The sequence below is a fragment of the Puma concolor genome, unplaced genomic scaffold (genome assembly GCF_028749965.1).
Source record: "Puma concolor isolate L17-30 unplaced genomic scaffold, mPumCon1.1.hap2 unalloc_scaffold_87, whole genome shotgun sequence".
Classification (NCBI taxonomy): domain Eukaryota; kingdom Metazoa; phylum Chordata; class Mammalia; order Carnivora; family Felidae; genus Puma; species Puma concolor.
In genome coordinates, this window is record NW_028240299.1 from 726 (window position 1) to 70,848 (window position 70,123).

Consider the following 70,123-nt stretch of genomic DNA (forward strand, 5'->3'; position numbering starts at 1 on the left):
CCTTTGATATTGAAATCACAATGGATTAAAGATTAGGTGGGAAAAAAGAGGCCCCTTCGGGTGACAATGGGCATGGTCTCGGGGTGGAGACCCCTGTGCGTGCTGTGACACCACAGCCTGAAGGCCAGACAGGACACGGCTGGTCCTCCCGTGGCCCAAACAGAAACCGGGGAGATGCAGAAGGCCGGACGGTCACACCACAGAGGGGAGAGCATCCCTCAACGACCCAGGGCCAGAACGGTTCACAGGCCTCTGGCCAAATAATGCTCCAAATCAGTTGCGTTCCCCGGGATGGAGGCCAGACCCGTCCCAGTCCAAGGGGAGGCGACCCCCGTGGGAGCAGGCGTCAGAGATGCGGGACGTCCCGGGGTGGGACTCGGGTAAGTGAGATCCGAGGGTGGGAGGCAGCGCTGGTCGCCTTCAGACGGGCAGGTGTCTGGTCTGGGAACGATAGCCTAGGTGTCCACGTGAAGAAGCAGAGGCCCCAGCCAATCCCCAGCGAGAAGTCCTCGTCCTGCAGGGGACCGGCTGGCCCAATACTGGGAGAGCCCCCAGAGCCCAGAGTCGGCCCTTCCCCAGCCCCCATGTGGGGCCCCAGGCAGGGTTGGTCAGCTCTGCTCCCCTGAGTTCAGGGGGGGGCCCTCAGCGGTGGTGGGGTCCCCCAGGAAGCGGGACCCCGAGGCCCCAGGACACCAAGATGCACGCCTGCGGGTAGGACAAATCCAAAGTCAAGAGATGGGCTTCCTGACTCAGGTCATCTGACCATGACCCAGGCTGTGCTATTAGCCTCGGTGTCCCCATCTGTGGCATGGGGATGTAACGGGCCTTCTAGATGGGTTGTCACATTCCCTGAGAGATGAGGTGGAATCGTGGCCTGGTGCCTGGAGGACATAAAAGAGCCACCTGGAAGGCTGTCCCAGAGTCCCCCAGGGCACAGGATTCCGGAAGCCCCTCCTTGGCCCCTGCCCGCTGTCCCCCTTCTGGAACACTCAGCGTTGTTTGCTGAGGAGGTGGAAACGATCCAGGAGGTCAACAGGTCCCACGTGGAGGAAGGTCAGCACTGGAGGGACAGAAGGACGTGTCCCCGTGCCCCCTTCCAGGGCCCGAGCTGTGACGCCCTCTGACCGGACCTCTGACCTGACCTGGTTTGGACCCCACTTCTATGGTTTCCCTCCCTCCCTCCTTCCGTTCCTCCTTCCTGAATTCAGCTGGGGAACTAGGCCCCTGCTGTGTGCTGAGCGCCGTGACCTCTCCAGTTGAGCACGACCGATAGGTCCCCCACGTGGCATCTTCCTTTGCAGGGTCTGAATGTTCCTGGCCGTGTCCCCTCTGGCGAGTGTGGGAGGGAGGCCCTCTGCCCACGTTCCCGACAAGGAAGCACGAGTCCAGAAGGTCCAGACGACCTGCCCCAAGTGCCAGCGTGTGGAGCCTGGACAGAGGGTGGTCCCCGAGCAGAGTGAGGACTTGGACCCACGCAGCCCCGGAGGAGGAGGGGGAGCACCGGGGCGGCCTGGCGCTCAAGTCCGCTGGGAGACGGTGTCCTACCCAGACCGGCCCTGTCCCCACGGCATTCGGGGTACCTGCGCTCCCAGGTGGCAGGCTGGCCCCGCCTGGCAGGAGAGGAGGTGCCCCTGGGACAGGACAGAGCCCTCAGGCAGAGCGGAGGGTCGCCCGTGCTCTCCCAGGGGCAGGTGGACTCGGGTGCCCTGAGGGGGCGTCACCGGGACAGCTGTGCCTTGCCAGCCCCAGTTCCCCAAATCCAAGCACAAGACCCTAACAGCCTCTGCCCCACCGCCCAGAGCAGAAACCGCTTCTGTCCTTGTTCCTTTGTGGATGCGTCCATGCCTGCCCTCAGCACCCTGTCTGCTGCCCGCTGTGTGCACGCACCTGGATCCCAAAGCAAGCCCCGGACCCCACCCAGGAGGTGGTACGGCCTCTCACCCGCAGCCAGCAAGGGGGAGCGCCGTCCCCATGGCCCTCCTCACCCTAAGAAGACACGTAAGCCATATTCACCAAGGTTTTTAACCATCGTACACACACACACACACACACACACACACACACACAGAGCGAAGGGTGGGGGCCCTGGAGGACCCACACACTTATGTCTCCGGCACCTCCTGCCGCCCCTATGCTTTTGTGGGTTTGCTCTGGTTCTCTCGGATCCTCCTCCCGGCTCCCTTGAAGGCGTCAGGTCTCCGCCCGAGTCCCTGGGTCACCCACCCACCTCTCCTCTTAGGAAGACGTGCAAATGCACACCCTGCATTTCCTCCCATCTTCCTCTCTCCTCCCAGACTTCGGTCGTCAGATTTGGGAGTCGAGAACACCCCCTTGTGTCTTCCCTCACCTGTCCTTCCACCCAGCGCTTCCCAGGCCGTCCCCGAGGCTGTCCTCGGGCTGGATTCGTCTCCTGGGAGGTGGGGGTCAGGGGACAGAGGGCATACGGTGCCGGTGGGGGCAGGAGAGGGCCGTGGCCCACAGGCCGAGTGCCCCGGTCCCTCCTCTCTGCCTGAGGACTCTCTCTTCCGGAGACGGGAGTCTGTCACACTTGTCTCTGGGGACCTGTGCTTCCTCACCTTGTCAGCTGGGCGGCTGGTTCCCAGAGCAGAAACCTGCCCGTCTGAAGGCGACCAGCGCTGCCTCCCTCGGGTCTCACTTACCCGAGTCCCACCCCGGGACGTCCCGCATCTCTGACGCCTGCTCCCGTGGGGGTCGCCTCCCCTTGGACTGGGACGGGTCTGGCCTCCATCCCGGGGAACGCACTGGCTTTGGCGCGTTATTTGGCCCAGAGGCCTGTGAACCTTTCTGGCCCTGGGTCGTGAGGGATGCTCTCACCTCTGTGGTGTGAACGTCCGGCCTTCTGCATCTCCCGGTTTCTGTTTGCGCCACGGGAGGACCAGCCGTGTCCTCTCTGGTGTGTCAGGCTGTGGTGTCATGGCACAAAAAGGGGTCTCTACCCCGAGACCAAGGTCACCGAAGGGGCCCCTTTTTCCCCCCTAATCTTTAATCCATTGTGATTTCAATATCAAAGGAGATAAAGTCTATTTCAAACGACCACAAAGTACAAAAATGAATCTGTCCCGTCTGAAAAGTCGGTGCGGACCCAAAGGTATCTCTGGCAAGATTCCACTTGAAGGAAACCTCCAGCGTAGGTAACGGAACACGGAGAGAAAACAGACTGGGGGTGCCCAGGGCCTGCCGGGGGCACAAAAGGGGAGTGAGGGCTCCGGGTACACGGTGACCCTTGGGGACCGAGATATTCTGCAACAAAATTCTGTGCCGTGGTTCACAGCGTCGTGAGCGTGCCCCGTGCTCAGGAATTGCACAACGTAAAGTAAATAAGTTTTTATTGACGATTAATGTGGATTTGAAACATACCATGAACAAATAATGTACCAGCTAAAAAGTAGAGGAGAGAAAGGATAAGGGAGAAGAGGAAGAGTCATTCTGGTGGAAGGGTCGGGGACTGGGACTGGAGCAACAATTAGAAATACAATAAACACCCCTCGAAGGCCTTTGAGCCCTTGATTTGTGGCCGGAATCCATACGGGAACAAGGGCGGTGGCAGGAACGGTGTCGGGAGCAGAAGCAGGAACCAGCTGACCCTGTTCAGGTGCCCGCGGTCCCAGCACAGGTCCCAGGTCACCTGCTGGCTCTCCGGCCCCTGTAGGAGTCGCTCCAGACTCCACCCCTGCCTGCAGAGACTCCGAGGACCCCGATGCCCTTGGGTCGGGCTCTGGAGCCGCACGGGCTTCTGCTCCTGCCCCGGACTCTTGAGAAGGAAACAGAGTTATGGTTACAGCGGCTCCAAGGCCTCAGTGTGAGAGGAGGGACGGTCCCCCACCCACCCAAGGCCGGCTTCTCCAAGGGCCTTTGCAGAGACACAACTCACCCCAGAGCCTCCCTGAGAAGCCAAGGCCAAGAACCCACACCAGGACCTCTGCCCCCTGCAGGCCACAGCCTGGGGCTCTCAGTCTCTGCTCCTGGCCCCACACCAGCCCCCGGGGGCTCCTCCCTGGGTGGCCCAGCACCGCCGTGGTCCCATGAACACACATTTCCCACCCCCAGCCTTCTCACCCTCGGGCTCTGGCTCCGGGGGCTCCGGGTCCTGATCCCAGGACCCGTGAACTAGGACCGTGTGGGCGGGCCGGGGCGGTGAAGGAGGCCTTCCCAGGCCATCTCCAGGCCCTGCTTCCCAAGACCTCCCTGCAGCCACTCTCTGCCTCGGTCCAGGGTGGCCCTCCTGGGCGACGGGGCACACGCACAACTCTGTAGGGCAGGCGTATCGGGATTCGGCCAGACGTTTCCCGATGTCATCGGTTGATTTCTGTAAAGACAGTGACCCGCGGCCATCCCGGAGACATCACAGCCGTGCCCGGCCATCCTGAGTGTCCTTCCACCCTCTCCACCTGTGGCTCCCAGATCGGACACAGACCTGAGTGTGCATAGACCTGTGCCTGGGACACAGTGACATCCACCTACAGGGCTCGGGATGAACATCGGGGACAAGAGGGCCGCTCCGGCACACCCTGTCCCTCCCAACCAGCCTTGACTGAGTGTGAGCCTGACCCGCCCCACAGGCATCTGACCCCTTCATCAGCCTGCACCTGCTAGGGTGGACCCTCCACACACGACCCCTCCATCCACACAGACACACACACACACACACACACACACACACACACACGGTGGGGGACATGGGGCCGCACAGGTCAGATCAGAGTGGTGTCGGGCTGGACTGGATGTCTCTGGGTCTCCCTGTGTTACCTTTGGGTCCCTGTGAGCTAGAGACCTGAGGCGTCCTGTGCACGACCTGACCCACTGTCTCCAGGGACGGGAAGCGTCGCGGCCACGGGCTCCCCTGAGCCGGCAGCTGCGGGACACGGGCACACAACAGGAGAACATGTTCGTCAGGCAAAGGTGTCCCAACGAATGAGCCCAGTCGGGCGCTGTCTCCAGAACGTGGGTGCCTGGTGACCCGGGTTCTGAGTTCAATTGGGCTTTGTGACCAGGGAGGTGAGGTCACTTCCTGGGGTCCCCTTACCAGGCTTCCTGCTCCTACAAGAGCCCCTCCCAGGCTGCAAAGGGGCCCCTCCACCCCACGCCCTGTCCCTACAGTGACACCAACACAGCCCAGACACGTCCCCGCGAGGCCTGGTGCGGCCGGTGCCACGGCTTTGGGGCCACAGACCTGGGTTCAGACGTGGGTTTTCCTCCTGACCAGTGCTGGGACCCTGCACAGACCCGTGCCTCCTGGGGCCCCCCAGTCTCCCCATCTGCACAGTGGGGTCCTTGTGGCATCTACTTGTAGGGGCGCCATCAGGGAGCCACCTGTAGACACGTCCCATGCCTGCTATCCCGTGAGGCTTGTGGATACACGTGGCCGTGGAAGGACGAGGAAGGGGTGCGCCTGGCACGGAACACAGGAGAGGGCAGAGTGGAGTCTCTTTGAAGTCATGGCCTCCTGCTCAGCCCAGACCCTGGTGTGTGCCGACCCCTAGCGCACCTGGACCCCAGCTTGCGGCCGGGCTCGGGGACGGACGCCAGAATGTGTCCCTGTGTCCTGTAGCTCTACACAACTCACCCTGTCCCTCCCAGTCACCCTTGACCTGGGGTGTGGACATGACCCTCCCATCAGCCTGCTCCTGCTCTGGGTGGCTTCCCCCCACGTCCCATCCTTACAAACACACACAGCCTCACACACACTCACAGACACAGGGAGGCTCGTGCGACTCACCAGTCGGATCAGGGCCGTGTCAGGCTAGACCGGCCAGTCCTGGGCCTCCCGGTGTCACCTTTGCGTCCCTCCGGGCACGTGACCAGAGGCTTCGGGGGTGAGACCGGACCCACCTTCTGCAAGTGGGAAAAGGCTCTCCCTGTGGGCTTTCCTGAGACCACAGCCTCGAGATATCAGGACATAGCATGAGAACACGTTGCGCATTTGAAGGTCTCCAACCACAGGAGCTGAGTGGGGTGCTTCTCCAGAATGGGGGTGCCTGTGATACACACGGGGGCATTTGGGGATCCCCTGACCAGCGGCTTGGCTTGGCTCCCCTCTTGGGCATGTTCCCTGGAGACAGTGTCCCCGCCCCACACCTCTTTTCTCCCCCAACCCCTGTCACCTCCAGGTTCCACTCATCCTTTGACCCCCACGCGGGTGGTTAGTTGCTGGGGGCGGGGGACTGTGTTTCCATGCAATTGCGTGGACCTGTGCCCACTCGGGGATGCCCAGAGGAAAGGACCCCACACGGGATGGGTTCGGTGGTCCTCCAGGATCTTAGAGGCTCTCATTCCCTCGAAAGCCCCACAGGAAAGTGAAGCCCTGGCCTAGGAGCCCGAAACCTCCCCCAGCCCCTCTAGGCTCTGCTCACCTGGTGGGTCCCCGGCCAGTCCCTGCCTCTCCTGGCTTCAGTTCCCCGACTGTTCCATGCGCGCTTGGAGGAGGAGCTTCACCAGTCTGGCTAGAGTGGACCCTGGCTCCCACCTTCGGGCAGGATGTGGCGCGGGAGCCTTGTGGGCGGGGAGGTGCTCCCACCAAAGGTCGAGGCAGGTGGAGCCTCCGCAGGTGCACCGGACCATGGGAGTGCGCACACGGGACCACCTCGTGGCAAGAGTCCACGACACATGGGGTCGCACGTATCCAAACTCCACCGCCCGCTCAGTGACCCTCATATCCTCTTAGGCCTGGGGCCATGGCCACTCCACCCAGGCAGGGCAGCTGGACGCAGCGGGTATGGAGACACGGGGGCAAGAGGGAAACGACACAGACCCCCACCCTGCTGACCTGGCCCCCACACTCCACTCCACTGTTCATTCGGGCGTCTGGCTGAGCAGGGGGAGGGGGAGGTGGACACCAGTCTGGGCAGGGAGAGGTCAGGCCGCCTTTCCCTCCTCCCATCCCCTCCCCGTGCCTTCCCGAGACCCCCTCCCCCCACAAGCTCCCCCACTTCGGACACCTTCACCTCCTTGCTTTCATCCCCCACACATCCACCGGAGGTGGGAGCCGCCGACCCCATCTTCAAAAAAGAGCACCGAGGTCCCAGAAGCTGGCATAGAGCTTGCGTGTCACAGGACTCTGACGTGGCCCCGCTGTGAGTGTGAACCCGGGTCACTCTGACCCGAAGCGTGGGCTTTCGCAGGACCCCGAGGAGGTGACCTCTGAAGCCAGCCTTAGAGATGAGGGTGCTCTGGATGGGACCCATGGAGCGGGGCGGTGGTAGCAGGGGGCTCGAGGGGCAGGGATGGTGGGCTCCCTGGGGGAGGAAAACACTAGGGGAGGGGGGAGGGGAACACCCTGGGGAGGGCATCTGGCCCAGTTCACTCGGGGCTCGGACGTCAGGTAAGGGACGGGGGTAACCGCAGCTTGCCAGGCTCAGGGGACGTGACCAGGCAGTGTCGTCAGAGCCACAGCATCCTAGATGTGGAGGGAGCTCGCGGGCTTGGTATTTGCCCCCAGGCAAGCATGGATTCCCAGGCACCGGCCTGGGAGGACGATGTTGCCTCAGTCTCCTCCTCTGTAGAGCAGAGCAGGTCGTCGCCTTCTCCCGGGGCTGGATTCCCCGGCAGGTCCAGAGATGGTCTCCTGTCAGAGGAGTTGTTCAAGTGAGGTCTGTACCTCGGTGGTCTCGGAGAGGGGACCAAGGGACGTTCCCCCTGCCAGCTCGGCGGATGCTCTCGTCCAAGCTGCTGATCCTCACGTCCAGGCCGGCACCGGTGATGCGGTGGCGTCCGCCGGCTGGGGGGACAGGGGCAGTGAGGAGCTGTACTTGCGGACCCTGAGAGACAGAGCTCATGAGCGCCAATGTGCCCTGGGGCGTGTGGAGGCTGAGGCTAAGCTGACGCCTGATGTCTCTGGGAAGGACCGGGAGGACAGCCTGGGTCCTGGGGTCTCTGGGGGGGGGGGGGGACCAGGAGGACATCCCGGGCCCAGGAGTCTCCGGGGAGGACCGGGAGGACAGTCCAGGCCCTGGGGTCCCTGGGGGGGACCGGGAGGACAGCCTGGGCGTTGGGGTCTCCAGGAGGGACCGGGAGGGCATCCCGGGCCCTGGGGTCCCGTGGAAGAACCGGGAGGACAGCCTGGGCCCTGGGGCCTCTGGGGGTGAATGGGAGGACAGCGCGGGCCCTGGGGTCTCTGGGAAGGACTAGGAGGACAGCACGGGCCCTGGGGACCCTGGCGGGGACCGGGCTCCAAATTGAGACTCACAAGTTGCCGAAGCAAGTTCCTGCTGGGTTTTCAGTGAAACTGCCTTTCAGTGTACATGGTGAATTTGGGGGCTCACACATTCAAGTGCAAAGTCACTGTCTACAGCCAGTATAACCCGCTGACCCCCTACCCCCGCCAGGGAAACAGTAATGGGGAAGAGCTCTCTGGGCTGGGGGAGCGCTCCTCCCATTTCTCCTGGCCTGGGGGGACCCCAGAGAACGTCTCCATTGTTCTCTGTCTCCATTGTTCTCTTTCCCTCCAAGGGAGGAGCTGCCCCGAGCACCCCTGCACCCTCGGTGTCCCCGCCCCTGGGTCCCCACTGCTGAGAAAGAGGCCACAGTGACCTGTGTCAGGAGTCTGGTCGGCCGCCGCCTCTGGGGCCATGCCAGGCCCTGGTGGCTGGATAGAAAGGCTGGATGGCTTTGGGGGTGGGGCCTCACTGGCGTCCCCTCTCCCCTTCCCCACTGCGGTCTGCGATCCGGGCCCTGTACGGGTGCTCCATCTGTCACCGGTACCTGCCTTATTCCTGCCATGGGAGTGATTGCTCTGCATCACCCATGTCACAGAGCAGGAGAGTGAGGCCCAGAGAAGGGAGGCAGGTGTTTCTGGGCACAGGGCTGGTCAGCAGAGAGCTGGAATACCACCTCCGGAGCCCCGGCCAGCCCGGGCAGGGACCCCCCGAGTCAAGGGTGATCCTTCCCCTTGTGCCTGGCCGCTCATTCTTCCCAGACCTTGACGGTGGCCTGTTCCTTTTGGCCACAGATATTGCTGGCCGACCAGGAGGGAGTCCAGCTGGTAGGACAGGTCTCACTACAGGACACAGGGACACCTGGGAGCTACCAGGAGCCACATTGTGGTCTCTGTCCCCGAGCCTGCCCGGCAGCTGGGGTCCAGGTGCCCTAGGGGTCGGCACACACCTGGGTCAGGGCTGAGCAGGAGGCCATGACCTCAAGGAGCCTCCACTCGGCCCTCTCCTGGCTCCTGCCCGGTCTCACCTGTCCTCCCCGAGGGGCTCCAGGGCCCGGATCCAGGCCCCTGATGGCTGCTCGGGCTCCAGCCGCGAAAGATGTAGAGCCTGTGGAGCAGCTGGACCTCTTGGGGCTGGAGGGAGGGCCGGCCACCCACGGGCCTTGGCTGGGGAGGATGAGGGCCTCTTGGGGTGAGGAAGAGGCCGGGACCTGGTCCCGGGGTCACGGCTCATGTATACAAAGGGCTGAAATCACTGAGTGCCCGGGGGATGGCCAGTTCAAGTAGCCCCCTGACACTTGGTTTTCCTGGAGGTGCCCCCTGGCCTCCAGGGGCCTCTTCCCACCCTCTGACTCCGCCCAGGGCTGCAGCCAGGCACAGACAGGCCGGACCTCTGTCCAAGGTCCTGCCAGGAAGACAAGGCGGAAGGAGGAAAGGAGAAGGGCAAGGGGAGCACCGACTTCTCCCTGCCCTGAGTCGGCCTCCACTGCTGCCTCCAGGAGCCCTGGCCAAGCCATGCCCCAGGGTCCAAGCACCTGGACCCCGGGGTGGAGTCTGCGGTCCAGGCCAGCTGGGTGGGATGGGTGTAGTCACTGGCCGTCGTGTCCCCAGATGTCCAACCCACCTGGCCTCGCACCCTGAGGCTTGCCTGGATGGGGAGGGCATGGTTCTGGGGCTCAGGAAGGTTGGGGTTCCAGAGTAGTTGGCGGAGGTGGGAACATGGGGGACCAGCCAGGTGGGGAGCGATTGGATTCATGCACGTCAGCGTCACCTCTGGATCACCCACGGGTGCTGAGTGCCGGTCCCTGGGCATACCTGGCCATGACACAGACCCGGCTGACCCTGGAGAGGGAGGCCTGTGTACCCGGGGCACCTCCCATCCACCTACCCCCGCGGGCGAGCCTGGGCCCCGGCCACGCTGATGCACTTCCCCGTCTGACCCTCAGGGACAGGGGGGACACTGAGGTCAGGAGAGGCAAGGACTGGCCTGGACAAGTGAGGTGTGCAGGGTCCAAGGAGCAGGGCTGGTCTCCAATCCTAGGCCAGCCTCTACCCCCACATGGGGTTCTCCCTGGGAATGAGAGCCCCTGAGATGCTCAGGGGTCCCTATGCACCCCATCCGTGTGAGGCTGTGACCTCTGGGCATCTCCAGAAAGGCGCGTGCACACACACACACACACACACACACACACACACACATACACACACCTATTCTGACTGTCCAACTGGAGATCAGAGGGGAGTCTACACTGGGAGGTGGTGGGTAATACGGGGAAAGAAGAGAAAGGCTGGAGGCAGTGGGGCCATGGGGCAGGGACATCAGGATTCCTGGCAATAGCCCGGGACCCACCACATAGGGAGGGGATATGTGCCGGCTGAGGGTCAGGGGGTCCACAAGTGTCCGGGGGGATTGACAGGAACTAGGGTAGAACGGGGTCTGGGGTCCTGTGTCCACGACGCTGAGCCCATGGAACTAGGAAGTGTGGATGGGGCTACGGCACAGAAGGACTCAGCTTCCTCCTCCTAAACTGGGCTGCGTCGACAGTGTCCCAAGGGTCCCACAGGCTCGTAGATGAGTCTGTGTCCTGGGATCTTCATCCCTGGCCCTCTGTTCTCCCCTCCTGGGAAAATGCTTCCTACTCCCTCAAGGTCCTTTGGAGCGGAGGGAAGCCTGGGGGCCTGGAGGACCGAGGACCTGGGTTTGCAGCACGTGGCCAAGCAGTGGACCCTGGTGTGGACACCGAGGTCAAGAGCCTTCTTGTTGGAGCCTCGGGTCCTCATTAGGAAGTGGTTCCCCAGGCAGAGTCCTGGCTGGGGAGAGCAGGCCTCGTGAGGGACCTGAGCACCGGGCCAGGGGAGGGACACGGGCCACAAGGGAGGCTTCTGAGGGCTGTCCCCTGGACCCTGGAGCCCACAGGACCTGCGCCTATGAGACACAAAGAGAGAGACAGAGTCCGAGGCAGAGACAGAGAATGGACCCACGAGAGAGGAAACCAGAAATTCCATGAATCGGCTCAGAAATGACACCCGGGCATCATATTCTAGCCCTTAGAACCCGGTCACATGGGCCGTCCACCCGGGGTGCGGGGGGGTTGACAGAGGCACGTAGGAACAGAAATCGGGAAGGCTGGGAGCCACAGTGGGGACCGCCCAGCACGTAGGCCCAGACCAGGCGCTGAGACCCGAGTCCAAATGTAATGGAGCCCGTGGCATGCGTGTCTGGTGGGCACAGGGTCTGAACGAGTTCACCTCCACCTTCCCTGGGCCTGGGACCCAGGCAGGAGGGGTGGCTGTGCCTGGACCCGGAGAGGACCCAGGCCCGCGTGAGTGTGTTCCGTGCCAGGCCCACCCCTTCCTCGTCCTTCCACGGCCACGTGTGCCCACAAGCCTCACGGGATAGCAGGCACGGGACGTGTCTACAGGTGGCTCCCTGATGGCGCCCCTGCAAGTAGATGCCACAAGGACCCCACTGTGCAGACGGGTGACCGGGGGCCCCGGGAGGCACGATGCAGGGTCCCAGCACTGCTCAGGGGGAAAACCCAGGTCTGAACCCAGCTCTGTGGCCCCAAAGCCGCGGCACCGGCTGCACCAGGCCTCGCCGGGACGTGTCTGGGCTGTGTTGGTGTCACTGTAGGGACAGGGCATGGGGTGGAGGGGTCTCCTTTGCAGCCTGGGAGGGGCTCTTGTAGGAGCAGGAAGCTGGGTAAGGGGACCCCAGGAAGTGACCTCACCTCCCTGGTAACAGACCCCAACAGAACTCGGAACCCGGGTCACCAGGCACCCACCTTCTGGAGACAGCGCCCGACTGGGCTCATTCGTTGGGACACCTTCACCTGATGAACATGTTCTCCTGTTGTGTGCCCGTGTCCCACGGCTGCCGGCTCAGGGGAGCCCGTGGCCGCGATGCTTCCCGACCCTGGAGACACTGGGTCAGATCGTGCATAGGATGCCTCAGGTCTCTAGCTCGCAGGGACCCAAAGGTAACACAGGAGTCCCAGAGACATCCAGTCCAGCCCGACAGCGCTCTGATCTGACCTGTGAGGCCCCACGTCCCCTCCCGTGTGTGTGTGTGTGTGTGTGTGTGTGTGTGTGTGGGTGGGTGGGTGGAAGGAGGGGTCGTGTGTGGAGGGCCCACCTGAGCAGGTGCAGGCTGATGAAGGGGTTAGATGCCTGGTGGGCGGGTCAGGCTCACACCCCTGTCAAGGCTGGAGGGCAGGGACAGGTTGTGCTGGGGTGGCCCTCTCGTCCCCAAGGTTCATCCCGAGCCCTGCTGGTGGATGTCACTGTGTCCCAGGCGCAGGTCTGTGCACACTCAGGTCTGTGTCCGATCTGGGAGCAGCGGGGAGAGAGGGCGGAAGGACACTGAGGATGGCTGGGCGGGGCTGTGATGTCTCCGGGCCGTCCGCGGGTCACTGTCTTTACAGAAATCAACCGATGAAGTCGGGAGGCGACTGTCGGAATCCCGATTCACCTGTCCTACAGAGTTGTGCGAGTGCCCCGTCGCCCAGGAGGGCCACCCTGGGCCCAGGGAGAGAGTGGCCGCACGGAGGTCTTGGGAAGCAGGGCCTGGAGTTGGCCTGGGAAGGCCTCCTTCACCGCCCTGGCCCCTCCACAGGGTCCTGGTTCACCGGTCCTGGGATGAGGACCCGGAGCCCCCGGAGCCAGAGCCCGAGGGTGAGAAGGCTGGGGCGGGAGATGTGTGTTCATGGGACCAGGGCGGAGCTGGGCCACCCAGGGAGGAGCCCCCGGGGGCTGGTGTGGGTCCAGGAGCAGAGACGGAGAGCCCACGGCTGCGGCCTGCGGGGGGGCAGAGGTCCTGGTGGGGGTTCCTGGCCGCGGCTTCTCGGGGAGGCTCTGGGGTGAGTTGTGTGTCTGCAAAGGCCCCTGGAGAGGCTGGCGCTGGTGTGAGGTGGGACCTTCCCTCTTCTCACCCTGGAGCCACTGCAACCATAACTCTGTTTCCTTCTCAAGAGTCCGGGGCAGGAGCGGAAGCCGGTGCGGCTCCAGAGCCCGACCCAAGGGCATCGGGGTCCTCGGAGTCTCTGCAGTCAGGGGTGGAGTCTGGAGCGACTCCTGCAGGGGCCTGGGAGCCAGCAAGTGACCTGGGACCTGTGCGGGGACAGCAGGCAACGGAGCGGAGTCAGCTGGGTCCTGCTTCTGCTCCAGCTTCTCCTGGTTCCACTGTTCCTGCTTCTGATCCCAACACTGTTCCGGCCCCTGCCCTTCTCCCCGCCCCTGCCCCCGCCCCTGTCAACGCCCTTCTCCCTGCCCCTGCCCCCGCCCTTGCTCCCACATGGATGCCAGTCACAAATCAAGGGCCTGAAGGCCTACACGGGGTGTTTACTTTACTTTATTTTTGTTATGTTTTATTTCAAATTTATTCTCCAATCCCTGACCCCGACCCCCCACCAGAATATCTCTTCTTCTTCTCCCTTATACTTTTTCTCTTCTACTTTTTAGCTGTTACTTTATTTGTTCATTAGTTATAATCTATGTTAATCTTCAATAAAAAGTTTTATTTATTTTACATTGTGCAATTCCTGAGCACTGGGTATGCTCACAACGCCGTGAACCACGCCACAGAATTTTGCGGCAGAATATCTCGGTCCCCAAGGGTCACCGTGTATCCGGAGCCCTCGCTCCCCATTCGTGCCCCCGCCAGCCCCTGGGAACCCCCAGTCTGCTTTCTCTCCATGTTCTGTTACCTCCTCTGGAGGTTTCCTTCAAGTGGAATCTCGCCAGAGATACCTTTGGGTCCGCACCGACTTTTCATATGGGACAGATTCATTTTCGTACTCTGTGGCCATTTGAAATAGACTTTTTCTCCTTTGATATTGAAATCACAATGGATTAAAGATTAGGTGGGAAAAAAGAGGCCCCTTCGGTGACAATGGGCATGGTCTCGGGGTGGAGACCCCTGTGCGTGCTGTGACACCACAGCCTGAAGCCAGACAGGACACGGCTGGTCCTCCCGTGGCCCAAACAGAAACCGGGAGATGCAGAAGGCCGGACGGTCACACCACAGAGGGGAGAGCATCCCTCACGACCCAGGGCCAGAACGGTTCACAGGCCTCTGGGCCAAATAATGCTCCAAATCAGTGCGTTCCCCGGGATGGAGGCCAGACCCGTCCCAGTCCAAGGGGAGGCGACCCCCGTGGGAGCAGGCGTCAGAGATGCGGGACGTCCCGGGGTGGGACTCGGGTAAGTGAGATCCGAGGGAGGCAGCGCTGGTCGCCTTCAGACGGGCAGGTGTCTGGTCTGGGAACGATAGCCTAGGTGTCCACGTGAAGAAGCAGAGGCCCCAGCCAATCCCCAGCGAGAAGTCCTCGTCCTGCAGGGGACCGGCTGGCCCAATACTGGGAGAGCCCCCAGAGCCCAGAGTCGGCCCTTCCCCAGCCCCATGTGGGGCCCCAGGCAGGTTGGTCAGCTCTGCTCCCCTGAGTTCAGGGGGGGGCCCTCAGCGGGTGGTGGGGTCCCCCAGGAAGCGGGACCCCGAGCCCCAGGACACCAAGATGCACGCCTGCGGGTAGGACAATCCAAAGTCAAGAGATGGGCTTCCTGACTCAGGTCATCTTACCATGACCCAGGCTGTGCTATTAGCCTCGGTGTCCCCATCTGTGGCATGGGGATGTAACGGGCCTTCTAGATGGGTTGTCACATTCCCTGAGAGATGAGGTGGAATCGTGGCCTGGTGCCTGGAGGACATAAAAGAGCCACCTGGAAGGCTGTCCCAGAGTCCCCCAGGGCACAGGATTCCGGAAGCCCCTCCTTGGCCCCTGCCCGCTGTCCCCCTTCTGGGAACACTCAGCGTTGTTTGCTGAGGAGGTGGAAACGATCCAGGAGGTCAACAGGTCCCACGTGGAGGAAGGTCAGCACTGGAGGGACAGAAGGACGTGTCCCGTGCCCCCTTCCAGGGCCCGAGCTGTGACGCCCTCTGACCGGACCTCTGACCTGACCTGGTTTGGACCCCACTTCTATGGTTTCCCTCCCTCCCTCCTTCCGTTCCTCCTTCCTGAATTCAGCTGGGGAACTAGGCCCCTGCTGTGTGCTGAGCACCGTGACCTCTCCAGTGAGCACGACCCGATAGGTCCCCCACGTGGCATCTTCCTTTGCAGGGTCTGAATGTTCCTGGCCGTGTCCCCTCTGGCGAGTGTGGGAGGGAGGCCTCTGCCCACGTTCCCGACAAGGAAGCACGAGTCCAGAAGGTCCAGACGACCTGCCCCAAGTGCCAGCGTGTGGAGCCTGGACAGAGGGTGGTCCCCGAGCAGAGGAGGACTTGGACCCACGCAGCCCGGAGGAGGAGGGGGAGCACCGGGGCGGCCTGGCGCTCAAGTCCGCTGGGAGACGGTGTCCTACCCAGACCGGCCCTGTCCCCACGGCATTCGGGGTACCTGCGCTCCCAGGTGGCAGGCTGGCCCCGCCTGGCAGGAGAGGAGGTGCCCCTGGGACAGGACAGAGCCCTCAGGCAGAGCGGAGGGTCGCCCGTGCTCTCCCAGGGGCAGGTGGACTCGGGTGCCCTGAGGGGGCGTCACCGGGACAGCTGTGCCTTGCCAGCCCCAGTTCCCCAAATCCAAGCACAAGACCCTAACAGCCTCTGCCCCACCGCCCAGAGCAGAAACCGCTTCTGTCCTTGTTCCTTTGTGGATGCGTCCATGCCTGCCCTCAGCACCCTGTCTGCTCCCCGCTGTGTGCACGCACCTGGATCCCAAAGCAAGCCCCGGACCCCACCCAGGAGGTGGTACGGCCTCTCACCCGCAGCCAGCAAGGGGGAGCGCCGTCCCCATGGCCCTCCTCACCCTAAGAAGACACGTAAGCCATATTCACCAAGGTTTTTAACCATCGTACACACACACACACACACACACACACACACACACACACACAGAGCGAAGGGTGGGGGCCCTGGAGGACCCACACACTTATGTCTCCGGCACCTCCCGCCGCCCCTATGCTTTTGTGGGTTTGCTCTGGTTCTCTCGGATCCTCCTCCCGGCTCCCTTGAAGGCGTCAGGTCTCCGCCCGAGTCCCTGGGTCACCCACCCACCTCTCCTCTTAGGAAGACGTGCAAATGCACACCCTGCATTTCCTCCCATCTTCTTCTCTCCTCCCAGACTTCGGTCGTCAGATTTGGGAGTCGAGAACACCCCCTTGTGTCTTCCCTCACCTGTCCTTCCACCCAGCGCTTCCCAGGCCGTCCCCGAGGCTGTCCTCGGGCTGGATTCGTCTCCTGGGAGGTGGGGGTCAGGGGACAGAGGGCATACGGTGCCGGTGGGGGCAGGAGAGGGCCGTGGCCCACAGGCCGAGTGCCCCGGTCCCTCCTCTCTGCCTGAGGACTCTCTCTTCCGGAGACGGGAGTCTGTCACACTTGTCTCTGGGGACCTGTGCTTCCTCACCTTGTCAGCTGGGCGGCTGGTTCCCGGAGCAGAAACCTGCCCGTCTGAAGGCGACCAGCGCTGCCTCCCTCGGGTCTCACTTACCCGAGTCCCACCCCGGGACGTCCCGCATCTCTGACGCCTGCTCCCGTGGGGGTCGCCTCCCCTTGGACTGGGACGGGTCTGGCCTCCATCCCGGGGAACGCACTGGCTTTGGCGCGTTATTTGGCCCAGAGGCCTGTGAACCTTTCTGGCCCTGGGTCGTGAGGGATGCTCTCACCTCTGTGGTGTGAACGTCCGGCCTTCTGGATCTCCCGGTTTCTGTTTGCGCCACGGGAGGACCAGCCGTGTCCTCTCTGGTGTGTCAGGCTGTGGTGTCATGGCACAAAAAGGGGTCTCTACCCCGAGACCAAGGTCACCGAAGGGGCCCCTTTTTCCCCCCTAATCTTTAATCCATTGTGATTTCAATATCAAAGGAGATAAAGTCTATTTCAAACGACCACAAAGTACAAAAATGAATCTGTCCCGTCTGAAAAGTCGGTGCGGACCCAAAGGTATCTCTGGCAAGATTCCACTTGAAGGAAACCTCCAGCGTAGGTAACGGAACACGGAGAGAAAACAGACTGGGGGTGCCCAGGGCCTGCCGGGGGCACAAAAGGGGAGTGAGGGCTCCGGGTACACGGTGACCCTTGGGGACCGAGATATTCTGCAACAAAATTCTGTGCCGTGGTTCACAGCGTCGTGAGCGTGCCCCGTGCTCAGGAATTGCACAACGTAAAGTAAATAAGTTTTTATTGACGATTAATGTGGATTTGAAACATACCATGAACAAATAATGTACCAGCTAAAAAGTAGAGGAGAGAAAGGATAAGGGAGAAGAGGAAGAGTCATTCTGGTGGAAGGGTCGGGGACTGGGACTGGAGCAACAATTAGAAATACAATAAACACCCCTCGAAGGCCTTTGAGCCCTTGATTTGTGGCCAGAATCCATACGGGAACAAGGGCGGTGGCAGGAACGGTGTCGGGAGCAGAAGCAGGAACCAGCTGACCCTGTTCAGGTGCCCGCTGTCCCAGCACAGGTCCCAGGTCACCTGCTGGCTCTCCGGCCCCTGTAGGAGTCGCTCCAGACTCCACCCCTGCCTGCAGAGACTCCGAGGACCCCGATGCCCTTGGGTCGGGCTCTGGAGCCGCACGGGCTTCTGCTCCTGCCCCGGACTCTTGAGAAGGAAACAGAGTTATGGTTACAGCGGCTCCAAGGCCTCAGTGTGAGAGGAGGGACGGTCCCCCACCCACCCAAGGCCGGCTTCTCCAAGGGCCTTTGCAGAGACACAACTCACCCCAGAGCCTCCCTGAGAAGCCAAGGCCAAGAACCCACACCAGGACCTCTGCCCCCTGCAGGCCACAGCCTGGGGCTCTCAGTCTCTGCTCCTGGCCCCACACCAGCCCCCGGGGGCTCCTCCCTGGGTGGCCCAGCACCGCCCTGGTCCCATGAACACACATTTCCCACCCCCAGCCTTCTCACCCTCGGGCTCTGGCTCCGGGGGCTCCGGGTCCTGATCCCAGGACCCGTGAACTAGGACCGTGTGGGCGGGCCGGGGCGGTGAAGGAGGCCTTCCCAGGCCATCTCCAGGCCCTGCTTCCCAAGACCTCCCTGCAGCCACTCTCTGCCTCGGTCCAGGGTGGCCCTCCTGGGCGACGGGGCACACGCACAACTCTGTAGGGCAGGCGTATCGGGATTCGGCCAGACCTTTCCCGATGTCATCGGTTGATTTCTGTAAAGACAGTGACCCGCGGCCATCCCGGAGACATCACAGCCGTGCCCGGCCATCCTGAGTGTCCTTCCACCCTCTCCACCTGTGGCTCCCAGATCGGACACAGACCTGAGTGTGCATAGACCTGTGCCTGGGACACAGTGACATCCACCTACAGGGCTCGGGATGAACATCGGGGACAAGAGGGCCGCTCCGGCACACCCTGTCCCTCCCAACCAGCCTTGACTGAGTGTGAGCCTGACCCGCCCCCCAGGCATCTGACCCCTTCATCAGCCTGCACCTGCTAGGGTGGACCCTACACACACGACCCCTCCATCCACACAGACACAGACACACACACACACACACACACACACACACACACACACGGTGGGGGACATGGGGCCGCACAGGTCAGATCAGAGCGGTGTCGGGCTGGACTGGATGTCTCTGGGTCTCCCTGTGTTACCTTTGGGTCCCTGTGAGCTAGAGACCTGAGGCGTCCTGTGCACGACCTGACCCACTGTCTCCAGGGACGGGAAGCGTCGCGGCCACGGGCTCCCCTGAGCCGGCAGCTGCGGGACACGGGCACACAACAGGAGAACATGTTCGTCAGGCAAAGGTGTCCCAACGAATGAGCCCAGTCGGGCGCTGTCTCCAGAACGTGGGTGCCTGGTGACCCGGGTTCTGAGTTCAATTGGGCTTTGTGACCAGGGAGGTGAGGTCACTTCCTGGGGTCCCCTTACCAGGCTTCCTGCTCCTACAAGAGCCCCTCCCAGGCTGCAAAGGGGCCCCTCCACCCCACGCCCTGTCCCTACAGTGACACCAACACAGCCCAGACACGTCCCCGCGAGGCCTGGTGCGGCCGGTGCCACGGCTTTGGGGCCACAGACCTGGGTTCAGACGTGGGTTTTCCTCCTGACCAGTGCTGGGACCCTGCACAGACCCGTGCCTCCTGGGGCCCCCCAGTCTCCCCATCTGCACAGTGGGGTCCTTGTGGCATCTACTTGTAGGGGCGCCATCAGGGAGCCACCTGTAGACACGTCCCATGCCTGCTATCCCGTGAGGCTTGTGGATACACGTGGCCGTGGAAGGACGAGGAAGGGGTGCGCCTGGCACGGAACACAGGAGAGGGCAGAGTGGAGTCTCTTTGAAGTCATGGCCTCCTGCTCAGCCCAGACCCTGGTGTGTGCCGACCCCTAGCGCACCTGGACCCCAGCTTGCGGCCGGGCTCGGGGACGGACGCCAGAATGTGTCCCTGTGTCCTGTAGCTCTACACAACTCACCCTGTCCCTCCCAGTCACCCTTGACCTGGGGTGTGGACATGACCCTCCCATCAGCCTGCTCCTGCTCTGGGTGGCTTCCCCCCACGTCCCATCCTTACAAACACACACAGCCTCACACACACTCACAGACACAGGGAGGCTCGTGCGACTCACCAGTCGGATCAGGGCCGTGTCAGGCTAGACCGGCCAGTCCTGGGCCTCCCGGTGTCACCTTTGCGTCCCTCCGGGCACGTGACCAGAGGCTTCGGCGGTGAGACCGGACCCACCTTCTGCAAGTGGGAAAAGGCTCTCCCTGTGGGCTTTCCTGAGACCACAGCCTCGAGATATCAGGACATAGCATGAGAACACGTTGCGCATTTGAAGGTCTCCAACCACAGGAGCTGAGTGGGGTGCTTCTCCAGAATGGGGGTGCCTGTGATACACACGGGGGCATTTGGGGATCCCCTGACCAGCGGCTTGGCTTGGCTCCCCTCTTGGGCATGTTCCCTGGAGACAGTGTCCCCGCCCCACACCTCTTTTCTCCCCCAACCCCTGTCACCTCCAGGTTCCACTCATCCTTTGACCCCCACGCGGGTGGTTAGTTGCTGGGGGCGGGGGACTGTGTTTCCATGCAATTGCGTGGACCTGTGCCCACTCGGGGATGCCCAGAGGAAAGGACCCCACACGGGATGGGTTCGGTGGTCCTCCAGGATCTTAGAGGCTCTCATTCCCTCGAAAGCCCCACAGGAAAGTGAAGCCCTGGCCTAGGAGCCCGAAACCTCCCCCAGCCCCTCTAGGCTCTGCTCACCTGGTGGGTCCCCGGCCAGTCCCTGCCTCTCCTGGCTTCAGTTCCCCGACTGTTCCATGCGCGCTTGGAGGAGGAGCTTCACCAGTCTGGCTAGAGTGGACCCTGGCTCCCACCTTCGGGCAGGATGTGGCGCGGGAGCCTTGTGGGCGGGGAGGTGCTCCCACCAAAGGTCGAGGCAGGTGGAGCCTCCGCAGGTGCACCGGACCATGGGAGTGCGCACACGGGACCACCTCGTGGCAAGAGTCCACGACACATGGGGTCGCACGTATCCAAACTCCACCGCCCGCTCAGTGACCCTCATATCCTCTTAGGCCTGGGGCCATGGCCACTCCACCCAGGCAGGGCAGCTGGACGCAGCGGGTATGGAGACACGGGGGCAAGAGGGAAACGACACAGACCCCCACCCTGCTGACCTGGCCCCCACACTCCACTCCACTGTTCATTCGGGCGTCTGGCTGAGCAGGGGGAGGGGGAGGTGGACACCAGTCTGGGCAGGGAGAGGTCAGGCCGCCTTTCCCTCCTCCCATCCCCTCCCCGTGCCTTCCCGAGACCCCCTCCCCCCACAAGCTCCCCCACTTCGGACACCTTCACCTCCTTGCTTTCATCCCCCACACATCCACCGGAGGTGGGAGCCGCCGACCCCATCTTCAAAAAAGAGCACCGAGGTCCCAGAAGCTGGCATAGAGCTTGCGTGTCACAGGACTCTGACGTGGCCCCGCTGTGAGTGTGAACCCGGGTCACTCTGACCCGAAGCGTGGGCTTTCGCAGGACCCCGAGGAGGTGACCTCTGAAGCCAGCCTTAGAGATGAGGGTGCTCTGGATGGGACCCATGGAGCGGGGCGGTGGTAGCAGGGGGCTCGAGGGGCAGGGATGGTGGGCTCCCTGGGGGAGGAAAACACTAGGGGAGGGGGGAGGGGAACACCCTGGGGAGGGCATCTGGCCCAGTTCACTCGGGGCTCGGACGTCAGGTAAGGGACGGGGGTAACCGCAGCTTGCCAGGCTCAGGGGACGTGACCAGGCAGTGTCGTCAGAGCCACAGCATCCTAGATGTGGAGGGAGCTCGCGGGCTTGGTATTTGCCCCCAGGCAAGCATGGATTCCCAGGCACCGGCCTGGGAGGACGATGTTGCCTCAGTCTCCTCCTCTGTAGAGCAGAGCAGGTCGTCGCCTTCTCCCGGGGCTGGATTCCCCGGCAGGTCCAGAGATGGTCTCCTGTCAGAGGAGTTGTTCAAGTGAGGTCTGTACCTCGGTGGTCTCGGAGAGGGGACCAAGGGACGTTCCCCCTGCCAGCTCGGCGGATGCTCTCGTCCAAGCTGCTGATCCTCACGTCCAGGCCGGCACCGGTGATGCGGTGGCGTCCGCCGGCTGGGGGGACAGGGGCAGTGAGGAGCTGTACTTGCGGACCCTGAGAGACAGAGCTCATGAGCGCCAATGTGCCCTGGGGCGTGTGGAGGCTGAGGCTAAGCTGACGCCTGATGTCTCTGGGAAGGACCGGGAGGACAGCCTGGGTCCTGGGGTCTCTGGGGGGGGGGGGGACCAGGAGGACATCCCGGGCCCAGGAGTCTCCGGGGAGGACCGGGAGGACAGTCCAGGCCCTGGGGTCCCTGGGGGGGACCGGGAGGACAGCCTGGGCGTTGGGGTCTCCAGGAGGGACCGGGAGGGCATCCCGGGCCCTGGGGTCCCGTGGAAGAACCGGGAGGACAGCCTGGGCCCTGGGGCCTCTGGGGGTGAATGGGAGGACAGCGCGGGCCCTGGGGTCTCTGGGAAGGACTAGGAGGACAGCACGGGCCCTGGGGACCCTGGCGGGGACCGGGCTCCAAATTGAGACTCACAAGTTGCCGAAGCAAGTTCCTGCTGGGTTTTCAGTGAAACTGCCTTTCAGTGTACATGGTGAATTTGGGGGCTCACACATTCAAGTGCAAAGTCACTGTCTACAGCCAGTATAACCCGCTGACCCCCTACCCCCGCCAGGGAAACAGTAATGGGGAAGAGCTCTCTGGGCTGGGGGAGCGCTCCTCCCATTTCTCCTGGCCTGGGGGGACCCCAGAGAACGTCTCCATTGTTCTCTGTCTCCATTGTTCTCTTTCCCTCCAAGGGAGGAGCTGCCCCGAGCACCCCTGCACCCTCGGTGTCCCCGCCCCTGGGTCCCCACTGCTGAGAAAGAGGCCACAGTGACCTGTGTCAGGAGTCTGGTCGGCCGCCGCCTCTGGGGCCATGCCAGGCCCTGGTGGCTGGATAGAAAGGCTGGATGGCTTTGGGGGTGGGGCCTCACTGGCGTCCCCTCTCCCCTTCCCCACTGCGGTCTGCGATCCGGGCCCTGTACGGGTGCTCCATCTGTCACCGGTACCTGCCTTATTCCTGCCATGGGAGTGATTGCTCTGCATCACCCATGTCACAGAGCAGGAGAGTGAGGCCCAGAGAAGGGAGGCAGGTGTTTCTGGGCACAGGGCTGGTCAGCAGAGAGCTGGAATACCACCTCCGGAGCCCCGGCCAGCCCGGGCAGGGACCCCCCGAGTCAAGGGTGATCCTTCCCCTTGTGCCTGGCCGCTCATTCTTCCCAGACCTTGACGGTGGCCTGTTCCTTTTGGCCACAGATATTGCTGGCCGACCAGGAGGGAGTCCAGCTGGTAGGACAGGTCTCACTACAGGACACAGGGACACCTGGGAGCTACCAGGAGCCACATTGTGGTCTCTGTCCCCGAGCCTGCCCGGCAGCTGGGGTCCAGGTGCCCTAGGGGTCGGCACACACCTGGGTCAGGGCTGAGCAGGAGGCCATGACCTCAAGGAGCCTCCACTCGGCCCTCTCCTGGCTCCTGCCCGGTCTCACCTGTCCTCCCCGAGGGGCTCCAGGGCCCGGATCCAGGCCCCTGATGGCTGCTCGGGCTCCAGCCGCGAAAGATGTAGAGCCTGTGGAGCAGCTGGACCTCTTGGGGCTGGAGGGAGGGCCGGCCACCCACGGGCCTTGGCTGGGGAGGATGAGGGCCTCTTGGGGTGAGGAAGAGGCCGGGACCTGGTCCCGGGGTCACGGCTCATGTATACAAAGGGCTGAAATCACTGAGTGCCCGGGGGATGGCCAGTTCAAGTAGCCCCCTGACACTTGGTTTTCCTGGAGGTGCCCCCTGGCCTCCAGGGGCCTCTTCCCACCCTCTGACTCCGCCCAGGGCTGCAGCCAGGCACAGACAGGCCGGACCTCTGTCCAAGGTCCTGCCAGGAAGACAAGGCGGAAGGAGGAAAGGAGAAGGGCAAGGGGAGCACCGACTTCTCCCTGCCCTGAGTCGGCCTCCACTGCTGCCTCCAGGAGCCCTGGCCAAGCCATGCCCCAGGGTCCAAGCACCTGGACCCCGGGGTGGAGTCTGCGGTCCAGGCCAGCTGGGTGGGATGGGTGTAGTCACTGGCCGTCGTGTCCCCAGATGTCCAACCCACCTGGCCTCGCACCCTGAGGCTTGCCTGGATGAGGAGGGCATGGTTCTGGGGCTCAGGAAGGTTGGGGTTCCAGAGTAGTTGGCGGAGGTGGGAACATGGGGGACCAGCCAGGTGGGGAGCGATTGGATTCATGCACGTCAGCGTCACCTCTGGATCACCCACGGGTGCTGAGTGCCGGTCCCTGGGCATACCTGGCCATGACACAGACGCGGCTGACCCTGGAGAGGGAGGCCTGTGTACCCGGGGCACCTCCCATCCACCTACCCCCGCGGGCGAGCCTGGGCCCCGGCCACGCTGATGCACTTCCCCGTCTGACCCTCAGGGACAGGGGGGACACTGAGGTCAGGAGAGGCAAGGACTGGCCTGGACAAGTGAGGTGTGCAGGGTCCAAGGAGCAGGGCTGGTCTCCAATCCTAGGCCAGCCTCTACCCCCACATGGGGTTCTCCCTGGGAATGAGAGCCCCTGAGATGCTCAGGGGTCCCTATGCACCCCATCCGTGTGAGGCTGTGACCTCTGGGCATCTCCAGAAAGGCGCGTGCACACACACACACACACACACACACACACACACACATACACACACCTATTCTGACTGTCCAACTGGAGATCAGAGGGGAGTCTACACTGGGAGGTGGTGGGTAATACGGGGAAAGAAGAGAAAGGCTGGAGGCAGTGGGGCCATGGGGCAGGGACATCAGGATTCCTGGCAATAGCCCGGGACCCACCACATAGGGAGGGGATATGTGCCGGCTGAGGGTCAGGGGGTCCACAAGTGTCCGGGGGGATTGACAGGAACTAGGGTAGAACGGGGTCTGGGGTCCTGTGTCCACGACGCTGAGCCCATGGAACTAGGAAGTGTGGATGGGGCTACGGCACAGAAGGACTCAGCTTCCTCCTCCTAAACTGGGCTGCGTCGACAGTGTCCCAAGGGTCCCACAGGCTCGTAGATGAGTCTGTGTCCTGGGATCTTCATCCCTGGCCCTCTGTTCTCCCCTCCTGGGAAAATGCTTCCTACTCCCTCAAGGTCCTTTGGAGCGGAGGGAAGCCTGGGGGCCTGGAGGACCGAGGACCTGGGTTTGCAGCACGTGGCCAAGCAGTGGACCCTGGTGTGGACACCGAGGTCAAGAGCCTTCTTGTTGGAGCCTCGGGTCCTCATTAGGAAGTGGTTCCCCAGGCAGAGTCCTGGCTGGGGAGAGCAGGCCTCGTGAGGGACCTGAGCACCGGGCCAGGGGAGGGACACGGGCCACAAGGGAGGCTTCTGAGGGCTGTCCCCTGGACCCTGGAGCCCACAGGACCTGCGCCTATGAGACACAAAGAGAGAGACAGAGTCCGAGGCAGAGACAGAGAATGGACCCACGAGAGAGGAAACCAGAAATTCCATGAATCGGCTCAGAAATGACACCCGGGCATCATATTCTAGCCCTTAGAACCCGGTCACATGGGCCGTCCACCCGGGGTGCGGGGGGGTTGACAGAGGCACGTAGGAACAGAAATCGGGAAGGCTGGGAGCCACAGTGGGGACCGCCCAGCACGTAGGCCCAGACCAGGCGCTGAGACCCGAGTCCAAATGTAATGGAGCCCGTGGCATGCGTGTCTGGTGGGCACAGGGTCTGAACGAGTTCACCTCCACCTTCCCTGGGCCTGGGACCCAGGCAGGAGGGGTGGCTGTGCCTGGACCCGGAGAGGACCCAGGCCCGCGTGAGTGTGTTCCGTGCCAGGCCCACCCCTTCCTCGTCCTTCCACGGCCACGTGTGCCCACAAGCCTCACGGGATAGCAGGCACGGGACGTGTCTACAGGTGGCTCCCTGATGGCGCCCCTGCAAGTAGATGCCACAAGGACCCCACTGTGCAGACGGGTGACCGGGGGCCCCGGGAGGCACGATGCAGGGTCCCAGCACTGCTCAGGGGGAAAACCCAGGTCTGAACCCAGCTCTGTGGCCCCAAAGCCGCGGCACCGGCTGCACCAGGCCTCGCCGGGACGTGTCTGGGCTGTGTTGGTGTCACTGTAGGGACAGGGCATGGGGTGGAGGGGTCTCCTTTGCAGCCTGGGAGGGGCTCTTGTAGGAGCAGGAAGCTGGGTAAGGGGACCCCAGGAAGTGACCTCACCTCCCTGGTAACAGACCCCAACAGAACTCGGAACCCGGGTCACCAGGCACCCACCTTCTGGAGACAGCGCCCGACTGGGCTCATTCGTTGGGACACCTTCACCTGATGAACATGTTCTCCTGTTGTGTGCCCGTGTCCCACGGCTGCCGGCTCAGGGGAGCCCGTGGCCGCGATGCTTCCCGACCCTGGAGACACTGGGTCAGATCGTGCATAGGATGCCTCAGGTCTCTAGCTCGCAGGGACCCAAAGGTAACACAGGAGTCCCAGAGACATCCAGTCCAGCCCGACAGCGCTCTGATCTGACCTGTGAGGCCCCACGTCCCCTCCCGTGTGTGTGTGTGTGTGTGTGTGTGTGTGTGTGTGGGTGGGTGGGTGGAAGGAGGGGTCGTGTGTGGAGGGCCCACCTGAGCAGGTGCAGGCTGATGAAGGGGTTAGATGCCTGGTGGGCGGGTCAGGCTCACACCCCTGTCAAGGCTGGAGGGCAGGGACAGGTTGTGCTGGGGTGGCCCTCTCGTCCCCAAGGTTCATCCCGAGCCCTGCTGGTGGATGTCACTGTGTCCCAGGCGCAGGTCTGTGCACACTCAGGTCTGTGTCCGATCTGGGAGCAGCGGGGAGAGAGGGCGGAAGGACACTGAGGATGGCTGGGCGGGGCTGTGATGTCTCCGGGCCGTCCGCGGGTCACTGTCTTTACAGAAATCAACCGATGAAGTCGGGAGGCGACTGTCGGAATCCCGATTCACCTGTCCTACAGAGTTGTGCGAGTGCCCCGTCGCCCAGGAGGGCCACCCTGGGCCCAGGGAGAGAGTGGCCGCACGGAGGTCTTGGGAAGCAGGGCCTGGAGTTGGCCTGGGAAGGCCTCCTTCACCGCCCTGGCCCCTCCACAGGGTCCTGGTTCACCGGTCCTGGGATGAGGACCCGGAGCCCCCGGAGCCAGAGCCCGAGGGTGAGAAGGCTGGGGCGGGAGATGTGTGTTCATGGGACCAGGGCGGAGCTGGGCCACCCAGGGAGGAGCCCCCGGGGGCTGGTGTGGGTCCAGGAGCAGAGACGGAGAGCCCAGGGCTGCGGCCTGCGGGGGGGCAGAGGTCCTGGTGGGGGTTCCTGGCCGCGGCTTCTCGGGGAGGCTCTGGGGTGAGTTGTGTGTCTGCAAAGGCCCCTGGAGAGGCTGGCGCTGGTGTGAGGTGGGACCTTCCCTCTTCTCACCCTGGAGCCACTGCAACCATAACTCTGTTTCCTTCTCAAGAGTCCGGGGCAGGAGCGGAAGCCGGTGCGGCTCCAGAGCCCGACCCAAGGGCATCGGGGTCCTCGGAGTCTCTGCAGTCAGGGGTGGAGTCTGGAGCGACTCCTGCAGGGGCCTGGGAGCCAGCAAGTGACCTGGGACCTGTGCGGGGACAGCAGGCAACGGAGCGGAGTCAGCTGGGTCCTGCTTCTGCTCCAGCTTCTCCTGGTTCCACTGTTCCTGCTTCTGATCCCAACACTGTTCCGGCCCCTGCCCTTCTCCCCGCCCCTGCCCCCGCCCCTGTCAACGCCCTTCTCCCTGCCCCTGCCCCCGCCCTTGCTCCCACATGGATGCCAGTCACAAATCAAGGGCCTGAAGGCCTACACGGGGTGTTTACTTTACTTTATTTTTGTTATGTTTTATTTCAAATTTATTCTCCAATCCCTGACCCCGACCCCCCACCAGAATATCTCTTCTTCTTCTCCCTTATACTTTTTCTCTTCTACTTTTTAGCTGTTACTTTATTTGTTCATTAGTTATAATCTATGTTAATCTTCAATAAAAAGTTTTATTTATTTTACATTGTGCAATTCCTGAGCACTGGGTATGCTCACAACGCCGTGAACCACGCCACAGAATTTTGCGGCAGAATATCTCGGTCCCCAAGGGTCACCGTGTATCCGGAGCCCTCGCTCCCCATTCGTGCCCCCGCCAGCCCCTGGGAACCCCCAGTCTGCTTTCTCTCCATGTTCTGTTACCTCCTCTGGAGGTTTCCTTCAAGTGGAATCTCGCCAGAGATACCTTTGGGTCCGCACCGACTTTTCATATGGGACAGATTCATTTTCGTACTCTGTGGCCATTTGAAATAGACTTTTTCTCCTTTGATATTGAAATCACAATGGATTAAAGATTAGGTGGGAAAAAAGAGGCCCCTTCGGTGACAATGGGCATGGTCTCGGGGTGGAGACCCCTGTGCGTGCTGTGACACCACAGCCTGAAGCCAGACAGGACACGGCTGGTCCTCCCGTGGCCCAAACAGAAACCGGGAGATGCAGAAGGCCGGACGGTCACACCACAGAGGGGAGAGCATCCCTCACGACCCAGGGCCAGAACGGTTCACAGGCCTCTGGGCCAAATAATGCTCCAAATCAGTGCGTTCCCCGGGATGGAGGCCAGACCCGTCCCAGTCCAAGGGGAGGCGACCCCCGTGGGAGCAGGCGTCAGAGATGCGGGACGTCCCGGGGTGGGACTCGGGTAAGTGAGATCCGAGGGAGGCAGCGCTGGTCGCCTTCAGACGGGCAGGTGTCTGGTCTGGGAACGATAGCCTAGGTGTCCACGTGAAGAAGCAGAGGCCCCAGCCAATCCCCAGCGAGAAGTCCTCGTCCTGCAGGGGACCGGCTGGCCCAATACTGGGAGAGCCCCCAGAGCCCAGAGTCGGCCCTTCCCCAGCCCCATGTGGGGCCCCAGGCAGGTTGGTCAGCTCTGCTCCCCTGAGTTCAGGGGGGGGCCCTCAGCGGGTGGTGGGGTCCCCCAGGAAGCGGGACCCCGAGCCCCAGGACACCAAGATGCACGCCTGCGGGTAGGACAATCCAAAGTCAAGAGATGGGCTTCCTGACTCAGGTCATCTTACCATGACCCAGGCTGTGCTATTAGCCTCGGTGTCCCCATCTGTGGCATGGGGATGTAACGGGCCTTCTAGATGGGTTGTCACATTCCCTGAGAGATGAGGTGGAATCGTGGCCTGGTGCCTGGAGGACATAAAAGAGCCACCTGGAAGGCTGTCCCAGAGTCCCCCAGGGCACAGGATTCCGGAAGCCCCTCCTTGGCCCCTGCCCGCTGTCCCCCTTCTGGGAACACTCAGCGTTGTTTGCTGAGGAGGTGGAAACGATCCAGGAGGTCAACAGGTCCCACGTGGAGGAAGGTCAGCACTGGAGGGACAGAAGGACGTGTCCCGTGCCCCCTTCCAGGGCCCGAGCTGTGACGCCCTCTGACCGGACCTCTGACCTGACCTGGTTTGGACCCCACTTCTATGGTTTCCCTCCCTCCCTCCTTCCGTTCCTCCTTCCTGAATTCAGCTGGGGAACTAGGCCCCTGCTGTGTGCTGAGCACCGTGACCTCTCCAGTGAGCACGACCCGATAGGTCCCCCACGTGGCATCTTCCTTTGCAGGGTCTGAATGTTCCTGGCCGTGTCCCCTCTGGCGAGTGTGGGAGGGAGGCCTCTGCCCACGTTCCCGACAAGGAAGCACGAGTCCAGAAGGTCCAGACGACCTGCCCCAAGTGCCAGCGTGTGGAGCCTGGACAGAGGGTGGTCCCCGAGCAGAGGAGGACTTGGACCCACGCAGCCCGGAGGAGGAGGGGGAGCACCGGGGCGGCCTGGCGCTCAAGTCCGCTGGGAGACGGTGTCCTACCCAGACCGGCCCTGTCCCCACGGCATTCGGGGTACCTGCGCTCCCAGGTGGCAGGCTGGCCCCGCCTGGCAGGAGAGGAGGTGCCCCTGGGACAGGACAGAGCCCTCAGGCAGAGCGGAGGGTCGCCCGTGCTCTCCCAGGGGCAGGTGGACTCGGGTGCCCTGAGGGGGCGTCACCGGGACAGCTGTGCCTTGCCAGCCCCAGTTCCCCAAATCCAAGCACAAGACCCTAACAGCCTCTGCCCCACCGCCCAGAGCAGAAACCGCTTCTGTCCTTGTTCCTTTGTGGATGTGTCCATGCCTGCCCTCAGCACCCTGTCTGCTGCCCGCTGTGTGCACGCACCTGGATCCCAAAGCAAGCCCCGGACCCCACCCAGGAGGTGGTACGGCCTCTCACCCGCAGCCAGCAAGGGGGAGCGCCGTCCCCATGGCCCTCCTCACCCTAAGAAGACACGTAAGCCATATTCACCAAGGTTTTTAACCATCGTACACACACACACACACACACACACACACACACACACACAGAGCGAAGGGTGGGGGCCCTGGAGGACCCACACACTTATGTCTCCGGCACCTCCCGCCGCCCCTATGCTTTTGTGGGTTTGCTCTGGTTCTCTCGGATCCTCCTCCCGGCTCCCTTGAAGGCGTCAGGTCTCCGCCCGAGTCCCTGGGTCACCCACCCACCTCTCCTCTTAGGAAGACGTGCAAATGCACACCCTGCATTTCCTCCCATCTTCTTCTCTCCTCCCAGACTTCGGTCGTCAGATTTGGGAGTCGAGAACACCCCCTTGTGTCTTCCCTCACCTGTCCTTCCACCCAGCGCTTCCCAGGCCGTCCCCGAGGCTGTCCTCGGGCTGGATTCGTCTCCTGGGAGGTGGGGGTCAGGGGACAGAGGGCATACGGTGCCGGTGGGGGCAGGAGAGGGCCGTGGCCCACAGGCCGAGTGCCCCGGTCCCTCCTCTCTGCCTGAGGACTCTCTCTTCCGGAGACGGGAGTCTGTCACACTTGTCTCTGGGGACCTGTGCTTCCTCACCTTGTCAGCTGGGCGGCTGGTTCCCGGAGCAGAAACCTGCCCGTCTGAAGGCGACCAGCGCTGCCTCCCTCGGGTCTCACTTACCCGAGTCCCACCCCGGGACGTCCCGCATCTCTGACGCCTGCTCCCGTGGGGGTCGCCTCCCCTTGGACTGGGACAGGTCTGGCCTCCATCCCGGGGAACGCACTGGCTTTGGCGCGTTATTTGGCCCAGAGGCCTGTGAACCTTTCTGGCCCTGGGTCGTGAGGGATGCTCTCACCTCTGTGGTGTGAACGTCCGGCCTTCTGGATCTCCCGGTTTCTGTTTGCGCCACGGGAGGACCAGCCGTGTCCTCTCTGGTGTGTCAGGCTGTGGTGTCATGGCACAAAAAGGGGTCTCTACCCCGAGACCAAGGTCACCGAAGGGGCCCCTTTTTCCCCCCTAATCTTTAATCCATTGTGATTTCAATATCAAAGGAGATAAAGTCTATTTCAAACGACCACAAAGTACAAAAATGAATCTGTCCCGTCTGAAAAGTCGGTGCGGACCCAAAGGTATCTCTGGCAAGATTCCACTTGAAGGAAACCTCCAGCGTAGGTAACGGAACACGGAGAGAAAACAGACTGGGGGTGCCCAGGGCCTGCCGGGGGCACAAAAGGGGAGTGAGGGCTCCGGGTACACGGTGACCCTTGGGGACCGAGATATTCTGCAACAAAATTCTGTGCCGTGGTTCACAGCGTCGTGAGCGTGCCCCGTGCTCAGGAATTGCACAACGTAAAGTAAATAAGTTTTTATTGACGATTAATGTGGATTTGAAACATACCATGAACAAATAATGTACCAGCTAAAAAGTAGAGGAGAGAAAGGATAAGGGAGAAGAGGAAGAGTCATTCTGGTGGAAGGGTCGGGGACTGGGACTGGAGCAACAATTAGAAATACAATAAACACCCCTCGAAGGCCTTTGAGCCCTTGATTTGTGGCCAGAATCCATACGGGAACAAGGGCGGTGGCAGGAACGGTGTCGGGAGCAGAAGCAGGAACCAGCTGACCCTGTTCAGGTGCCCGCTGTCCCAGCACAGGTCCCAGGTCACCTGCTGGCTCTCCGGCCCCTGTAGGAGTCGCTCCAGACTCCACCCCTGCCTGCAGAGACTCCGAGGACCCCGATGCCCTTGGGTCGGGCTCTGGAGCCGCACGGGCTTCTGCTCCTGCCCCGGACTCTTGAGAAGGAAACAGAAGTCCTCAGTGAACCCCTCCGTGCTCCAGTCAGCTCCATGCGAGCAGGAACTAGGTTGGCTCATTGCTCTGAGTCCAAGTCCCCAGAACCTTCCCGCAACGTAGTGGACGTTTACCTTTCTCGAATAAGCAGATGACTTGATATGCGTAAGGTGCTGTCATTGACAGAAACCGCTTCTGTCCTTGTTCCTTTGTGGATGCGTCCATGCCTGCCCTCAGCACCCTGTCTGCTCCCCGCTGTGTGCACGCACCTGGATCCCAAAGGCGAGCCCCGGACCCCACCCAGGGGCGTTGGGCCACAGCCAGCAAGGGGGAGCGCCCTCCCATGGCCCTCCTCACCCTAAAAGACACGTAAGCCATATTCACCAAGGTTTTTACCACGGTACACACACACACACACACACACACACACACACACACACAGAGCGAAGGGTGGGGGCCCTGGAAGACCCGCACACGTATGTCTCCTGCACCTCCCGCTGCCCCTGTGCTTTTGTGGGTTTGCTCTGGTTCTCTCGGATCCTCCTCCCGGCTCCCTTGAAGGCCTCAGGTCTCCGCCCGAGTCCCTGGGTCACCCACTCACCTCTCCTGTTAGGAAGACGTGCACATGCACACCCTGCATTTCCTCCCATCTTTTCTCGCCTCCCAGACTTCGGTCGTCAGATTTGGGAGTCGAGAACACCCCTTGTGTCTTCCCTCACCTGTCCTTCCACCCAGCGCTTCCCAGGCCGTCCCCGAGGCAGTCCTCGGGCTGGATTCGTCTCCTGGGAGGTGGGGGTCAGCGGACAGAGGGCAGACGGTGCCGGTGGGGGCAGGAGAGGGCCGTGGTCCTCAGGCCGAGTGCCGGCTTGTCTGCCAGGGCCCCCGGGCTGCGTGAGCCCCGCCAGCTCTCCTCTTTCTTCCCGGGAGGCATCCTTGTCCTGAACGGCCACCAGGGAACCGGAGTGAAGAGACCACTTTGCTTTGAGACGAGGGGCGGAGTGGCAATGGCTGCAGAGGACGTTGGCCTTGGATGGGGAAAGAGAGGCTGGCCACGCACCGCTGTCCCGTTCAGGTCCCCTCTGCCACCTGGGTGCACCTGCAGCCTGAGGGGCTGGTTCCCAGTAGGCTGGCAGCTTCCCCCTGGAGCCCTCGGTCCCTCCTCTCTGCCTGAGGACTCTCTCCCGGAGACGGGATCCCGTCACAGCTGTCTCTGGGGACCTCTGCTTCCTCACCTTGTCACCTGGGCGGCCGGTCCCCAGACCAGAAACCTGCCCGTCTGAAGAGACCACTGCTGCCTCCCTCGGGTCTCACTTGCCCGAGTCCCTCCGCGGGACGCCCCGCATCTCTGATGCCTGCTCCCGTGGGGGCCGCCTCCCTTGGACTGGGACGGGTCTGGCCTCCATCCCGGGGAATGCACTGGCTTTGGTGCAAAATTTGGCCCAGAGGCCTGTGAACCGTTCTGGCCCTGGGTCGTGAGGGATGCTCTCCCCTCTGTAGTGTGATCGTCCAGCCTTCTGCATCTCCTGGTTTCTGTTTGGGCCACGGGAGGACCAGCCCTGTCGTGGTTGGCGTCAGACTGTGGCGTCACAGCACGCACAGGGGTCTCTATCTCTGACACGTGCCCTCTTTTCCTGATACAGCCTATTGTATCCTCGTGACATCCCCTCCCCTCCCCCGTGGAAGGCCCGTGTGACCATTTCTGAGGGAGAGAATATAACGATGTGTGTCGCTTCCAAGGTGGTTCATGAAAGCCTGTGGTGTCTCCGGGTTCCTTCTCTCCCGGGTCCATTCTCTGTCTCTGTGTCAGTCTGTGTGTCTGTGTGTGTGTCTCTCTCTGAGGAAGCAAGAGCAGATAATATGAGCCGCCCCAGGAGGCCCAGTGCCAAGAACCTGCAGAGGCTCAGGGCTGAGACACAGAAGGCCTGAGACCCCCCAGTCCCAGCCGAATCCTGCCAAGAGCACTTGCCCGGTCGCGGTCTTGGAGGCGGACCCTGCCCCAGTCGAGCCTCAGCTGAGGCTGCAGCCCTGGCCTCCTGGGTGACCGTGGGGCTGAGGCTCCCAGCCGAGCCGAGCCGGGAGACTGGTACAGAAAGTGTGAGGTGGTCCAAGTAAGGTGAATGCGTCCCCCAGCACAGACAACAGCCCATCCTCCAGGCTGGGGGCTGGGCCTGCCCTCCTCCCTCCCGAGCTCTCTCCGGCCACACTGGCTCCTTCTCAGCTCCTCTCCGGACAAACCCTCTGTGCCTCCGAGTCTCTGCAGCTTTGCTCGTCCCCGCAGCACACTGCTTGCAGACGTGTGCGGGACTGGCTCCTCTTGTCCTTCTGGGTCCCAGCATCAGGGCCACCATGGAGTCCTGTGAGACCCCCCCCCCCACCCAGGGGCCCCTGGCCGCCCTCCTTCACCCTGCTTCATTTCCCGACAGTGTTGGTCTTTCCTTTCACACGGATTCGCTCTTGTGCCTTGACCCACCTCCCCCTCCGGGCTGTGAGCTCCTGGAGGGCTGGGACCTCACGGGACCTTTCACTCTGGCCCCCGGGCCCAACAGCCCCTGCTCAGGGTGAGAGGCACAGGAGCTGAATGCGTCCAGAGAGGATCTCAGAGTCCCTACCTGCCTCTGAGCAGCTCACGCTGTGCACATGCAGACTAATAGTAAGAGGTACATGTTGGGTTGGGAGCAGGGGACGCCCAGCTTGACCCCTGAGCGTCCCTTCCCGCTCCAGAGGCTTCACTGAGCACAGTGGACACAGCCTGCCCCCTGGTGGTCAGCACCAGCATGTCAGCCCCAGGCAGGGAAACCAGAAAACAAAACACACACCTTTGTTTGGGTGTAGTCAAGGCAGCAGCCTTCCCTGGCCCTAGAGGGGCACAGGGGCAGGACCTGCGGGCTCCAGGGGTGATGTGAGGACTTCAGCAGCCTCCTTTGTCCCCCGTTGCACCTCTCCCTTCCCGGTGCCCCGTTCATTCCTAAGGCTTTCCCACCCCAGCCAGGGCACTACCTCTGGAAGCCCTTCCTAATGAGGCCCCAGGGCTCTGACAAGGAGGGTCTTGACCTCGGTCCCCACACCAGGGTCCGCTGCTCGGCCACATGCTGCCCACCCAGGTCCTCGGTCCTCCAAGCCCCCAGGCTGCTCTCTGCTCAGAAGGACCTTGAGGGAGGAGAAAGCATTTTCCCAGGACCAGGAGCATCTTGGGGCAGGGGTGGAGGTCCAGGGCCAGCAGACAAGCCTGTGGGACCCTTGGGACACCACGTCTATGCAGCCCAATTTACACAGGAGTAAGCTGAGGCCTGTCCCGTAGCCCCCTCCCAGTAGGGGGGTGTCTCCTTCTAGCTCCAGGCTGGTGGTGGACACAGGACCCCAAACCCCGTCTTCTCCGGTTGCCCCTGGGAAGTGCCCAGCCCAGGCAGCCCCCTTGGTACCCTGGAGAACCCGCTGGCCATCAGGCAGGCACGTCTCCCCACCCCACGTATGAGCCCTGGTCGTGCTGCCAGCACACTGGGCGCCCCTGCCCCGTGGCAGAGCTGCCTCCAGTCCCCTTCTTCTTGCCCCGGTGTCACCTCCCCCTCCAGGGTGTACTCCCCTTGAGCCGCTGCCGGGTGGTCAGTGTGCGTGTGTGTGTGTGTGTGTGTGTGTGTGTGTGTCTCTGTGTTTGTGTGTGTGCTTCCCTGTACAGTGTGGGGACATCCAGATATAACAGCCCCACTTCGTATGGGGTTGATAGGGATCCGACGGGATCTCAGGGGTCTCATTCCCAGGACGAACCCCAGGGGAGGACTGAGTTTGGCCTAGGACGGAGACCCCCACTGCTTGGAATCTGCCTACCTCACGTATCCTGGGCCGGTCCCTGCCTCAGTCTCCCACCTGGCCCTGAGGTTGGGCGTGGAGTGACGTCAGCATGGACAGGGCCCAGGCTCTCCTCCTGGGTGGATGGAGTGGAGATGTGCCACGCACACAGGCCTCCCTAGCAAAGGGCAGCTGGGTCTCGTGTCCTCGGCCTGGCACGGCTGTGTGCCTTCCCCGCGGGGCTCCGTGCCTCTGATTCCGTGTGCGCCCTGCCTCCAGACCGCTGCCCTGTAACGCCAAATCCTGTGAGCCCTCGGATCAGCCTCACCCCATCCAGTGGGCTGCAGACTTGAGGGCCGGGTGGGTTGGACACACGGGTACACGAAGATCGCCGAATGTACCTATACCGTCCCAGCTGTCACAGACCCCACGCTCCCCCCCAGGGTCCAGCTGGGTGCACGGCCGGGGCAGGGGACCTGGAGGAGACAGTGGACACCAAGTATGGGCAAGGAGAGGATCGGCCTGTCCCCTCCCGCCTCCCCCTCCTTCTCTCCACCTCTTCCCGCGGTCTTCGTGCCAGAACCCGGGACACAAGGGGCAGCCTGTCCCGGGCTGCAGCCCTGGCCGGGTCAGAGGGGCGGGAGGGAGCCCAGGAAGGAAGGGGCACATCGTGGGGATGTCTGAGTGTTGGGGGTGGTTAGAGTTGCTAGGGACTCCCCGGGGTGCTCACTGACTTCACCCCTTCTTATACATGAACTGCGGCCCCGGGATCAAGGGCACTCAGCTCTGAGTGACCAAGTTCAGCCGTGAACGGGAACGAGGGTCTCAGTCTTCACCCTCATGGAGCCCTGCCCTGACCATCACAGGTCTTCTCCTGGTTGGGGCTCCCCCAGCAAGGTGACCCTCGTGCCTCCTGCTCACCTTCCTGAGATGGGAGTCACAGACCCCATTTTCAACGAAGAAAATGAGGCTCTGACACCCACCAGGTGAGCTTGTGGGTCACAGGGCTGGGACATGGCCCTATTGTGGGTTTTTCTCACAGACAACCCGACCCAAAGCCTGAGCTCGCACAGGAGCCTGAGGAGGCTCCAACCCTGGAGATGAGGACGTCCTGGGTGGGGGCCATGGGAGGGGTGGTGGCGGCAGGGGCCTCTGAGGGGCCGGGGCTCCGTGGGCTCCCTGGGGGAGGAAGGCCCTAGGGAGGCCGGAGTGGGGTGAGGGGTGCCCACGGGGGAGGGCGTCTGGACCAGCTCACGCAGGGCGCCGGATATCAGGCCAGGAGTCGGGGGTCACTGCAGGTTGGGGAGGGTGGGGATGCTCTGCCTCTGGGCCCCCAGCTGCTGACTGTGGGGGAGACGCCGACCCACCGCTTAGGCTGTAGACTCGAGGGCGGGGTGGTGTCTGGGCTTCACCATCGTGTGCGGGTGCCTGCACACAGCAGCAGACAGACACGGGTACTGACGTGTGCGGGGATGAGTGAATGGACACCGGGCTGTGGCTCCCATCTGTCGCTGTAAACAGCGGGGCCCGCGTCATGCGGCTTTGGGACGGTCCCAGTGAGTCAGCGAGATGTGAAGTGTTATTCCTCACCCGGCACAGTTTGAGGGCTGAGAATCCAGCAGGGGACGGGACGGGGTGTGTGCGCATGGAGCTGACCGGAGCGGGTGCCGCTCGAGCCGGGCACAGACGCCAGAAATACGTCGCTTGCGGGTGCTCTCGTCGGCCCTCCCTCTCCGGCTGGGGACGTGGTGGCCGCCGGCCTGCGGCAGAGGGAGTAGCGGGACAGAGCAGAGTCCACACGGTCCCCAGGCGAGGGGCAGGGGCAGCACAGAGCTGACGCGGAGGGGCAGGGAGAAGCGCCCTGGGACTGAAGCCTGCCCGTCTGGACTCGTGTGTGGGCTAAGCAGGTGACCTCTAGCCGGTCAGTCCCTGGAGCCACGACACTGGGGCATCCGAGGGCGATGCCGCGGAAAGCCAAACACCCTTTTCCCAGTTTGATGCCGACTCAAACGCCCAGGACCCACCTGGGAACCAGGGGAGGTGGAGGTCAGCGGTGGGATTATGGGGTGTCTCCGGGCCCATCACTGTTCTTTTTCTCATTTCTAACATCCTGTAGGAAATATGCCAGTAACTGGAACAAGGTATCACACACGATGTCTGCAGAACACCCTGTTCTAGATTTTCTGAAACAAGATCCTCTACAATTAGGGTCATGGCAGACGCTGGACCCCGGCCAGCACCCCGGCGGGAGACACCGTGGCTGGCGTGCAGGGTCTGGGGCTGCAGGGCTGCCGGGCAGGGGCGGGGATGTTGGGGGACGCACATCTCCCCCGGAATCCTGTTGTGTTTCTTGGGTCTCAGCCCTCCCCGCAGTGTCTACATTTTGTATTCCACCTGAAACTGGCCCAACCTTCCGTTCCAGAATTTTCAATGGCCAGTTAAAGCCGTGACAGGGGAGTGAGCGCACAGGTGTTTCCTACAGCTGCCCTGGGCCAGTGCCCACCTTTCCTGGCTTGTTTCCCAACTGTCCCTGAGGGTCTGAGGTGGAACCACCACGCTCACCCAGCCTGGGGGCAGTGTGGGCTCTCAGCAGGGCTGGAGGGTAGCAGGAGGCAGGGGGTGGGGATGACGGAGGCATGGGTGGGGACACTGGGGCAGGACTGGGGCCCTCCAACCAGGGCTGGGGAGGAGATGCAACCTGGAGCAGGGGAAGGGAGGCTCGGGCTCAGATCGCGGGCCTCTGTCCTCACTTAGTCGCGTCCCGGGTCCCAGCCGGGAGAGCGCACACCCCGCCCCGGAGACTCCGCTCCTCCTGGTCCCGTGTGGTGCACGTCCGTGGGGGTGTTGGAAGGGTTCCTCCAGCCGCTGTGGGGCCTCTTCGTGCGCACCGGGTGTGCGCAACCTGTTGCAGGATGACTCGTCCCCGCCCACAGTTTGCAGCCCTTGCACGGGGCTCAGCCGGTGCCCAGAGTCCACTTAGGACTTTCCGGTGCCGGGGCAGGTCTGGGTGCCCTTCGACTGCCCAGCCGCCCCGGGGGACCGGGGATCCTTTGCCTGTCCCCGGGCCTTTGTCTTGCACTGTCCTTGTTTGTGTATGAAGGGACCGGCTGGAAACCTCCGTCCCTCCCTGGAGGATCGGGGACCCCCCGTCATCCAACAGGTGAGAGGGCGGATCCTCGGCACCAAGGGGGGCACCGTCCACCACCACTGCCCTCGACCCCTTCGGGGCGCCTGGCGGCAGGGGCACACCTGAGGTCATTTTTCCTGTAATGACCTGGTAGCAGGTGCCCAGCCGTAGCTAGGGAGGCTGTGTTGGGCCTTTTCTCTACACAGAATAACGCAGATGTGCTGGTTTCCGAAGGCTCCTTTAATGCAGCTGATGTTGTCAAGGTTCACCATGAGTGCGGCATGGACTGGGAGTTCAGTCGGTCTCAAGCCTAATAATGTTCTTCAAATCATTTTTATTGTGTAGATAGGCCGTGTTCTGTAACCACTCAGCAGTCGATGGACATTGGGGGTGTTTCTACCTTTGGGCAAGTGTGAGTGGCAATGCTGTGAATGTTCACGGTCAGGCTTTTCACAGGTTTTCATCCCTGGATCATACGGATACTCCGTGTTTACGTTTTGAAAAATGGCCAGACTGTCTCCCAAAGGGCTACATCACTTTATATTTCTGCCAGCAAAGGAGGAGGACCCCAACGTCTACGGATCCTTGCCAACACTTCTTAATACCTATCTTTTTAAGGACAGCCGTCCTGGTGGATGTGAACTTGTATCTCATTGTGGCCTTGATTGGATTTCCACCCTAAAGAACGATGTGGAACATTGTTGGTCACTTGTTTATCGTTTCTCGAGAAATGTCTCCTCAGCTGCATTTCCCATTTTATCTTAAATTTTTTTAATGTTTATTTATTATTGAGAGAGACAGAGACAGAATGTGAGTGGGTTAGGGGCAGAGAGAGAGGGAAACACAGAAGCAGAAGCAGGCTCCAGGCTCTGAGCGGTCAGCACAGAGCCCGACGTGGGGCTCGAACTCACGAGCTGTGAGATCATGACCTGAGCCGAAGTCGGACGCTCAGCCAACTGAGCCACCCAGGCACCCCTGAATTTCCCATTTTTAAATTGGATGCACAGTTTCTTCCTATTGAGTTGTAAGATTTAATATGCATTCCACATGCAAGTGTCTTAGGATATATGTCCTTAGCCGATTCATTGTCCCATTCAGTAGGGTGCCTTCTAGCTTTCGTGATGCTGTCTTTCAGTTCACCTACTTGTAGTGTTTCTTTTTGAGAGAGAGAGAGAAAGACATAGTGCCAGTGGGGGAGGGGCAGAGAGAGAGGGAGACACGGAATCCGAAGCAGCTCCAGCTCTGAGCCATCAGCGCAGAGCCCGATGCGGGGCTTGAACCCACGAACTGTGAGATCATGAGCTGAGCTCAAGCCAGCCGCTTTACCGACTGGGCCCCCTGGGCGCCCCTGATTTTGTTTTACTGACGCGTGGCATTCAGTCAGTTCCGTATATACCTCGATGATTGGGTAGCTGTGTGTATGGCCGAGTGATCACACAGCAGGTCCTGTTACGACCATCTGCACACGTAGTTGCACATGTTTTCTTGTTACAGAGACTTTTCAGATTTACCCCTTTGCAGTTTCCACACGTGCAATGCAGTATTAACTATAGTGACCACGCTGCACATCACGTCCCTAGACTTATTTATTTTATCACCGGCAGATTGTACCTTTCGACCACCTTCCCCGGTTCGCTCATCCCTTAGCCCCTGCCTCTGGCAACCAGCGGTGTGATCGCTCGATCTGTGAGTTCTTTGAGCTCTGTTTTTAAGATCCCACTTATAAAGGAGATATGATATTTGTTTTTCTCTGTCAGACATATTTCACTTAGCATAATATCCTCGTCTGTGTTGTCACAAACGGGTTTCCTCCTTGTTTATGACTGACTAGTATTCTATGATACGTACGTTTCTGTGTGCGCACACTCCCACATCCTCTTTTTCCGTCCATCCACGTGGACGCTTGGGTTCCTTCCACGTCTTGACTCTGTAAGTAATGCTGGAGGGCGGGGGTAAGATATCTTTTGGCGTGAGTGTTTCGTTTTCTTCCTATGAATACCCAAAAGTGGAATTGCCGGGTTAAATGGTGTTTCTATTTTCGATGTCTTGAGGAGCTTCCATGCTGCTTTCCGCATTGGCTGCACCAGTTTACTGTCTCGTACAATTTCTTTCTTGGTACTGTGCTTGTATCCTGCAGCCTTGCTGAACTATTTTATTACTTCCGGAAGCTTTTCTGTGTATTCTGTACGGTTTCCTGTATACCCAGTCATGTGGTTTGCAAGTAGAGACGGCTTTCCTTCATTCCCTCGGACCTAGATGTCTGTTATCCCCCTTTCTTGCCTCGTCGACACGGCCGAGACCTCCGGGACAGGGTGGGCTGCAGCCGGGGCTTGGGCCTCGTCCGTCTTGCTCCTGACCTCAGGGCCAAGGCTTCCAGTCTTTTCTCCGTTCCGGGTGACGGGAGCTGTGGCTTGTTCGCAGGTGGGCTGTAGGGCTCAGGAAGTTCCCTTCTGTTTCTGCTTTGAGCGTTCGTATCACGAAATGGTCTTGGATTCTGTCAAGGGTTTTCTGTACTCAGTGGCGATCCGATTTTACAGCAGCTTGAAAACCACGAAGTCGTGTCGCTTTCCCTCTTCTTCTGTCTTTCTCCCTCACACAAACACACAGAACTTCTCTGGAAGCTCATCAGGATCCGGATGGGAGCTCTTTGGTCTTGGATATCCTCACTCGGACCGCTGTGCGTCTGGGGGTGGGCCCTTTCAGAGGCCACGCCCCACAAGGGACAACTGGAAATCAAAATAGTAATGATAATCTTCCAGGTGGTGGCTGCCTCTGGCATGCATATGCCATAATTTCCACTTCTCTGTCCCTGTCTCTGTAGAGTGAGAATATTTAGCATTAAAGGAGACGACTGTACGGGAAACAGAGCATGTCAAGCATGTGTACTAACGGGTAATGACCAGGAGGCAAAACCCCTGCTCACCCGAGATGCATGTCAGAGGGAATACAGCATCTTCTGTACTGACTTCCTTTGTGGAAGTCCATGTTCCGAAAAGACCGTTTCTGGCTTGTTTTCTGAGGCCTCGCGTCGGGAGGCCCGCTATTCTCTTCCGGGAGTCTGGGTGCTGACGGTGTTTCTGGCCGGTCACACGAGCGGCAGTTCTGAGCCTACAATGTGGCCTCTTCCAGGTAAGAGGGCTTGGGGGGTCACCTGTGTCCTCAGCCAGGAAAGCATCAGCCACGCACTTCTCGGCATTCCCAGGAGGTGCCCGCAGAGCCCAGTATGCAGCGCGAGGCCTGGACCGGGGAGGCACTTTGCACGCTACGTGGCACTCGGTCTCTAAGGCCCGCGTGTGACAGAGACTCTTAAAGTGGGAACGGGAAGGCAGTTTAGCGCTGTGGTAGTTGACGTTCTCCAGGTTAAGCTCCAAATAAAGAGAGTGACAAAGTCATCCTCCCTCCTAACGTAGCACAGCTGTCCCACGTACAGTTCAAACCATACGAATCCTCTCCCCGAGGAGGATGCTGAGCTCTCAGGGGACGTCCACGCTTGTCTTTGATATCTTGTGACTTACAGCCTATGATGTGAAGTGAGCCGTTATTAATGCATCTTATGTTACACGATAAGAAGACAAGGAAGGGAAGAAAAGAAAGGTATTTGATATTCACACATACGGTCTACAGGTGAGGAAGACGCCCTGGGGTGGATCCTCGGGCTGGGACTTCTCTGCGTGGCGCTGGAACATTTTCTGGTTTTGCAAAGGCACATGGATAGGCGCTCGTGTGTCCAATTTTCGTCCTCTTGCGGGACCAGTGCCGACCACAGTGCCGGCTCGACCCCCGGCTCCAAAGCCTTCAGGGCCAGCTCTTGCCCCAGCTCTGGTACCGAATCCGGAGTTAGAGGCGTCTCCGGCACAAGCCCAGCAGCAGATAGAGCGGCAGGTACGGAGCGTGGGCCGGCTCTTTCACCTGATCCAGTATCAAGTCCAGAGCCGTTGTTCTAACATCAGCTCACGTGAGAGCCCCGGAACCACAGCCTGCTCCAGCACCGGCTCCAGGACCAGCGGAAGGGCTGGAACCAGCACAGGCACCCGCGGTATCACCGGCTGCAGAGACGGCGACCGCTCTCTCGCCAACTGCTGGGTCAGCCCCGGTGGTCGTTCCAGTGCCCACGTTAGAGAGAGAAGCTGCTCGAGCCCCATGTAGCGCCGGTGCCAGGTTGCAAGGAACAGCCAGCTCCAGCATCGGCTCCAGCGTCGGCTCCAGAACTAGGATCAGGACCGAGTTCAGAGCCAGAGCCTGCGACAGCAACAGTTCTCATACCAGGTCCGGAGCAGAAGCCCCCACAAGTGCCAGCTGCTGCGCCAGCTCCAGAGCGAAAGCGGCCTTGGGCACCAGTGGTAGACGCAGAGCCGATGCCACCTCCGGACAAAGAACCAACTCCGGGGCCGACATCCCAGCCACGTCCTGCTCTGGCACCGGCTCCATCACCGCCTCCTGTGCCGGAGCCCGTGTCTGCTCCAGCGCCGGCTCTGCTGTCGGCGTCCTCCCGGACACCGGTTCCGCAGGTGGAGCCAACGCCGGGGCTCCGAGCAGCTCCCCCGCCGGTTTCCCCACCAGCCGGAGGGCCACATCCAGGACCGGCGATGCAAGCAGGGCCCCCGGCACGGGGTCCAGCATAACAGCGGCGACGAGAGCCAGCTCCAAAGCCAGAGCAGCTCCAGCACCATGGACAGCTCCCGCAGCGGTTCCAGGATTGGATCCCCCCGGACTCTGGCACCAGCTGTGTCACTCGCACTGACTGCACGGCCAGCTGCAGTTCCAGGGCCAAAGCTGAAGCCGCTTCAGCACCCACTCGGGAGCCAGAGCCAGAGCCAGAGTCTACAGCAGAAGCTCTAGCTTCAGCTCCAGAGCCATATCCGGCTGCAGAAGCAGGTCTGGGAGGTGCCTGTGGCTCTAGCACCTTCCCTAGAGCTGGAGCCACGTCCAGCACCGCCTCTTGCCCCAGCTGCAGAGATAGGGCCAGCTCCAGCTTCAGCCCTGGGGCCAGTTCCGGGATTAGAGCCCCCGTTCGAGCCAGAGCGGGAACTACCCATACGAGTGTCCGTGCCTTCCTCAACCGGCACCATCGTGGGGGCTGGTATGGGGCTGGGGTCGGGACGGTCCTTGCTGGGCCGGTCACCCCAGGTACCCTGGTGACTCCACTCAGAGCTCGCCTGCCCAATCCCTCCTGGAGATCATAGTCCTGGGGGCTCTGCACCCCCGTTTTCCCAAGCAAGGCTCTCAGTGGCCCAGGAGACCGTGGAGGCTGAAAGCCGACAATTATGCACACAATTGATCCCTTGAGGAAGCTGGGAGTGAAAACTCAGAAACGGCCCATGTTCCAGGGCCCGGGCTCTTTGGAAATTCTGATGTGGGGACACAGGATGCAGAGGAAGAGACTTGAGTGGCCAGCACCCAGGCCCGGGGAAAGCTGGCTCGGGAAGAGCACACACCCGGCACCCGCCTCACCCCACACGCTGCACCAGAGTCTCTCTGTGGTCCTGGGACGAGCTCTGCTGGGGGAGGGTGCGCTCCTGTGGCTGCGGATGGGGGCTGCGCTCTGTGGTCCCAGAGAGGGGAGCCGGTCACACTTCTCGCTGGGGATCGGCTGGGGCCTGTGCTTCCTCACGTTGTCACCTGGGCTGCCGGTCCCCAGACCAGAAACCTGCCCGTCTGAAGGTGACCAGCGCTGCGTCCCTTGGGTTTCACTTGCCCGAGTCCCTCCCCGGGACGCCCCGCATCTCTGATGCCTGCTCCCATGGACTGGGACGTGTCTGGTCTCCATCTTCCTGCAGACTCATTCCCATCGTGTTGTTTTATCTCAGGATGGTTTACCCCCAGCCCAACGTGCTAACACCCTCGTCACTAACTTGCTGAACACCTCCCCAAACTCACCATATGCATTAAAAGGCGGTTTCACTGAAAAGTCGGCGGGAACTTGCTTCGGCAGCTTCTGAGTCTGAATTTGGAGCCCACCAATTATTCTCCGTCCTTTCTCTGTCCACCAAAAAATGCCCATGGGGCGCCTCCTCCTTCCCGGAGGACGGCCCCCGCCCCTCGCTGGCAAATCCCAGCTCCCACGCTGAGGTCCAGCAGGGTCCAGTGTTCGCTAAGGGCTGCGAGTGATTTGCACGAGTCTGAGTTTTGATTTCCATGTCATTTGTTTCTTGCACATGTGAAGGCCTTCTGGAAGGAGGGTCAGCCCTGTGGGTCCCTGATGGGGTGCACGCTGGGTGGGTGGGGTGGGGTGGGGTCCCGGGTGGGGGTGGTGATGCACCAGGGCCCTCTGTGTGTTCACTGTCATGCTACTGACACCGGGTGGCTCTCTTGTGCCACAGTAGGAAAGATGTCCTTGTCCTCACCCCTTGGCTGGCCCCCATCGTCTGGGAAGGGACCTTCAACATTGACATCCGGAATGAGCAGGTCCGGCTCCAGAACACCACCATCGGACTAACGGTGTTTGCGATCAAAAAGTAAGTAGGTGACGGGGCGCCTGGGTGGCCCATTCTGTTCAGCGTCCGACTTCAGCTCAGGTCAGAATCTCGCGGTCCATGAGTTCGAGCCCGACCACATCGGGCTCTGTGCTGACAGTTCAGAGCCTGGAGCCTGCTTGGGATTCGGTGTCTCCGTCTCTCTCTGCCCCTCCCCTGCTCATGCTCTCTCTCTGTTTCTCAAAAATAAATAAACGTTAAAAAAAAAAGTAAGTAGATGAGATGACAGAGGGTGGGGACCGGGATGTAGGAGAGACCGAGGACATCAGGTCTGGCTGTGTGTTCAGCACACGGTGGGTGGGGACCCAGCCTGTCCTCCTAGGGGTTAATGTGAAAGTCCACGTGTTCAGCAGTCTTCCCGGGCTCAGTGAGTGGACACCACCTGGCTCTCTTTCCGAAGGCTGCACGTCACCCAGGAAGGCAGCTCCAGACCCATCAGTGATCCCAGGTTGCTCCTCTGCTGAGTCAAGGAAGGAGCAGAGCACCCCAACATCCTGGCGGCAGGGGAGCCCTCCTCCGGACACAGTAGCAGAAGGGAGGAGGCTGTGTGCTTCCTTGGACGGGTAGGAAGCCAGTGCCTGTGGAGCTGGGCTCCTGTGTGCTCCCTTATAGGGTGACGGTCATGGAGGGGGGACAGCCAGGTCAGGCACAGCACTCGGTGCCAGACCCCAGGCTCCTGTGAGGGAGCTGAGCAGTGAGGCCCTGGGACTCCAGGGTCAGGTGACTTCCGCTGAATGAGCTGGGCAGCCGCAGGTAAGTGGCGTGGTCTCTCTGAGCCTCTGGAAAGTGGGGCTGACGACAGCATCCTCTCTCGGGATCGCCACGGGGGAAGTGAAAGCTCGTAGGTGCTGGGCCTGCGTGTGGACAGGTGGGGCTTCCTCCCTCCGCAGAGTTCACCCGAGACCCCAGAGGATGGCCCTGAGGCCTTTGGAACCCCTTTCCCAGGTCTTGGCCCCAAGTGCAGGGACTAAGAAGGGCACAGGGTCGCCTCAGAATCTTACTCCAGTCCCTGGAGACAAGCGGCTGAAATCACCAACCAGAAGCTTCACTGCCCAGGCTCCTCGGCCAGTGCCAGTAGCTGCCTGCTGCGCGTGCACTGGCTGTCTGCGTGTGTCCCCACTGGGCTCCGAGTGCAGTCCCCAGGGGGTGGGCAGGTGGTGGGCATGTCCTCAGAGGAAACCAGACTCCCCGAGTCGAGCTGTGAACCCACGATCACATCGGCTGGGTCTGGACTTGCCCCTGGTGACCTGACTGGTGGCTGGGCAGGGGTGTGTGTGTGTGTGTGTGTGTGTGTGCATGTCCCCTATTGAAACGGAGTGCCCACCTTCCCTGTGGGAAGGGTTTCTGGGCCAGGCACCGGGAAGTAGCCTTAGGGCCTGCTCAAAAAACTGTCACCGAGGGGCTCACTGCACTTGCCCGATGACGGGGGAGCTGCTGTGTGCAGGGTGGGGAGCAGCGAGCCCCTTCGAAGAGGGACCAGCCATGGGAGGCGGTTGGAGAAGACTTCCAACCTCTTGGGGTTGGGGAGATACAGACCTGGACCCGGAAGCTTCCACGCTCGCGTTCAGTGCTGGGGCCCGAGCAAGCCCCCTCTTCCTCCAGGGGCCCTCTTTGGCCTCCCCTGGCCACATGCTGGGCCTGAGTCCTGATCTGGGGGAGATGGGGGGGGTGACGCCTTCTCGGAATACCCGCCGTTGACTGAGGGCCCAGTAGCCTTCAAGGGAGGGCCCTGCAGGGGCAGACACAGTCCTCGGGGGCCAGGGACCGACCACTGAGCCAAGACGGGCAGGTGGCCGGCCCTGCAGGTTCTGCGAAGTCTGCGAGGGCAAGTTGACCAGAGCTGTGCCCAAAGGGTCTCGACTCCCTCACAGCAGGTGGGAACCTGCAGGGGATTTGCCAGGGGCGGGTCTCGCGGGTGGAGGGGGTCTGCCAGGGGAGCTCGGCACGGGGGTGCGCTGCTGGCTCCAGCATGCTGACTCGTGGCCGCACGGGTTTCCAGCCTCCTCCGCCTCAGGCTCGCTCCCCTTTGTAAGATGGGGCGCTGATGGTCCCCCGTCCCCCGGGGCAGAGGTTAGGGAGGCGCCGCGGGCAGACTCGCCCAGGACAGGCCAGGACAGCGGCTGTTCCTTCAGCAGCCCAGGGTCTGCCTCCTCGATAAGGCGCACAGGTCCGCGGCCCCCGGCTTTGGGCTCCTGCCGCCAGCCTCTGGCAGCGACCCTCCTCCCGCCCTGTCCCCTGTCCCTGTAGATACGTGGCCTTCCTGGAGCTGTTCCTGCAGACGGCGGAGAAGCACTTCATGGTGGGACACAAGGTCTCCTACTACGTGTTCACCGACCGGCCGGGGGATGTGCCCCGCGTGCCCCCGGGGAAGGGAGGCAGGTGGTGGTCCTGGAGGTCCGGAGTTACTCGCGCTGGCAGGACGTGTCCACGCACCGCATGGAGATGATCCGCAACTTCTCCCGGCGGCGCTTCCTCCACGAGGTGGAGTATCTGGTGTGCGCGGACGTGGACATGAGGTTCCGCGACCACGTGGGCGTGGAGATCCTGTCCCCGCTCTTCGGCACCCTGCACCCCGGCTTCTACGGGGCGGCCCGCGAGGCCTTCACCTACGAGCACCGGCCGCAGTCCCAGGCGCACGTCCCCAGGGACGAGGGCGACTTTTACTACGCGGGAGGCTTTTTCGGGGGGTCGGTGGCCGAGGTTCTGCGGCTCACGTCGGCCTGTCACCAGGCCATGGTGGTCGACCGCGCCCACGGCATCGAGGCCGTGTGGCACGACGAGAGCCACCTGAACAGGTACCTGCTCGACCACAAGCCCACCAAGGTGCTGTCCCCCGAGTACCTGTGGGACGAACAACTGCTGGGCTGGCCCGCTGTCGTGAAGAAGCTGAGGTATGTGACCGTGCCCAAGAGTCACCGGGGCATCCGGGACTGAAGACGGGCTGGCCTAGTGTCCGTCAGGGGTGCCACCCTGACCCCAGCCGTCAGAGAAGATGGGCTATCGCCGCTCCCTTTCTCTGTCCGGTCGCGGGACATCGCCGAGGCCCCGCGCCGCCCGCATAGGGCACGGGCACAGTTAGGCCTGACCGGGGGCCTGCCGGGGGGCGCGGCTCCAGCAAGACCCCTTGCTCTTCGGGTTCCTGGTGAGAGTTGAAAGGTCGCTTGCAGCCGCGGGCAGGATGTGAAGGTGAGGCCGGATCAGGACCCCCTTGGCTGGCGCCTGGGTTCCCGGCAGCCTGAGGCACAGCCCACCGCCCGCTGGGGCAGGACAGCCCCCCCACCCCCGTGGCCTCCCTCGGTCACTGCGGTGTTGTGGGTGTCGCGCTTGCCCTGTCACTGCCACTAAAATGTTTCTGGCGGATGAAGGGAATTGCGGGTTGTCCCGAAACCTGCCTTGTGCACTTCCTCGAGGCCCCGGCCAGGCCTGAGTGCTGCAGTCTCTCCGCCTTGCGTCTCCCTTCTCACATCAAGGACAGGGCGGTCCGCGTTGCCACTGCTATTTCTCCGTGACGTTGGCCAACTGTTACAATTTCTGGGTCACTTGCCGCTGTAAACGGCTCCAGTTTTATGTCGGATGCTTTTCTATTTATTTTTTTATTTTTTTAAGGTTTATTTATTTTTGAGAGAGAGAGAGAGACCATGAGCTAGCGGGGAGGGGCAGAGACAGAGGGAGACACAGCATCCGAAGCAGGCTCCAGCCTCCGAGCCGTCAGCACAGAGCCCGACGCGGGGCTCGAACCCACGAACCGCGAGCCGAAGTTGGACGCTCAACCGACTGAGCCCCCCAGGCGCCCCTATAACCTTGATAATGTTAACCATGTTCAGGTGTACAATTCAGTGGCAATAGGTACATTCACTGTTCTGCAACTGTCCCCTCCATCCATCTTCATGACTTGTTCGTCACCCAAACTCTGTGTCTGCCCACTAGACCCTAACCCTCCCCCACCCATCCCCCTCCCCAGGCCCGGCACCCACTGCTCCTCCCACCCCTCTGAATCGGACTGTTCTCGGTCCGTCATGAGCGGGGTCCTCCAATATCGGTCCTTTAGGGACTGGCTTATTTCATGAAGCTCAGTGGCCTCAGGGTCTGTCCCCGTGAGCCTGGACCTGACCCACTTTTCCCCCAGAGGAGTTGCTCAGCTCTGTCTTGTCTAACCTGAGCCTCCTCAGTCCCCTGTGCTCCCCTCATCTTCCTCCTCAGCCTGAAGGACCCCGGGGCCCCGTCCCTTGGGCCTCACCCATCCCACCCCATCTGAACCGAACTGTTCAGTCCAGATGCCAGACACACACCCGTGGGGGCCTCGGGCCTCCCCTGCCCACCCGTCCGTGTCATGTACCTGCTCCTCCCGCAGGTGTCCCCATGTCAGGAGAGAAACACCAGGTCCAGACCCTTGGTGTCATCTGTGACTTCTTGCTGGCCACCAACTCTCCCAGTGGTGAGGTGGCTACCGGAGGGCACTAAATGTTCAAAAAATTTCAAGGCATATGTTAGTCTCGGCTGCCTAAGGCAATGGCTGAACCGAGCAGAATGACTGGAAGAAAGGCCGAGTGGTGAGGAGCTTTAGGGAATAAGGACCTAGAACCTCTGGCCCATTATTCCTGAGCCTCTAGGACGCTTGCACGCATGGGCTGGGTGCATGTTCAGGAAAGACCTGAGAAGGGCCCCGGCTCTCCCCTCTGGTGACTGTCAGACTCTGCAATTAGGAACTAAAGGTCAAGGCAGAGTTGTAAACAGCCTGGATGGTGTGGAAGGTGTACCCTGATCTTTGCAGACCATGTCCTCCCCATCTATAAAGACTGGAGGTTGTTTTCTTCTTTTGGGGGGGCGGTGGTTCTGGGTGTTTAAGGAAATGTCTGCCCAAAGAGCACTACATTCACAGAACAGACACTTCGGTGACCACACACGACAAGGAATACAGATTTTACACAATTAGTTCAGAAAAGTCACTACTGTAGCAACTACTGCGAGCTGTGCCAGTAAACCCTGGAGGGGAAGACTGATATTTGAGTTGTACATTATACTATTCAAAATGTCAATTTTCAACAAAAAACATTTAAGATTTTTTTAATGTTTATTTGAGAGACAGAGAGACAGAGACAGAGACAGAGCGCAAGTAGGGAGGGGCAGAGAGAGAGGGAGACACAGAATCCAAAGCAGGCTCCAGGCTCCAAGCTGTCAGCACAGAGCCTGACGTGGGGTCCGAACCCACAAACCATGAGATCATGACCTGAGCTGAAGTCAGACGCTTAACCGACTGAGCCACCCAGGTGCCTCCCCCAAGACACTTTTTACAAAAAGTTCATTTATTTATTTTGAGAGAGAGAAAGAATGAATGGGGGGCAGAGAGAGAGGGGGACAGAGGATCCTACGTGGGCTCTGTGCTGACGGCAGAGAGCCTGATGCGGGACCAAAACTCACAAATCATGAGATCGTGACCTGAGCTGAAGTCGGATGCCTAACCAACTGAGCCACCCGGGCACCCCAACTAAAAAACACTTTTGAGGTGTGCAAAGAAATAAGAACATGGAGCCCGTAGACTGTTGAAAACAAAGCAATTGACGGAAACCGTTCCTGAGGAAGCTCATGCATTAGACTCTCTAGACTTACTTAAAACCAACTATTTCAAATATGCACAAATACCTGAAGGAAACCACGAGAACGATATCTCCCAAGGAGAAGATAACAATGGTGAATGCATTAGGAAGTGTCCCCTCCTCTCTTTTTGAGGAATTTGGGGACAAGTCGTGTTAATTCTTTGTCAGATGGTTGGTAGAATTAACCAGCAGTGAATCCTGGCACTGAGATTTTCTTTGTTGGGAGGGTTTTGATTCCTGATTCAATCTCTTACTATAGGTCTATTCAGATTTATTATTTATTCTTGAGTTGCTTTTGGTAGTGTTTTTATTTCTAGGAATTTATTGTTGTTGTTGTTGTTGTTGTTTTTTAGAGCGAGAGAGAGAGAGAGAGAGACGGAGAAGTGGGGCTCACTGGAACCTGTGTTTTACCTGAAGTGGGGCTTGAGCTCACCTGATGTGGGACTTGAACACACAAATTGTGAGATCATGACCTGAGCCGAAGTCAGTCTTAATGAATGAGCCGCCCAGGCGCCCAGAAATTTACCCGTGTTATCTAGGCTGTCTGATGTGCTGGTAGAAAACTCTTTGTGGTATCGTCTTATAATCCTCTTTATTTCTGTAAGGTTGGTAGTGATGTCTCCATGTTCATTCCTGATTTTAACAATTTGAGTCTACTTCCCCCCCAACCCCGATCAGGCTAGGATGGGGCTACTATTATAAACAGCAAAGAGAAAAACCAGAACATAACCAGTATTGGTGAGGATGTGGAGAAATCAGTACCCTCGTGCCCTGTTGGTGGGAAAGTAAAATCTGCCACCGCTCTGGAAAGCAGTGTGGTGTTTCCTCAAACATTAAAAATGGAACCGCCATATGATGCAGCCATTCCACTTCTGGATACACATTCAAAGAATTGAAAGCAGGATTGTGAAGAGTTATTTGCACACCCAAGTTTGCAGCAGCACAATTCCCAGCAGCCAAGAGGCAGGAGCACCCCCAGAGTCCACCTCCACCAGTGAGTGATGGATGAACAAAATGTGGTAGGAACGTGCATTGGTTCATCACCCAGCTTTCAGAGGGAAGGAATTGCTGACACCTGCCATGTGGGTGAACCTTGAGGACAGGATGCGAAGTGAACTAAGCAAGTCACGAAAACACAAACGTTGCATGGTTCCACTTCTATGAGATGAGGTATGTAGAGTGGTCGGCCTCACAGAAGCAGAAGGAGCAGGGTGGTTTTGGGGAGCTGGGCAGGAGGGGGAGACCGGGAGTTGTTGTCCACCGGGTATAGAGTTCCGGTTCTGCAAGATGCAAAAGATCTGGGCATCGGTTGTGCACCACTGAATACGCACCGTGATACTGTGCTTCACAGTAAATATATATTTGGTCTTCGCCCCTGTTTCTGGCACAGATTTCCCCAATTTCCCGAGTGATGAAAACCGTGACACTGCCTTTTGCTGTGTTCATGGGTGGCTTTTGGACTCTACCTGAGAGGTAGGCTGGCTGCTGGGGGAGCCAACCCTACGATTAGATGGCTGGAACTTTCCATCCCCTCCCCCCACCTCTGGGGAGGGAGAGGGGCCGGAGACGGCGTTCGGTCCCCAGTGACCAGTGATCCAATCAATCGTGCCCGTGTAATGAAGCCTCCCCGAACGCCCATCTGACTGGTGAACACGTGGAGAGAGCAGAGAGTGTGACATGCTCGGTTACTGTCACGGGGCCCAAGTGTGCACGGGCACTGGCTTCGAGGGTCCCAACAGACCAGGTTTGGCCACTCACCGCTGACAAAAGCCAAGGGCAGAGAGACACAGGAAAGGGTGGTGACTCAAGAAAGGATCCATTTCGGTGAGGCCGGCACTGGGAAGACAGGGGGCTGACATCTCAAGGTGCTGCAGACAGTCCTGGTGGTGGTTCTCTCTCTCTCTTTTTCTTTCTTTTTTTAACTTTTTAATGTTTATTTATTTTTGAGACAGGAGAGACAGAGTATGAGCAGGGGAGGGGCAGAGAGAGAGGGAGACACAGAATCGGAAGCAGGATCCAGGCTCGGAGCTGTTAGTACAGAGCCTGATGCGGGGCTCGAACTCACAAGCTGCGAGATCATGACAGGTGCCCCCCCCCCCTTGTGAAGTTTTATTTGTTTCCTAGATTTCACATGAGGACAATCTAGGACCATGGTCATGGGTACTTGAGGTGGACAGTGAAGGTCGGGTCGATTGCTGTCTTGGGGTCAATCCCGCGGGGTCTTGCTGACGTCAGGGATGTCCGTCCCTGTGGCTGGAGGGTTAGTTTGGCTGCCCTCAGGGTCTTTGGCTGGCGTTACGAGATGAGCTGGGAGGAAGGACCCGATCGGTCAGGAAGCACAGATGATGGGCAGAGAGCAGGGGGGCTCCGAGCCTCCTCTGCACCTTGCCCTGTGCTCCCCATCCCTTCCGCCCCGCTGGTCCCGAGTGCTGTCCTGTGTGACAAACGGGCGATCTAGGAGGTGACAGGCTTGTCTGAGTTCTCTGAGCCGCCCCAACGTTATTCGAACCCGAGGGCAAGGTTGTGGGAATCTCCTCTCTATAACTTAGAGACGCGGGCGACCTCTCTGCCCGGCCGCTGAGTGACCCCTGAGTTGGCCGCACAGAGACTCCAGGGGCCACACACAACACAGGAAACAGACCTCACGCGGTTCAGACAAGTCACAGCCCCGAAAAGCAAACAGTAGCAGCTTCACGGAGCAGCAATGATGAGGCTCGGGGAGCGGGGGCTGCAGAGCTGAACGGTGGGCGGGTCGCCAACCTTCCACTGGAGCCAAGCCCCGCCCCCTGCAGGGCCGGGTCCTGGTGGCTGCCAGATGTTCCACCTGCTTCTCCGCGACTCCACGGCCGGCCGGACACAGCGACGTCACAACGTGGGTCAGAAACACAAACATCTCTGGGCATCCACCGCCACCTGAACTATTGTCCATTTTTGTAACTTGAGGTGGGCAGAGAGAATGGGGGCAAGGCCTTGAAGAGGGTGGTTCCTGGCCCAGACTTTGTGTTTGGGGGTAAACGCCATGCAGACGGGCCTTGGCTGGGCCCGAGGAGGGGACAGGTATGGGGACCCCAGCCGCAGGCACTGCTGTCCCGGTGATGCCACCTCAGGGCGCCCGAGTCCACCTGCCCCTTGGGGAGCACTTGCGACCCTCCGCTCTGCCTGAGGGCTCTGTCCTGCCCCAGAGGCACCACCTCTCCTGCCAGCCAGGGCCACGTGCCCCAGGGAGCACGGGTACCCCGACGGCGCTGGGGACAGAGCCAGTCTGGTTAGGACACCGTCTCCCAGAAGCCCTGAGCTCCAGGCCGGCACGGTGCTCCCCTTCCTCCTCCGGGCTGCGTGGGCCCAAGTCCTCCTCTGCTCAGGGACCACCCTCTGTCCAGGCTCCACATGCTGGCACTTGGGGCAGGTCGTCTGGACCTTCTGGACTCGTGTTTCCTTGCCGGGAACATGGGCAGAGGCCTCCCTCCCAGACTTGCCAAAGGGAACACAGCCAGGAACATTCAGACTGTGCCAAGGAAGATGCCACGTGGGGGACCCCGTTGGGTCGTGCAAACCGATGAGGTCACGGTGGTCGGCACACGGGAGGCACCTGAGATCCCCGGCTGAATTACAGAAGGAGGGAGGGAAAGAGGGAGGGAAGGAGGGAGGGAGTGAAACCACAGAAGCGGGGTCCACACCAGGTCAGGTCAGAGGGTGTCACAGCTCGGGCACTGGAAGAGGGCACGGGACACGTCCTTCTGTCCCTCCAGCGCTGACCTTCCTCCACATGGGACCTGCTGACCTCCTGGATCGTCTCCACCTCTTCCACAAACAACACTGAGTGTTCCCAGAAGGGGGACAGCGGGCAGGGGCCAAGGAGGGGCTTCCGGAATCCTGTGCCCTGGGGGACTCTGGGACAGCCTTCCAGGTGGCCCTTTGTGTCCTGCAGGCACCAGGCCACGATTCCACCTCATCTCTCAGGGAATGCGCCAGCCCAATGAAGGCCCGTTACGTCCCCATGTCACAGATGGAGACACCGAGGCTAATAGCACAGCCTGGTTCACTAGTAAGATGAGCTGGGTCAGGAAGCCCATCTCCTTCACTTTGGATTGTCCTACCCGCAGGCGTGCATCTTGGCGTCCTGGGGCTCGGGGTCCCTCCTCTTGGGGGATCCCACCACCCGCTGAGGGCCCCTACCCACTGAATCAGGGGAGCAGAGCTGACCAACCTGCCTGGGGCCCCACATGGGGCTGGGGAAGGGCCGATCCCGGGCTCTGGGGGCTCTCCCAGTACTGGGCCTGCCGGTCCCCTGCAGGACAAGAACTTCTCGCTGGGGATCGGCTGGGGCCTCTGCTTCCTCACATTGTCACCTGGGCTGCCGGTCCCTAGACCAGAAACCTGCCCGTCCGAAGGTGACCACCGCTGCCTCCCTCGGGTTTCACTTGCCCGAGTCCCTCCCCGGGACGCCCCACATCTCTGACGCCTGCTCCCGTGGGGGTAGCCTCCCCTTGGACTGGGACGGGTCTGGCCTCCATCCCGGGGAACGCACTGCCTTTGGCGCATTATTTGGCCTAGAGGCCTGTGAACCTTCTGGCCCTGGGTCGTGAGGGATGCTCTCCCCTCTGTGGTGTGACCGTCCGGCCTTCTGCATCTCCCGGTTTCTGTTTGGGCCACAGGAGGACCAGCCGTGTCCTCTCTGGCATCAGGCTGTGGAGTCACGGCACAAACAGGGGTCTCCACCCCGAGACCATTGTCACCGAAGGGGCCTCCTTTGTCCCCCCTTATCTTTAATCCATTGTGATTTCAATATCAAAGGAGAAAAAGTCTATTTCAAATGACCACAAAGTACAAAAATGAATCTGTCCCATTTGAAAAGTCGGTGCGGACCCAAAGGTATCTCTTACAAGACTCCACTTGAAGGAAACCTCCAGACTAGGTAACGGAACACGGAGAGAAAGCAGACTGGGGGTTCCCAGGGGCTGGAGGGGGCACGAAAGGGGAGTGAGGGCTCTGGGTACACGGTGACCCTTGGGGATCGAGATATTCTGCAACAAAATTCTGTGGCGAGGTTCACAGCGTTGTGAGCGTACCCAGGGCTCAGGAATTGCACAATGTAAAATAAATAAAACATTTTATTGAAGATTAATATAGATTATAACTAATGAACAAATAACATAACAGCTGAAAAATAGAAGAGAAAAAGGATAAGGGAGAAGAGGAAGAGACATTTTGGTGGGGGGTCGGGGTCAGGGATTGGAGAATGAATTTGAAATAAAATATAATAAACAAAAAATAAAATAAGATAAAAAAAGCACCCTGTATAGGTCTTCAACCCCTTGATTTTTGGCCGACATCCATGTGGGATCAGGGGCAGTGGCAGGGGCGGGGAGAAGGGCGATGGCAGGAGCAGTGTTGGGAGCGAAAGCGGGAACAGTGGAACCAGCAGGAGCAGGACCCAGCTGACTCTGCTCAGGTGCCCGCTGTCCCCGCACAGGTCCCAGGTCACCTGCTGGCTCCCGGGCCCCTGCAGGAGTCCCTCCAGATACCACGCCTGCCTGCAGATACGCCGAGGCCCCTGATGCCTTTGGGCCGGGCTCTGGAGCCGACCCGGCTTTTGCTCCCGCACCGGACTCTTGAGAAGGAAACAGAGTGATGGTTGCAGCAGCTCCAAGGCCTCAGGGTGAGAGGAGGGAAGGTCCCCCACCCCACCCAGCGCCGGCCTCTCCAGGGGCCTTTGCAGAGACACAACTCACCCCAGAGCCTACCCAAGAAGCCGCGGCCAGGAACCCACACCAGGACCTCTGCCCCCCTGCAGTCCGCAGCCCAGGCCCTCAGTCCGCTCCTGGCCCCACACCAGCCCCCGGGGGCACCTCCCAGGGTGGCCCAGCACCACCCGGGCCCCGTGCACCCCCATCGCCCACCCCCAGCCTTCTCACCCTCGGGCTCTGACTCCGTGGACTCCAAGTAATGGTCCCAGGACCGGTGAACGAAGACCTTACGGCGGGGCCGGGGCGCAGGAGGAGGCCTTCCCAGGCCAACTCCAGGCCCTGCTTCCCCAAACCTCAGTGCGGCCACTCTCTCCACGGGTCCAGGGTGGCCCTCCTGGGCGACGGGGCACAGGCACAACTCTGTAGGGCGGGTGAATCCAGATTCTGCCAATCGTTTCCCGATTTCATCGGTTGATTTCTGCAAAGACAGTGACCCGTGGATGGCCCGGAGACATCACAGCCCCGCCCGGCCATCCTCAGTGTCCTTCCGCCCTCTCCCCCTGCAGCTCTCAGATCGGACACAGACCTGAGTGTGCACAGACCTGCACCCGGAACACAGTGACATCCACCTACAGGGCTCGGGATGAACGTTGGGGACAAGAGGGCCACCCCAGCACACCCTGTCCCTCCTAGCCAGCCTTGACCTGGGGTGTGAGCATGACCCACCCACCAGGCATCTGACCCCTTCATCAGCCTGCACCTGCTCAGGTGGGCCCTCCACACACTACCCCTCCTTACACACATACACACACACACACACACACACACACACACACACGGGAGGGGACCTGGGGCCGCACAGGTCAGATCAGAGCAGTGTCGGGCTGAACTGGCTGTCTCGGGGTCTCCCTGTGTTACCTTTGGGTCCCTGCGAGCTAGAGGCCTGAGGCGTCTTGTGCACGACCTGACCCACTGTCTCCAGGGTCGGGAAGCGTCGCGGCCACGGGCTCCCCTGAGCCGGCAGCCGCGGGACACCGGCACACAACAGGAGAACATGTTCATCAGGCAAAGGTGTCCCAACGAATGAGCCCAGTCGGGCGCTGTCTCTACAACGAGGGTGCCTGGTGACCCGGGTTCCGAGTTCTGTTGCGCTCTGTGACCAGGGAGGTGAGGTCACTTCCTGGGGTCCCCTCACCCGGCTTCCTGCTCCTACAAGAGCCCCTCCCAGGCTGCAAAGGGCTCCCCTCCACCCCATGCCCAGTCCCTACAGTGACACCAACACAGCCCAGACACGTCCCCGCGAGGCCTGGTGCAGCCGGGGCCGTGGCTTTGTGGCCACAGAGCTGGGTTCAGACCTGGGTTTTCCTCCTGACCAGTGCTGGGACCCTGCATTGTGCCTCCCGGGGCCCCCGGTCACCCGTCTGCACAGTGGGGTCCTTCTGGCATCTACTTGTAGGGGCGCCATCAGGGAGCCACCTGTAGACACGTCCCGTGTCTGCTATCCCATGAGGCTCGTGGGCACACGTGGCCGTGGAAGGATGAGGAAGGGGTGGGCTGGGTCTGTTCCGTGTCCAGGCACAGCCACCCCTGCTGCCTGGGTCCCAGCCCCGGGGTAAGGTGGAGGTGAACTTGTTCAGGCTCTGTGCCCACCGGACACGCACTCCAGAGGCCCCATTGCATTTGGGCTCGGGTCAGCGCCTGGTCTGGGCCTACGTGCTGGGCGGTCCCCACCATGGCTCCCAGCCTTCCCGAATCCTGGTCCCACGTGCCTCGGTCACCCCCTCCCCTCCCGGGTGGACGGCCCGTGTGACCGGGTTCTAAGGGCTAGAATATGATGACCTGGTGTCATTTCTGGTCCGATGCTTGGAATTTCTCACTTCCTCTCTCGTGGGTCCATTCTTTTTCTCTGCCTCGGACTCTGTCTGTCTGTGTGTGTCTCGCGGGAGCAGGGCCTCTGGGCTCCAGGGTCCAGGTGACAACCCTCAGAAGCCTCCCTTGTGGCCCGTGTCCCTCCCCAGGCCCGGTGCTCAGCTCCCTCATGAGGCCTCCTCGGCCCAGCCAGGGCACTGCCTGGGGAACTACTTCCTAATGAGGGCCCGAGGCTCCATCAAGGAGGGTCTTGACCTCGGTCCCCACACCAGGGTCCGCTGCTCGGCCACGTGCTGCAAACCCAGGTCCTCGGTCCTCCAAGCCCCCTGGCTGCGCTCTGCTCAGAAGGACCTTCAGGGAGTAGGAAGCATTTTCCCAGGAGGGGAGAACAGAGGGCCAGGGATGAAGATCCCAGGACACAGACTCATCTATGAGCCTGTGGGACCCTTGGGACACTGTCGACGCAGCCCAGTTTAGGAGGAGGAAGCTGAGTCCTTCTGTGCCATAGCCCCGTCCACAGTTCCTAGCTCCAGGGGCCCAGCGTGGTGGACACAGGACCCCAGACCCCGTCCTCCCCTAGTTCCTGGCAATCCCCCCGGACACCTTGGGGACACCCTGACCCTCAGCCGGCATGTCCCCCTCCCCATGGTGTGGGTCCCGGGCTATTGCCAGGAATCCTGATGTCCCTGCCCCATGGCCCCACTGCCTCCAGCCTTTCTCTTCTTTCCCCCATATTACCCACCCCCTCCCAGTGTGGAATCCCCTCTGATCGCCAGTGGGACAGTCAGAATGTGTGTGTGTGTGTGTGTGTGTGTGTGTGCACGCGCCTTTCTGAGATGCCCAGAGGTCACAGCCTCACAGGGACGGGGTGCATAGGGACCCCCGAGCATCTCAGGGGCTCTCGTTCCCAGGGGGAACCCCATGGGGGGTAGAGGTTGACCTAGGACTGGAGACCAGCCCTGCTCCTTGGACCCTGCACACCTCACTTGTCCTGGGCCAGTCCTTGCCATTCCTCAGGGTCCCTCTGTCCCTGCGGGTCAGACGGGGAAGTGCATCAGTGTGGCCACGGCCCAGGCTCGCCCCCAGGGTTAGGTGGAGGGGAGGTGCCCCAGGTACACAGGCTTCCCTCCACAGGGCCGTGCGGAGGCCAGGTGTGTCCCGGGACCCGCACTCAGCACCTGTGGATGATCCAATCGGACCGGTGATGTGCATGAATCCAACCGCTCCCCACCTGGCTGGTCACCCATGTTCCCACCTCTGCCAACTGCTCTGGGAACCAAACCTCTCCTGAGCCTCAGAACCACGCCCGCCCCTGCCAGTCAGGCCTCAGGGTGCGAGGCATGGTAGGTTGGACATCTGGGGACACGACGGCCAGTGACTACACCCATCCCACCCAGCTGGCCTGGACCGCAGACTCCACCCCGGGGTCCAGGTGCTTGGACCCTGGGGCATGGCTGGGCCAGGGCTCCTGGAGGCAGCAGTGGAGGCCGACTCAGGGCAGGGAGAAGTCGATCCTCCCCTTGCCCTTCTCCTTTCCTCCTTCTGCCTTGTCTTCCTGGCAGGACCTTGGACAGAGGTCCGGCCTGTCTGTGCCTGGCTGCAGCCCTGGGCGGAGACGGAGGGTGGGAAGAGGCCCCTGGAGGGCAGGGGGCACCTCCAGGAAAACCAAGTGTCAGGGGGCTACTTGAACTGGCCATCCCCCGGGCACTCAGTGATTTCAGCCCTTTGTATACATGAGCCGTGACCCCGGGACCAGGTCCCGGCCTCTTCCTCACCCCAAGAGGCCCTCATCCTCCCCAGCCAAAGCCCGTGGGTGGCCGCCCTCCCTCCAGCCCCAAGAGGTCCAGCTGCTCCACAGGCTCTACATCTTTCGTGGCTGGAGCCCAAGCAGCCATCAGGGGCCTGGCTCCGGGCCCTGGAGCCCCTCAGGGAGGACAGGTGAGACCGGGCAGGAACCAGGAGAGGGCGGAGTGGAGGCTCCTTGAGGTCATGGCCTCCTGCTCAGCCCAGACCCAGGTGTGTGCCGACACCTAGGGCACCTGGACCCCAGCTGCCAGGCAGGCTCGGGGACAGAGACCACAATGTGGCTCCTGGTAGCTCCCAGGTGTCCCTGTGTCCTGTAGTGAGACCTGTCCTACCAGCTGGACTCCCTCCTGGTCGGCCAGCAATATCTGTGGCCAAAAGGAACAGGCCACCGTCAACGTCTGGGAAGAATGAGTGGCCAGGCACAAGGGGAAGGATCACCCTCGACTCGGGGGGTCCCTGCCCGGGCTGGCGGGGGCTCCGGAGGTGGTATTCCAGTCTCTGCTGACCAGCCCTGTGCCCAGAAACACCTGCCTCCCTTCTCTGGGCCTCACTCTCCTGCTCTGTGAAATGGGTGATGCAGACTGACCCCTCCCATGGCAGGAACAAGGCGGGACCCCAGGGCCCGGGCTTTCCTCCCGGTCCTTCCCAGAGACTCCAGGGCCTGCGCTGTCCTCCCAGTCCCTCCCGGAGACCCCAGGGCCCAGGCTGTCCTCCTAGTCCCCCCCAGAGTCCCCAGGGCCCAGGTTGTCCTCCCGGTCCTTCCCAGAGACATCAGGCGTCAGCTCAGCCTCAGCCTCCACACGCCCCGGGGCAGCCTTGGGCACTCACGAGCTCTGTGTCTCAGGGTCCGCAAGCACAGCTCCTCACTGCCCCTGTCCCCCCAGCCGGCGGGCGACACCGCATCACCGGTGCCGGCCTGGACGTGAGGATCAGCAGCTTGCACGAGAGCATCTGCCGAGCTGCAGGGGGCACGTCCCTTGGTCCCCTCTCCGAGACCACCGAGGTACAGACCTCACTTGAACAACTCCTCTGACAGGAGACCATCTCTGGACCTGCCGGGGAATCCAGCCCCGGGAGGAGGCGACGACCTGCTCTGCTCTACAGAGGAGGAGACTGAGGCAACATCATCCTCCCAGTCTGGTGCTTGGGAATCCATTCTTGCCTGGGGGCAAATAACAAGCCCGTGAGCTCCCTCCAGATCTAGGATGCCGTGGCTCTGACGAGACTGCCTGGTCACGTCCCCTGCACCTGGCAAGCTGCGTTGACCCCCGACTCCTTACCTGGCATCCGAGCCCCGAGTGAACTGGGCCAGATGCCCTCCCCAGGGTGTTCCCCTCCCCCCTCCCCTAGTGTTTTCCTCCCCCAGGGAGCCCACCATCCCTGCCCCTCGAGCCCCCTGCTACCACCGCCCCACTCCATGGCTCCCATCCAGAGCACCCTTATCTCTAAGGCTGGCTTCAGAGGTCACCTCCTCGGGGTCCTGCGAAAGCCCACGCTTCGGGTCAGAGCGACCCGGGCTCACACTCACAGCGGGGCCACGTCAGAGTCCTGTGACACGCAAGCTCTATGCCAGCTTCTGGGACCTCGGTGCTCTTTTTTGAAGATGGGGTCGGCGGCTCCCACCTCCGGTGGGTGTGTGGGGGATGAAAGCAGGGAGGTGAAGGTGTCCGAAGTGGGGGAGCTTGTGGGGGGAGGGGGCTCTCAGGAAGGCAGGGGGAGGGGATGGGGAGGAGGGAAAGGTGGCCTGACCTGCCCCCTTCGACTGGTGTCCACCTCCCCCTCCCCTTGCTCAGTCAGGCGCCATGATGAACAGTGGAGTGGAGTGTGTGGGCCAGGTCAGCAGGGTCGGGGTCTGTCTCGTTTCCGCACTGTGGGCTCCTGCCGCAAGGTGGTCCCGTGCACGCAGTCCCATGGTCCCGGTGTACCTGCGCGGGCTCCACCTGCCTCGACCTTTGGTGGGAGCACCTCCCCGCCCACAAGGCTCCCGCGCCACATCCTGCCCGAAGGTGGGAGCCAGGGGCCACTCTAGCCGGACTGGTGAAGCTCCTCCTCCAAGCGCTCATGGAACAGTCGAGAAACTGAGGCCAGGAGAGGCAGGGACTGGCCGGGGACCCACCAGGTGAGCAGAGCCTAGAGGGGCTGGGGGAGGTTTCGGCCTCCTAGGCCAGGGCTTCACTTTCCCACGGGGTTTTCGAGGGAATGAGAGCCTCTAAGATCCTGGAGGACCACTGAACCCATCCCGTGTGGGGTCCTTTCCTCTGGGCATCCCCGAGTGGGCACAGGTCCACGCAATTGCATGGAAACACAGTCCCCGCCCCCCAGTAACTAACCACCCGCGTGGGGGTCAAAGGATGAGTGGACCCTGGAGGTGACAGTGGTTGGGGGAGAGAAGAGGTGTGGGGCGGGGACATTGTCTCCAGGCAACATGCCCATGAGGGGAGCCACGCCAGGCCGATGACCAGGGGATCCCCAAGATGCCCCCGTGTGTATCACAGGCACCCCCTTTCTAGAGAAGCACCCCACTCAGCTCCCGTGGTTGGAGACCTTCGAATGCGCAACGTGTTCTCATGCTGTGCCCTGATATCTCGAGGCTGTGGTCTCAGGAAAGCCCACAGGGAGAGCCTTTTCCCACTGGCAGACGGTGGGTCCGGTCTCACCCCCGAAGCCTCTGGTCACGTGCCCGGAGGGACGAAAAGGTGACACCGGGAGGCTGAGGACTCGCCGGTCTAGCCTGACACGGCCCTGATCCGACTGGTGAGTCGCATGAGCCTCCTTGTGTCTGTGAGTGTGTGTGAGGCTGTGTGTTTGTAAAGATGGGACGTGGGGGGAAGCCACCCAGAGCAGGAGCAGGCTGATGGGAGGATCATGTCCACACCCCAGGTCAAGGGTGACTGGGAGGGACAGGGTGAGTTGTGTAGAGCTACAGGTCACAGGGACACATTCTGGTGTCCGTCCCCGAGCCCGGCCGGAAGCTGGGGTCCAGGTGCCCTAGGGGTCGGCACACACCAGGGTCTGGGCTGAGCAGGAGGCCATGACCTCAAGGAGACTCCACTCTGCCCTCTCCTGTGTTCCGTGCCAGGCGCACCCCTTCCTCATCCTTCCACGGCCACGTGTGCCCACGAGCCTCACAGGATAGCAGGCACGAGACGTGTCTACAGGTGGCTCCCTGATGGCACCCCTACAAGTAGATGCCACAAGGACCCCACTGTGCAGATGGGGAGACTGGGGGGCCCCAGGAGGCACGGGGTCTGTGCAGGGTCCCAGCACTGGTCAGGAGGAAAGCCCAGGTCTGAACCCAGCTCTGTGGCCCCAAAGCCGTGGCACCGGCCGCCCCAGGCCTCGCGGGGACGTGTCTGGGCTGTGTTGGTGTCACTGTAGGGACAGGGCATGGGGTGGAGGGGAGCCCTTTGCAGCCTGGGAGGGGCTCTTGTAGGAGCAGGAAGCCGGGTAAGGGGACCCCAGGAAGTGACCTCACCTCCCTGGTCACAGAGCCCAATTGAACTCACAACCCGGGTCACCAGGCACCCACGTTCTGGAGACAGCGCCCGACTGGGCTCATTCGTTGGGACACCTTCGCCTGACGAACATGTTCTCCTGTTGTGTGCCCATGTCCCGCGGTTGCCGGCTCAGGGGAGCCCGTGGCCGCGACGCTTCCCGACCCTGGAGACAGTGGGTCAGGTCGTGCACAGGTCGCCTCAGGTCTCTAGCTCGCAGGGACCCAAAGGTAACACAGGGAGACCCAGAGACATCCAGTCCAGCCCGACACCACGCTGATCTGAACTGTGCGGCCCCATATCCCCCCGTGTGTATGTGTGTGTGTGTGTGTGTGTGTGTGTGTGTGTCTGTGTGGATGGAGGGGTCGTGTGTGGAGGGTCCACCCGAACAGGTGCAGGCTGATGAAGGGGTCAGATGCCTGGGGGGCGGGTCAGGCTCACACTCGGTCAAGGATTGTTGGGAGGGACAGGGTGTGCTGGGGTGGCCCTCTTGTCCCCGATGTTCATCCGGAGCCCTTTAGGTGGTTGTCACTGTGTCCCAGGAACAGGTCTATGCACACTCAGGTCTGTGTCCAATCTGGGAGCCACAGTGGAGAGAGTGAAAGGACACTGAGGATGGCCGGGCACGGCTGTGATGTCTCCGGGATGGCCGCCGGTCACTGTCTTTACAGAAATCAAGCGATGACATCGGGAAAGGTCTGGCCGAATCCCGATACGCCTTCCCTACAGAGTTGTGCGTGTGCCCCGTCGCCCAGGAGGGCCACCCTGGACCGAGGCAGAGAGTGGCTGCAGGGAGGTCTTGGGAAGCAGAGCCTGGAGATGACCTGGGAAGGCCTCCTTCACCGCCCCGCCCCGCCCACAGTGTCCTGTGACAATGGGCACGGTCTCGGGGTGGGGACCCCTGTGCGTGCTGTGACACCACAGCCTGAACCAGACAGGACATGGCTGGTCCTCCCGTGGCCCAAACAGAAACCAAGAGATGCAGAAGGCCGGGCGGTCACATCACAGAGGGGAGAGCATCCCTCACGACCCAGGGCCAGAACGGTTCACAGTCTTCTGCACCAAATAATGTTCCAAAGCCAGTGCGTTCCCCGGGATGGAGGCCAGACCCGTCCCAGTCCAAGGGGAGGCAGCCCCCATGGGAGCAGGCGTCAGAGATGCGGGGCGTCCCGGGAAGGGAGTCAGGCAAGTGAAACCCAAGGGACGCAGCACTGGTCACCTTCAGACGGGCAGGTTTCTGGTCTGGGGACCGGCAGCCCAGGTGACAATGTGAGGAAGCACAGGCCCCAGCCGATCCTCAGGGAGAAGAGTGACCGGCTCCCCTCTCTGGGACCACAGAGCGCAGCCCCCATCCGCAGCCACAGGCGCGGACCCTCCCCCAGCAGGGCTTGTCCCAGGACCAGTGGAGAAACTCTGGTGCAGCGTGTGGGGTGAGGCGGGTGCCGGGTGTGTGCTCTTCCCGAACCAGCTTTCCCCGGGCCTGGGTGCTGGCCACTCAAGTCTCTTCCTCTGCATCCTGTGTCCCCACATCAGAATTTCCAAAGAGCCCGGGCCCTGGAACATGGGCCATTTCTGAGTTTTCACTCCCAGCTTCCTCAAGGGATCAACCGTGTCCATAAATCTCTCCTTTTTCAGGACACAAGCCGTCAAGTGGAGTTTCTGGGTCAAATTTTATATCATTTGTCAGGTACAAGCCTCGGCTTTCAGCCTCCACGGTCTCCTGGGCCACTGAGAGCCTTGCTTGGGAAAACGGGGGTGCAGAGCCCCCGGGACCATGATCTCCAGGAGGGATCGGGCAGGTGAGCTCTGAGTGGAGTGACCAGGGTACCTGGGGTGACCGGCCCAGCAAGGACCGTCCCGACCCCAGCCCCATACCGGCCCCCACGACGGTGGCAGTTGAGGAAGGCGTGGACACTCGTATGGGTAGTTCCACAGCTGGTGCTGGAGCTGCTCTGGCTCCAACGGGGGCTCTAATCCCGGAACTGGCCCCAGGGCTGAAGCTGGAGCCGGCCCCATCTCTGCAGCTGGGGCAAGAGGCGGTGCTGGACGTGGCTCCAGCTCTAGGGAAGGTGCTAGAGCCGCAGGCACCTCCAGAGAGGACCCAGACCTGCTTCTGCAGCCGGATATGGCTCTGGAGCTGAAGCTAGAGCTTCTGCTGTAGACTCTGGCTCTGGCTCTGGCTCCCGAGCGGGTGCTGAAGCAGCTTCGCTTTGGCCCTGGAACTGCAGCTGGCCGTGCAGCCAGTGCGAGCGACACAGCTGGTGCCAGAGTCCCGGGGGATCCAATCCCAGAACCGGTTCCAGCCCTAGAGATGCCTGTAGCTCTAGTCGTGCTGCCGGAAGCGGTGAGGACCAGGTCTAGTTCACTCCTGCCTTGTCCGTTGCTCTGGAATGCACGTCGGTCCGACCCAGACTCCAGAGCTGGCTGGTGCCGGACCTGGCAAGTCGGTTGACGACAGAGCTGCCTCTGTCTCTGCAGCCGGTGATACCGCGGGTGCCTGTGGTGGTTCCAGGCCTTCCGCTGGTCCTGGAGCCGGTGCTGGAGCTGGCTGTGGTTCCGGGGCTCTCACGTGAGCCGATGTTAGAACAACGGCTCTGGACTTGACACTGGATCAGGTGAGAGAGCCGGCCCACGCTCCGTACCTGCCGCTCTATCTGCTGCTGGGCTTGTACCGGAGAGGGCTCTAACTCCGGATTCGGTGCCAGAGCTGGGGCAAGAGCTGGCCCTGAAGGCTTTGGAGCCGGGGGTCGAGCCGGCACCATGGTCGGCACTGGCCCGCAAGAGGACGAAAATTGGCCACAAGAGCGCCTATCCACGTGCCTTTGCAAAACCAGAAAACGTTCCAGCGCCACGCAGAGAAGCCCCAGCCCGAGGATCCACCCCAGGGCGTCTTCCTCACCTGTAGACCGTATGTGTGAATATCAAATACCTTTCTTTTCTTCCCTTCCTTGTCTTCTTATCGTGTAACATAAGATGCATTAATAAGGGCTCACTTCACATCATAGGATGTAAGTCACAGGATATCAAAGCAAGCGTGGACGGCCCCTGAGAGCTCAGCATCCTCCTCGGGGAGAGGATTCGTATGGTTTGAACTGTACGTGGGACAGCTGTGCTACGTTAGGAGGGAGGATGACTCTCTCACTCTCTTTATTTGGAGCTTAACCTGGAGAACGTCAACTACCAAAGCGCTAAACTGCCTTCCCGTTCCCACTTTAAGAGTCTCTGTCACTCGCGGGCCTTAGAGACCGAGCGCCACGTAGCGTGCAAAGTGCGTCCCCGGTCCAGGCCTCGCGCTGCGTACTGGGCTCTGCGGGCACCTCCTGGGAATGCCGAGAAGTGCGTGGCTGATGCTTTCCTGGCTGAGGACACAGGTGACCCCCCAAGCCCTCTTACCTGGAAGAGGCCACATTGTAGGCTCAGAACTGCCGCTCGTGTGACCGGCCAGAAACACCGTCAGCACCCAGACTCCCGGTAGAGAATAGCGGGCCTCCCGACGCGAGGCCTCAGAAAACAAGCCAGAAACGGTCTTTTCAGAACGTGGATTTCCACAAAGGAAGTCAGTACAGAAGATGCTGTATTCCCTCTGACATGCGTCTCGGGTGAGCAGGGGTTTTTGCCTCCTGGTCATTACCCGTTAGTACACATGCTTGACATGCTCTGTTTCCCGTACAGTCGTCTCCTTTAATGCTAAATATTCTCACTCTACAGTCGGGACAGAGAAGAGGAAATTATGGCATAAGCATGCCAGAGGCAGCCACCACCTGGAAGATGATCACTACTATTTTGATTTCTAGTTGTCCCTTGTGGGGCGTGGCCTCTGAACGGGCCCACCCCCAGGCACACAGCGGCCCGAACGAGGATAACAAGGACCAAAGAGCTCCCATCCAGATCCTGATGAGCTTCCAGAGAAGTTCTGTGTGTTTGTGTGAGGGAGAAAGACAGAAGAAGAGGGAAAGCGACACGACTTTGTGGCTTTCAATCTGCTGTAAAATCCGATCGCCACTGAGTACAGAAAACCCTTGACAGAATCCAAGACCATTTCGTGATACGAACGCTCAAAGCAGAAACAGAAGGGAACTTCCTGAGCCCTACAGGCCACCTGCGAACCAGCCACAGCTCCCGTCACCCGGAAAGGAGGAAAGACTGGAAGCCTTGGCCCTGAGGTCAGGAGCAAGACGGACGAGGCCCAAGCCCCCGGCAGCAGCCCACGCTGTCCTAGAGGTCTCGGCCGTGTCGACGAGGCAAGAAAGGGGGATAACAGACATCTAGGTCCGAGGGAATGAAGGAAAGCCGTCTCTACTTGCAAACCACATGACTGGGTATACAGGAAATCGTACAGAATAGACAGAAAAGCTTCCAGAAGTAATAAAATAGTTCAGCAAGGCTGCAGGATACAAGCACAGTACCAAGAAAGAAATTGTACGAGACAGTAAACTGGTGCAGCCAATGCGGAAAGCAGCATGGAAGCTCCTCAGGACATCGAAAATAGAAACACCATGTAACCCGGCAATTCCACTTTCGGGTATTCATAGGAAGAAAACGAAACACTCACGCCAAAAGATATCTTACCCCCGCCCCCCAGCATTACTAACAGAGTCAAGACGTGGAAGGAACCCAAGCGTCCACGTGGATGGACGGAAAAAGAGGATGTGGGAGTATGCGCACACAGAAACGTACGTATCATAGAATGCTAGTCAGTCATAAACAAGGAGGAAACCCGTTTGTGACAACACAGACGAGGATATTATGCTAAGTGAAATATGTCTGACAGAGAAAAACAAATATCATATCTCCTTTATAAGTGGGATCTTAAAAACAGAGCTCAAAGAACTCACAGATAGAGCCATCACACCGCTGGTTGCCAGAGGCAGGGGCTAAGAGATGAACGAACCGGGGAAGGTGGTCGAAAGGTACAATCTGCCGGTGATAAAATAAATAAGTCTAGGGACGTGATGTGCAGCGCGGTCACTATAGTTAATACTGCATTGCACGTGTGGAAACTGCCAAGGGGTAGATCTGAAAGGTCTCTGTAACAAGAAAACATGTGCAACTACGTGTGCAGATGGTCGTAACAGGACCTGCTGTGTGATCACTCGGCCATACACACAGCTACCCAATCATCGAGGTATATACGGAACTGACTGAATGCCACGCGTCAGTGAAACAAAATCAGGGGCGCCCAGGGGGCCCAGTCGGTCAAGCGGCCGGCTTGAGCTCAGCTCGTGATCTCACAGTTCGTGGGTTCAAGCCCCGCATCAGGCCTAGAGATGCCTGTAGCTCTAGTCGTGCTGCCGGAAGCGGTGAGGACCAGGTCTAGTTCACTCCTGCCTTGTCCGTTGCTCTGGAATGCAGAGCCCCACGTCGGGCTCTGTGCTGACCGCTCAGAGCCTGGAGTCTGCTTCTGCTTCTGTGTTTCCCTCTCTCTCTGCCCCTAACCCACTCACATTCTGTCTCTGTCTCTCTCAATAATAAATAAACATTAAAAAAAATTAAGATAAAATGGGAAATGCAGCTGAGCATACCTTTCTCGACAAACGATAAACAAGTGACCAACAATGTTCCACATCGTTCTTTAGGATGGAAATCCAATCAAGGCCACAATGAGATACAAGTTCACATCCACCAGGAGGGCTGTCATTAAAAAGGTAGCTATTAAGAAGTGTTGGGAAGGATCCGTAGACGTTGGGGTCCTCCTCCTTTGCTGGCAGAAATATAAAGTGATGTAGCCCTTTGGGAGACAGTCTGGCCATTTTTCAAAACGTAAACACGGAGTATCCGTATGATCCAGGGATGAAAACCTGTGAAAAGCCTGACCGTGAACATTCACAGCATTGCCACTCACACTTGCCCAAAGGTAGAAACACCCCCAATGTCCATCGACTGCTGAGTGGATACAGAACACGGCCTATCTACACAATAAAAATGACTTGAAGAACATTATTAGGCTTGAGACCGACTGAACTCCCGGTCCATGCCGCACTCATGGTGAACCTTGACAACATCAGCTGCATTAAAGGAGTCTTCGGAAACCAGCACATCTGCGTTATTCTGTGTAGAGAAAAGGCCCAACACAGCCTCCCTAGCTACGGCTGGGCACCTGCTACCAGGTCATTACAGGAAAAATGACCTCAGGTGTGCCCCTGCCCCCAGGCGCCCCGAGGGAGTCGAGGGCAGTGGTGGTGGACGGTGCCCCCCTTGGTGCCGAGGATCCGCCCTCTCACCTGTTGGATGACGGGGGGTCCCCGATCCTCCAGGGAGGGACGGAGGTCTCCAGGCGGTCCCTTCATACACAAACAAGGACAGTGCAAGAGAAAGGCCCGGGGACAGGCAAAGGATCCCCGGTCCCCCGGGGCGGCTGGGCAGTCGAAGGGCACCCAGACCTGCCCTGGCACCGGAAAGTCCTAAGTGGACTCTGGGCACCGGCTGAGCCCCGTGCAAGGGCTGCAAACTGTGGGCGGGGACGAGTCATCCTGCAACAGGTTGCGCACACCCAGTGCGCACGAAGAGGCCCCACAGCGGCTGGAGGAACCCTTCCAACACC

The 70,123-nt window shown here is 60.8% G+C and overlaps 1 protein-coding gene across 1 annotated transcript; it reads left to right on the forward strand.

The window, feature by feature from the left end:
* The first annotated feature begins 44,467 nt into the window (after positions 1-44,467).
* LOC112864870 (histo-blood group ABO system transferase-like) lies at positions 44,468-48,108 on the forward strand. The gene is given in 4 exon segments (XM_086696758.1): positions 44,468-44,502; positions 44,980-45,114; positions 47,380-47,492; positions 47,495-48,108. Coding segments are annotated over 4 exon segments (855 nt in total). The 3' UTR covers positions 48,067-48,108.
* The last annotated feature ends 22,015 nt before the right edge of the window (positions 48,109-70,123 follow it).